Source organism: Mastigoproctus giganteus, chromosome 13 (genome assembly GCF_048544385.1).
Source record: "Mastigoproctus giganteus isolate SK-2022 chromosome 13, ASM4854438v1, whole genome shotgun sequence".
Lineage (NCBI taxonomy): Eukaryota > Metazoa > Arthropoda > Arachnida > Uropygi > Thelyphonidae > Mastigoproctus > Mastigoproctus giganteus.
The window spans coordinates 29077126-29149214 of NC_143587.1; the positions used below are offsets into that span (position 1 = coordinate 29077126).

Consider the following 72089-nt stretch of genomic DNA (forward strand, 5'->3'; position numbering starts at 1 on the left):
TTGAGGGATTTTGAGGGACGTTCGGTGAGAGACATTTAAGGAAATCCGTTTTCCGTCTATGCTCACTCGGGGTTCGAACCTGGGTCAACTGAAGCGCGCATACTTCTGTACCCTTTCGGTGACCGGCGGCCAATAATTTAGCGCGAGACGAAGGACATTCCGTCGCTTCGCCACTGCCGCCCGATTTCTCAACTGACGCACCGCGAGCGCGTACACATTCGTGTACGAGTCCGCTCACTGAAGCGAATCCGCACTCGTGGTTGCATTTAAACGAGTGCACTCTCAATCCGCTGCCCTCGAAGAACGGCGGGATGCCGCCCGCCAGAGAAAAAACAAAACGGCGGAGGAGCGATGTTCGCAGAAACAAAATGCGCGTCTTTAGTTACAATAAACACTTGTAAAGCTGCGCCCGCAGTCACGAGTTTGGCCTCCGCTGCACCTCTCGGCGCGAGATAAGGCTGACGGCTGACACGCAATACGGCCTAGACCCCGCGTTAATGCGTTCTGGCCGGAGATCGCGTCCGGCTTTATCAGATATCTGATGCGTTCGTCTCGGGATCGGCAAACACCGGCAAAAACAAAGCGGCTCATCCTGTTACGGTTTACTCAGAGGCTCCCCAGCCCGTAATACGTGCGGTTTCCATTCTTCGCTCATCCCAGGGGAGTTCAAACGCGAATTCGCCCCCCCCACCATCCTCTTCGTGGCTTCCATAAAAGTTGCAGTCAAAGCAACACCGACAACTGCGAATGTCCACCTTCGTGCGCATTGATACGCACACGCGCCAGTCGCGTAAATCGGTCACAAATCTGTCGAGGGGTGCTTTCGGTCTCTGCCGAAACGTTGTATCGAAGTTTCGTTGACGATTGAAGCGGCAAATTAAGATTGAACGTGGTGTGCGACAATGCCAAGGAGACGGAACGGGGTCGAAATCATCGAGGAATGTGTCTGGGCGGCGTCGGTTTCGCTTACGACGCGAGGCCTTCCCCGAGTGTGTTGACGGATGAAGCGCAACATGTCGGCATCATTAGGTGTCGCCAAGTGTGTACTTACGACGAGGATGTGACAGCGGGAACCGTCATAGTCTCGTTATCGGCGATGACACCTGGCCGCCGGCAATAAATCACACACCCTTACGACTGTAACTGTAACGGGGGTCATAGTTCGCGTACCGGGTCAACAATTGCCGGTCTAATTAGCCCACTTACGGCTAATTAGTGGCGGGCGCGATTGGCCTCGCGCATATTTAAGACGAAAACGGGGTCGCCGGGTTCGAGAGTATCCGGGCTCGACGCGTATTGTGGTCTTTATTAGCGGCGGCGGCCCCTCGTTGCGTGTGGGGTTAATGCGCTCTTTTTTGAGGTTTAGCAGAAAGTCGACCTTTGCGAGGAGCGGCTCTGCGTCGCGTGCTCTGCGAGTGGCCCGAAAGATGGAAGCAAGATGACGACGTTTTCCCGAAATTGTTATTTTGCGTTCTCTGCATCGCATGGTCACTGAACTCGCCAGGGGGCGGCTGCGTAAAAGAGAGACATCTTGCGGATAAATTATAGTTCAACGTCCTCCTCCCCAAAAGAACACTTTGCGACGCACAAACTGCGTTCTGTACATTTTATCTTCCTCGTTTTCTCCATTTGTCTATTTTATATAAACATTATTTCATTTTTCTCGAAATCTTTCTTTCTCAATCTGTGTTTGTGTCCCTATCTAATTTTTAACTAATCTTTCTCTCTAATATCTCTCTATCTCCAATTAACCTCTATATTTTCTCTCTCTCTCTCTCATATGGTGCACTATGGTCATAGTTGCCGATGCGCCTAATAAATCCCCAAACAAATAACTCTCTCCTCCCTCTATCTCAATCTCTTTCTTATTAATCTTTCTCTCTAACGTGTTTTCGCTCTCTCATTTCTTCTCTTTCTCTCTCTGTTTTTACCCTGTCTTTCTAGCCACTTCTTTTACTCTATAAAAAAAAATATAAGGTTGTTTATTCCAGTTATTTAATGGATTTTTCTATCTGTTTCTCTTTCTCTTCCCTTCGTTCATTTTTAGCTTCATAGTTAAATCTTACCATGTCCTTCCTCCCGACAGGTACAATTCTATTTGAACGATGGTATTCCACCAAACAAATAAATCCATCCCTTTTTCCTATTTACAAGTGCAGAGCAACGTTACATTCGGTGCAAGAGCAGAGCATATCTGGAAGGGGACAGATATCAACGTCCACGAGGTACAGAGACATTAACACACCTATGGGATGAGGTGGAATGAGCTCTTAGAAATACAGATCCGCAACCATCTAATTTACAACAAATGTGGAAATCAATGGATCAGCATCCTTGTGACACGCTTTCGGCACCTCATTGAATCCATACCACGACGAATCCAGACCATTCTGCAGGCAAAATGGAAACCTACTTAGGTGTACCTAATAAAGTGGCCACTGAGCGAAAAGAAGATTACAGAAAAAATATTCAGGGCCCATCAGAAAACATTTACAGAAAGAATCCACAGATCTCTACTGGAAAAATCTTCAAGAGTTCATATAACATGGAGTGAATGAGAGAGAGAAACCAATACAGAGAAGTCTCCTGTTTCTGTATCCGAACCTGTATGCGTGTTTCATAGAGGCCCATCTTATATGAAGGGCCTCTATGAAAGTTGTCAGATGGATTAAATGTTTGCATCTCTTCAAACTTCAGGGCAGAGTTGTTTTTTATGTGACGCCATCCGAACACTTTTCAAACATACCAAAACACCTGTTACATTTGTCGTCACAGACCTTGCGAAACCAGTTAGACGTGCTTATTATTTGTCACATGCGGAGACAGGGACAGTCCCCCCCTCCCTCTCTACCCCCTTCCTCCAGGGCTGCGCTTTGCGGCAACAAGATATCTAAAGAAACATTCCTCGACAGGAAATCGTCGAAATTACAGATATAACTCTTCATAACTTGAACCACTCTGAAGTCTACAGAGAGAGAGAGAGAGAGAGAGAGAGAGAGAGAGAGAGAGAGAGAGAGAGAGAGAGAGAGAGAGAGAGAACGAAAGCCGGAGCGAGATAAACAGGCAGAGAGACAATTAAGAAAAACAGATAGGAGGAACAGTGAGAAAAGAAAGAATTAAAAATGAAATTCATTGTGGCATTTCCATCCCATGAGAACAATACAAATGATGGCTTTTTATTTTTCGAATAATTACAATCGATGCTTGATTTTCCTTAGCGCGTGTCTCTTTGCATGGATGCACCTTTCAAGGTCCTTCTGTGTGGCTGTGTGTGTGTGTGTGTGGGTATAGACCAGAACCATGTTTGGACTCTCTTCCTTCCTCACACCTTAATTTATGACTTGGGAGGGAAAGTCAGTCTTACGTGGGGAAATCATGAATAGCCAAACCAAAACAAAACAAATATACGCAGTTTGCATAAAATCTCTTCACCTCATTCTGTCAGATAAATTTGCCATCTCGATGGCTCTTCCACCTCCACAAATCGTTTTAATTTGCTTTCTCCTTTCTAGCTTTCCTAACAGTGAAATAGTTTTCTTTGGTGTTAATGCTCATATCTCAGCTGTTTCCAATTTTCCACTTGCACAAAATTATCCGTCAGAGATGGTAAGTGTGTTTATGACTATTGTTTAAGCGCCACAAGTCCGTTGACTCCAGAGACGCTGTATTCGTACGAATCCTGGGTGACTTCGTCCTTGGCCCGATTTAAACACCCAAGAAATATAGTTGTTCAGTCGCGAATGCCGTAAGGCGAAACCTCTGTGAAAAGTCGTGTGAGTAATCATTATTGCTCTTGATGTGGGTCATTGGGATTGGATTACGAGATGGTGTCTTCAGTATTCTCGCGACAAATTTCATTCCGCTACGGAAAGAAAACCTTAGAAAGTAATTGATTAAAGTGATCGATTCGAGAGTAAAATGATTCACCATTCCACATCCATGGAAATTGATCCATCATTCGATATTCATCATTCCACTTCCGTATCTAACCCTAACTGGCCTTGGTCATCTGACTGCAACGCTCCGTGCCTTAAAATATAACACCAGGGACTCACATCTGGCGAGTATGGACTTGGCACACCCAGGGTCCTGAGCTGGATATCATCATTCTTCTCTTTCTTGGTAGTAGATTTCCTTCTATTTCTGACTCTCTCTCTTTCTCTCACGCACACAGGGTAACTAAAAATTTTTTTTTTTTTTTTTTTGGCTGGTGCAGCAAAAGCCTCAGGCTTCCTTGCACCATATGGCTGATAATGATAGCTAAATGATAACATCACGCGCATTATACTCCAGTAATTTTAAATTATCTGTAAACTAAAACAAGAAGACTAATTATCTGTAAAATATTGGTGATATTTTACAGATAATTACGGAGTTTTTGTTAATATTTTGAAAAATTGTTAACAATATGAAATTATCTGTAAACTAAAACAAAAACTCTGTGATTATCTCAAAAATATTGGTAATATTTTGATTATTGCTAACACTAACTTAAGGTTGGACTTAGTCATCTAACTGCAGCGCCCCCTGCCTTAAATTATAATACGTCACACGAAATATAATTACTTGTAAAGACATTAGTTCCAAGTTCATTTAATTTAGCTTACAAAATATTTATTAAAAAATATTTTTTATAATAAACTAAAAGGAAACCTTAAATAATATAATAACAGAAAAAATAAAAAATAATGCTTTTGATATTATTAACAATATTTCTATTTTTGCCAATACTAACCTAACTCTAATTGACTTTGGTAATCTGACTGCAGCGCTCCCTACCTTAAAAAATAAATAAATAAAATAAATGTATTACATCGCGAAATATATTCCGATAATTTGAAAATTCCACGTAAAGTCATTAGACCCTTATAATTTAATTACTTGCATTTAAATTAGAAACTATCCATAAAATTTTCTTTATTAAACTAAAAAAGAATCTGTAATTAATAAAATAAGAGAGAAAATAAGTGCTAATAATTTCAGTGTTATTAGTAATATTTATATCTTAGTAATCTGCAGACTTGGTAATCTGACTGCAGCGCTCTCTGCCTTAAAATGTGTTACATCGCACAATATATTCCAATAATTTGAAAATTCCACGTAAAGTCATTAGACCCTTATAATTTAATTACTTGCATTTAAATTAGAAGCTATTCGTAAAATTTTCTTTATTAAACTAAAAAGGAATCTGTAATTAATAAAATAAGAGAGAAAATAAATGCTAATTTCAGTATTATTAGTAATATTTATATCTTAGTAATCTGCAGACTTGGTAATCTGACTGCAGCGCCCTCTGCCTTAAAATATATTAATATATATATAAAATAAATATATTATATCGCGCAATATATTCCAATAATTTGAAAATTCTCTCTAAAGGTATTAGACCCTTATAATTTAATTACTTGCATTTAAATTAGAAACTCTTTATAATTTTGTAAATTGAACTAAAAGGAAACAGTAATTAATATACTAATAGAGAAAATAAATGTTAATAATTTCAATATGTAATATTTATATCATTGCTAACAAAGCATTTTGAATATCAAATATATGTATTATTAGAAGATTTACGTTCAAAGATTTCAAACCTTCGTTCCTTCGGGAAGAATAGCATGTAAGAAATAAGAATATTATGCTAAGAACATCATAAGTAGTGAGTAGCCTTGGCATCCTTTGCACGAAATTCTTACAGTTAAATATAAGTGCTTATTTTATCTTGAGGACGATAATATCGCTTCCCCCACCCCTCTAGAAACTAATTATCCTTATTTATTCGGGGGGGGGCTGTTTTGTTTTTCGTGGGAGGGACATCATTTGCGTGCGGGGGTATGTACAAATACTCGGTGAACAACCCCATGCGAGCTGTGGCAGAGTCAAACTGACACACCTGTCACTCCACCCTTTTCAAATGGGAGTTGCCTCCGGCCCTTCCAGCCAGGTCTTATCTCTATTGTTAGCATCGTTAGATAACGCACCGAAAGAGAGAGAGAGAGAGAGAGTTTGCGTATGTCAAGAAGATACGGGAAGATTAGGTTTCTTTAAATGGTTTTGGAAGGTTAACAAACTGGTCGTGGCCCCTCTCCTGTTTCCAAATTCCTGCAGGAATAAAAGAAGCCAGATTGGCATCAGCTCACAGTCGCTTTTGATGACCACATTTAAAATATAGCGGCAATCCCGTCTGGGGTAATTTGCATAGTGATGTTTGCCGAGGAACAGGAGATGGATGTGACAGGGATGAGGATAGATAGATGACAGATGAAGTTAGGTAACAAGATAAGAGGAGGATAGTTGGGGGTGCCATAGTTATTCGTATTCATAGTTTATGCGCGATTCAGGAAGGGATTCGCGATGGTTACTGACCCCTCCTCCCCTTAATTCCACTTAAAGTATTTCGCGGACGAAACGATATTAACTATGGACGCCGTAACCGAGTGGTCAAGGTGCGGTAGTGCACGCGTTTCAGTTGATTGTAGCTCGGGCCAGCGTTACTGCTAAATACGACGACGTTCTTATATTTACTCTATCTTGTGAACTTCTCTGACTGTGTGTGGCCGTCCCGGAGTATAAATAGAAAATTTAACTTTTTTTTTTCATTTATAATAAAAACAAACTATCAAACATTTATAGGAATCTGTAAGATCAGTCTTAACTAAGGTTAAAAATTGTGCGAAATTACATTAGAAAGAGCTGAAGCTATTTGCGAATTCTATTAATGGCACACACACTAGGTAACAGATGCCCACTGGCAATGTTCAAAAGGATTTCATATAAACAAGGCTAAATTATTGTCTTGGATATTTCTAGGAGAGAGAGAGAGAGAGAGAGAGAGAGAGAGAGAGAGAGAGAGAGAGAGAGAGAGAGAGAGAAAGATTAACAAAGGATAAAGAGAGAGAGAGAGAGAGAGAGAGAGAGAGAGAGAGAGAGATTAACAAAGGATAAAGGGAGAGAGAGAAAGATTAACAAAGGATAAAGAGAGAGAGAGAAAGATTAACAAAGGATAAAGAGAGAGAGAAAGATTAACAAAGGATAAAGAGAGAGAGAAAGATTAACAAAGGATAAAGAGAGACAGAGAGATTAACAAAGGATCAAGAGAGAGAGATTAACAAAGGATCAAGAGAGGGAGATTAACAAAGGATCAAGAGAGGGAGATTAACAAAGGATCAAGAGAGAGACAAGGATAAAGAGAGAGAGAGAGAGAGGGACATGAATAAAGGAGAGAGAGAGAGAGAGAGAGAGAGAGAGAGAGAGAGGGAGGGAGAGAGAGAGGGAGAGAGAGATGAATAAAGGATCAAGAGAGAGAGAGAGAGAGAGAAAGAGAGAGAGAGAGATGAATAAAGGATCAAGAGAGAGAGAGAGAGCGAGATGAACAAAGGATAAAGAGAGAGAGAGAGGGAGATGAATAAAGGATCAAGAGAGAGAGAGAGAGGGAGATGAATAAAGGATCAAGAGAGAGAGAGAGGGAGATGAATAAAGGATAAAGAGAGAGAGAGAGAGAGAGAGAGAGAGAGAGCGAGATGAACAAAGGATAAAGAGAGAGAGAGGGAGATGAATAAAGGATCAAGAGAGAGAGAGAGAGAGAGGGAGATGAATAAAGGATCAAGAGAGAGAGAGAGAGAGAGAGAGAGAGGCAGATGAATAAAGGATAAAGAGAGAGAGAGAGAGAGAGAGAGAGAGAGAGAGAGAGAGAGAGAGAGCGAGATGAACAAAGGATAAAGAGAGAGAGAGGGAGATGAATAAAGGATCAAGAGAGAGAGAGAGAGAGAGAGAGAGAGAGGGAGATGAATAAAGGATCAAGAGAGAGAGAGAGAGAGAGAGAGAGGGAGATGAATAAAGGATCAAGAGAGAGAGAGAGAGAGAGAGAGAGAGAGAGGGAGATGAATAAAGGATAAAGAGAGAGAGAGAGATGAATAAACGATAAACGAAAAAAAAAGAGTATTAGAAGGAATGATTGCAAGAGAAAGAGAAAGAAATAGAGAGAGACATGTTGGAGAGAGAGATGGAGAGAAACGCGAAATAAACACAGAAAGAAAGAGGGAGAGAGAAAACTTGAGAGCGAGAAAAAGTGATAGAGAGAGAGAGAGAGAGAGAGAGAGAGAGAGAGAGAGAGAGAGAGAGAGAGAGAGAGAACTGGAAGAAACAAGAACGTGTGTGTGTGTGTGTGCGTGTGTGTGTGTGTGTGTGTGTGTGTGTGTGTGTGTGTGTGTGTGTGTGTGTGTGTGTGAGAGAGAGAGAGAGAGAGAGAGAGAGAGAGAGAGAATGAATGAATGGAATGAATTCTTCTGTTTTCATCTGATGAGGGGTGACTAACCTTATCAGAGTGCGTTCACAAAAACCACGCGAGCCTAACAATACCCTTTAAACGCGATGACTTCCTCGTCACTTGGAACGCCCGGTTGCCATTGGAAACTGAATGAATAGAATCGCGGTGTTTAATTAAATTTGAGGGATTAGGGCCGGATGGACAAAAAAAGTGATTCCTTCGGCAACGGCTTGTCAGCATCTGCAACTTGCAAGCTGTCACGGGATTAATCACATTTCTTTGCCCACTTCGACCTTCGCTTTGCGCTTTTTTCCCGGCCAGGATAAACCTGACACGTCGTTAATGGTGTGAGATTACACTTCAGCGCTTGTCCATCACCTCTGGCGGCGATGCGGCTTATTCCCCATTGTACGGAAACAATATCCCAGTGGCCGTCCACTCCGGAACCCGTCTGTGTTTCGCCGGGATGGACGTCTTCCCCTATTCCGATCTGGCGACTCTCCGTCTCTTGCACTCGAAGTGTATTCACCCTCGCATCAAAGAAATACAAGAACCCTCCCCCACCCCCATCCCACCCCTTTGGAAAAGAGTGTCCAAATTGAGTCCATTTCTCTGTCCGTTCCAAAAGTATTAGACCCCATATATTATAAGTTAATCGTTTTTCTGAATATCCTGAAACCCAATGCTTTTCAGAAATACACTGATAACGTCAGGAAACATTTGAAAAAATAAGAGGTGGGAGATTATAAGATTGTAGGTGGACGCGGGCGAGATCAGACTGAGATTATATATATTTGTAGAATGAATCGGAAAATTTTTCGATTATTCGAAGCCTAATGGTTGCTATTCTTTGGGTGCGGTGAACAACGTGGATACGTCCAAATTTTCTCACCTTTGGATAATCCTATTTCAAAACGGAGGTGAATAACGTCCTAAGGATGCTCAAGCAACTGACCTTAGAACGCAATGATTAGTAAGTAAACTACACGATTAGAAATTCCCAGGGCCACTTTTCGAAGTGAATGACCCCTCGTGACCTCTAAATAATTCCCGCCATGGCAATGTTCGGTAAAGCGGAATACGAAGACGAATAAAAGGCGTTAGCTATTGACATCTGTTTTTGTGGATGAGATGCGAGAAATTATCACGCGTGTTTCGTCCGCCCTTTCATCTGGTTGCCGACCGAATATCCGACAGGACAGCAACCTTCGGTGCTCACTTGGCCGGTGGTGATTTGTTATCTCGTGACGTGCAGCATCGTCCACCTGGACACAGAAGTGACCGCACTGACTGGCGGTCGTCGTATTGACTCGGCGAGAGAGGGCGTGGTCCGCATGACCGCTGAACCACATCCATCATCATTGCCTCCTTCAAAATGCCACCTTTCTTCCGAGCAGAACTGCAGGAGTTCGGGATTTCAAGTGAGATTTCATCTCGCTCGTCCTGCGTACAATGTTCGCTTTGTACGTTTACCTTTCCCATGTCGCCCACATGTACGAAATATAGGGGTAAAGGGAGGGGGGGCCTCGAACGCGTTCGTTGATTATAATAATGTCATTTTATGTGAACTGTAATAGGCTTCCTCGTCTCGGGATTAAAAAAAAAAACAAAAGTAAAAGCAGAAAGAGAAAGTACAGAGAAAAAAATTAATGAACTATAATCAAGTGAAAATTGAGTGTGAAGTGAGTTTCCATGGCAAACGTTCGGTTGCCTGGCAACTCACTTCACAAGCGCGCGCTGTTGTCAAAGTATTGTTGCACGCGAAAGTTGACAGAAATACGCGTTTTCATTTGCATTTTTGCAAGCGAAAGTTGACAGAAACACGTGTTTTTCATTGTATTGTTGCGTGCAAAAGTTGACAGAAACAAGTTTTTCATTGTACAAATTTTTGTATGGTTGTACGCGAAAGTTGGCAGAAGCAAGCGTTTTTGATTGTATTGTTGCACGCATAAGTTGACAGAAACACGTGTTTTTCATTGTATCGTTGCACGCATAAGTTGACAGAAACACGTGTTTTTCATTGTATCGTTGCACGCGAAAGTTGACAGAAACGGACATTTTTCGTTGTATTATTATTGCACGCGAAAACACGCATTTTTTGTTGTATTCTTGCACGCGAAAGTTTAGAAAAACGCGCATTTTTCGTTGTATTGCTGCACGCGAAAGTTTACAAAAACACGCATTTTTTTCGTTGTATTGTTGCACGCGAAAGTTGACAGAAACAAGCGTTTTTTATTGTATTCTTGCACGCGAAAGTTGACAGAAATAAGCGTTTTTTATTGTATTCTTGCACGCGAAAGTTTAGAAAAACAAATTTTTCGTTGTATTGTTGCACGCCAAAGTTTAGAAAAACACACATTTTTCGTTGTATTGTTGCACGCAAAAGTTGACAGAAATACATGTTTTTCATTGTTTTTCAGTTTCCTTGCAGGCGAAAGTTGATAGAAACACGTGTTTTTCAATGTATGCACAAAAAATTGACAGAAATACGCGTTTTTCATTGTATTCTTGCACGCGAAAGTTGATAGAAACACGAATTTTTTGGTGCATTGTTACACGTGACAAAGTTGATTTTTGTTGTATATTTCAAATCTCATTCGAAAATTTCCAGAAACACGTAATTTAGAGTTTTTATGCAAGAGAAGTAAGTAATTCTGCCCAGAAACGATAAGAGAAGTACATAATGAGAGTTTTATCGATCACTTCGGCCCTGGAGAGACTCTGTGCAAGGCATATGGGGTAGAATTTTTCTCAACCTGGTCTGTGCTCATTAATGGGAGACTGTTTCTACATGGATGGGATACACTTAAATAGAAGGGATGCAGGAATATTTGCCAATGCAATCGAGTGGGCAGCTGTGGGGGAGACATTAATAGATTAACAGCAGCTGCAGGCAGAGGTGAAAGTGGTTCTTGCACTGCTTCTATTGGAACAGACTGGAAAGCAAGCTGGTAAGGACCTGCTGGGGACCCTTCATGGAACAAGCAAATACATGGGCTGCGTTAGGGTTACTAAGAGTAAAAAGGCTAGGAGCATAGTAAATAAAATTTCACGAATTTTAAATATGGAAGGAAATAAACAAAAGTGGTCCCAATTATGATCCTTGAGGGACTCCACTTGCTACGTAAATTTAAGAAAAATTATTAGATTGAAGGGGGAAATGAATTTTGCTTTGTTTGGCTGCTGGCATAAAATTCTAACTGTTGCACGTGCCAATTTGGTTTTCCCCCGTTCTGAAGAAAAAGAAAAACTGAAGTCGCGTAGATTTCGAACTTCGCGAGGTCACATTTAGGAAGAATAAAAAGTGGGATTCAAACGACCGGTCATTTTCAATCTATTTTTTTTACATTTCTAAATTGCATTTTTCTTGTTTCCCTATCCCGCCCCCTACAGGATGTGAAAGCAACTAATCGACTCCTCCTCCTTTCTTAATGGTCGCCCATACATCGATGTCCGGCCCTCCTTTCTTTGTTTCGAGGCGAGGTGCGTTTTCTTTGGCGTGTCCTTCGCCTTACAACAACAGAACGCACACTGGAAGGGGTGTACACGGACACGCTTTCATTGTTTCGCGATGAGTTGGTCGCGTGGAGGTTTCGAATGAGGAAGATCGTAATTGACGCCCTCCTGGCTGTAACGAAAGGGTTTTATCACTGATGAGAAAGGCAGATAGAGAGAGAAAACTTCCTACTGCCATTACATATTTCGAAGTCTCAAAGGAAGGACAGAAGACTGGCCAAAACCACATGTTGCGTTACCACATTCCTCTATTAATCATCGAACATTCAATTCAGAAGATATTCTTACACGAGTTCCAGTGGCGCACCTAGAAATATTTTGTTGGTTGGGGGGGTTGAATGATTAAATGCGATACAGGAACTAAAGAACCCCATGAGGAAGGCTTCCAGAGGTTGCAGAAGCAATTGATTCAGTGTTAAGGAGTCTACTACTACTCTGACTACTTAGTACAGGTTATTACAGAAATTATAACCACTGTCCTCAGCATACTGGATGGAAAAGGCTAGGGTTCGAATCCCGTCAATAACGCGAGAAACTTTTATGGGCTTTTTTTCACTCAGTGGCCGAAATAGTCGTTCTCAAGTGAGGATAATAAGATTTCAAAGATTTCGTATTTCAAATGGTCTGAACGCGGTAATGGTGGTTTGTTACGTGATAATTTTAGGACCAATGCTTTATGTAGATATACTGTACTGATAAACATAAAAGGAGGATATAATGGTGTCGTATACTGAAGAAGAACTGCAAAGACTGACGTATTCGGAACTTCGGAAATGTGCTAAAGATTTTGGCATTCGAAGAAGTATGAAGGCAGGAAAATTAATTGCTGCAATTTTAGCACAAGATGGAAACCATCATTCAGAGAAAAGAAAAACAGGAAATAAGAGTCTCTATGATGCAGAGAAGGAAAATAATTCTCCAGAAAGTAATAAGAGAATCATGCATGAGAGTTCAGAATTAGAAAATGATGAGCCTCTTAAAAGTGATAATGAGAATATACATGCCGCTGAAGTGACTGTATCTATTGAAAGTACATTGCCTATCTGTACCAGCTCTCCTATTATGCCAGATTTGGATATGAATCAAAGTTGTGCTCCCCGTCGAATAACAAATGAAACATACATATTGGAGAAGGGCAAGGAAGATTCTGAAATCTCTTATATGCCGCACGAGAAATCTCAGATTAAGAAAAAAGAAAACTCTCGCTCTCCGAGAAAAGAGGCATTGGAGACCCCAAACAAGAAAGACACAGTACCTAAGACTCCAAATTCCATCCGTCGAAAAACTATTCGAAGCACTAGGAAATCGTCAACAAGGTTATCAACTCGCAAGAAAGGTGTGATCACTCCAAGTTCTAGCAAAAAAAAAAGTGTACAGTTGGTTGGTAATGAAAATGCACCTTCTGGTAAAAAAATAATTTCTACTTCAGAAGTACAGAAAAATAGCAGTTCAGTTAAGAACAAGTCCAGACCAGTTCGGAATATGAAGAGTAACATTCCAAAATTGCTTCCATCAGTGAATATATCACAATCTCCATATGGTAAAAGGACTCGTACACCAAATTTTGCAGTTATTCACAAGAAAGCATTTGATAAAATGGAGTCCATTGATGAGTACATCCAAAAGAAACGACAAAGGACAGAAGCCATTAGTGAAAGGAAAACAAAAAATATTCTTCAGGAAACACAAACTAAGTTAAATAACATACGAGCAAACTTGTTCCCACAAAAGGTCGAAAAACAGAGATCTAAACAAGAATAAAAATCTAATATGCTAAAAATTACACCCAAACACACACCCATGGCAGCCCATTGTGGAATGAAATTTATTCCCAAAGTAATATCAACAAGAAATATTAACTTAAAGTTTGGAAGCCTGTCTGAAACCACTGGGAAAGTAAAGAAACAGATAAAGACACCAAGTGCTGATCCTGCTGTTTTTAGATTTGGTCAAGAGCCAGTTAGTGTAAACAGAAACAAGTCATCATCCATCAGTAGAATTAAAAATAAAGAGTCTGGCAATAAAATTGTCTTTGATCTTAAATCTAGTTTATCAAAAAAATTGTCTTATAAACCTCACACTGGTCCTTTGAAACCATTTACTCCAATAGAACCAACAGTATCAATTCCAAGAGTTGGTCGTTATGTTCGTTCTTGCACACAGAAATCTACCACAGAATCTGCTGCAAATCCTTCAGCGAATAAACTTACCACACGGTTAAGGCAGAGGAACAGGGATGTTTTAAAGGGAGTGAGACAAAATAAACGGTTTGAATTACAGATGAAGCACAGAGGGATAGTGTAACATACACATTGATTTGTTTTAATTGCTGATTGTATAAAGATTTAATTTACCTGTAACTGTATCTCATTGTAGGCACATTTTTATTGATAGTGTCTTCTTGTAATAACTTTTTTTCAGCATTTAATTTTACTTTAGCAGGAAAAAAATGCAAATGCTTCTGTTATAAATAAAAAAACGTATCCTTAAATTAAAATACACAGTTATCATACCTGTTTTGTGTTATTGTGAGATAATGTGTATTTACATTTTAATACTTAGCCTTGTATCTTCATTTAAGTTTATTCCCAGCCTTATAAACTTTTTTAAAATTATAAAGTGCAATAAATTATTTTGTCACTATCTAAACAATTAAGAAATATATGCATCTTTTTAGTTGTGTATTAGTTTGTTTCTTAATAATTTCAAAATTGATATTGAAACATCAATACTGGTCTTAATATATTCGGAAATAATTTTGAAGTATTCTGAAACATTAATCTTAATGTTAGATTTTACAGTTTATTAAAGGCTGTGTTTATAATCATGTGTGTTGGCTAAATCTTGACTTTTTCCCCCTGTAATATTTTTTATTTATTATTATTTTTTTTTGTATTATTATTATTATTATTATATATATTTTTTCCTGTATTGCAGTAGTTTAAAGCATTGAACATTGTCTCAACGTGTGATCTCTCCACGTAAATTTCTTGCATCCGTAATAACATTAAATTTCCATTGTCTCTTTAATTGAGCTTACTCTTATCCTCTTTCTTATTATCAGTGTGTTAACATTCTGTATGTAATTTTGTGTAAGTACTTAAATTGTCTCTTTTTCTTTGACTTCTTTTTGCTGTTCTAGTTACTATAGTTTTACTATTTGTGGAGACTTTTGTCATGTCTTCTCCACTGTAATAACCACATATGTTAAGTGTTATTCTAGGGATGTTTTGTTTTTTCTTTTTTCTGCTTTTCCTTTATACTTTATTATCCCTTTCTTTCTCTCCCCCCCCACCCATTTACTTATGATGAAAATTCCTTTCCCTAAATGTTGTTTTTAAATATTCTTTTATTACACAGAATGTGGAAAATTCATTAATAAATAAAACTTGAATGCTCAAAATATTATCTGGGTAGGTAAGGAATTAATAAATATAAATATGTTCATATTGTCCTTTTTTTAATGGGTTTCTGTAAAAATCTAGAATTGTAATTAGCTTCAGTTTAACTTTTCATACTATTAACTGAAATTGTACATAAAGAATATAACAAAAACAAGTTTTTAGTGTTTTATACTGATTCCCTTATATATGGTTGAACTTTGCCTTATGTGGGTTTATTATTTAATGTTTCATATGCTTTTAAGGAATTCATTTAACACATTATTTCAGACAAATATTTCTAACCTTTTTGAGATAGTACATTTTCCGCATCATTTTAAAATATATAGCTATATTTTTGTTATGCTTTTGATAAATATTAAGGGAAAATATTTAAAAAATCATTTTTATAGGCAGCTTATTACACTTCATCAGTGGCATTTGTAGAGAAATCCTTTTTGTAATAATTTAATATAGATTTAAAATTTTTCAAAAAAATTTGTATATGCATTTCATTACGTGATACTGAAACCAGTAGGGATAAGTTTCATTGGTATTTTCTTAATGCTGCAACAGTGGATAAATTAATGAGTCTAAAAATGCCACATAAGTTACCAACTTAACCAACCATACATTTCATGTTTAAAAACAAAATAGCAAAAAAAAAAAAAAAAAAATTTATCATTATCAGCCATTTGAAGGTTTGGGTTTGGAACTGCATAATGACAGAACAGAGAAACTTTTTTTTAGGAATGTTAAATAAATTTTTATAAATTATTTATAAAAATGTCTTTAGAAAAATAAAAAAATTATATACTTTTTAATATTAAATATTGCAATTTTGCATGTGATAATTCACAAGCTGGGGAAATACTAAGTTAGGTTGTATTGTTTCTAATTAGGATTATTTTTAAGTATAAAACCTTTTTTCTCTCTCTCTTGTTTTGAAAAGGTTTAAAATTATTTATATTGCTTATAATATTACTTTTAATATTACATATTAAAAAGAGCCTCTCTTTTTAATATGTAGATTGGTATTTTGTTGGTGGGGGGGGGGCTGATTATTGTGATACATATAAATATATTATTTTTAGCATCTTGCAGTAAATTATTAAGGATTGGAATGTTACTCTGACTTGAGTCCTCATGATGTGTTACGTTTTTCAGCAAGTAATTAATAAATCATTTATTTTGTTATCTTTAAAAAAAAAAAAAAAAAAACCCCTGGCATGGTGCCGTGAAGGGTATTGTATGGTCGTGGTACCTGCGTGTACCGATGTACTGTACAATAAAGATCTTATTTATTTTTTACCGGGAAACTTCGATTTTTTTGGTCCAATAGAACAGGCAAACCGACCAGAGAACACACACACAATGAGGCAGTTCTCGTCGGGGCCCTTGTACGACAATTTTTGTAGTATACCCACTTTTGGGCTTTACTGCTTAAAGAGGGGACCCCAAAAATACATTATTTAAAATTCTAATGTGGGGATCTGTTGTTTTGTATTTTGCAAAATCCATTTTTACATACTTTAGAGTTTTAAAGACAGATAGCAAAGTCTTCAGAAAGATGCGTTTGTCGCTGATAAACACAATCTATCTCCGCAGCCCGGCCCATCCCCTTCAAAGTGCCATTACGGAGGTTGGCAATCTGCGCCGTACGTGCTAATAGCCCCTTAAAACCCACACTTAAGTGAAATGGCCATGCCAATGGCTGCCTACTGATAGAAACCAGGCGGAGGAGTGACAGACGAAATTTAGCCTGTCTTCTTTCTTCTCCATTGTCAATAGGGCATAACTGTCCAAAAGACCTTCGTTTACAAATTATGGCGTAGGCAACCCTGTAATTCCGTACTTCGCTGGAGCCCACCAAACGACAATCTACTACTAAAATCAAACGTTTCCTTATAGAGAATAAACGGCTGAAGGTCTCTCCAAACGATTTAGTTATTTGCGCGCTATTCACCGGGAACGTATAGCAGACGACGTCAACAATGGAAATTCACTTTCACGAGCGTTTCTCGCGTGACGCGCATCCAAAAATGAAATTGACATCGTAAAACCGTTTGGCACTGAGCCAACTGTAAACATCGCGTCCAAAATATCTTTTTGTATTTTGGAAGGGCAGAAACGTGTTTAACTCAATCTTTAGGAGAGTAGTAAGGGTTAAAAAAAATTAAAAAAATTAAAGAAAAAATCATTTTATAGTTCGGAAACTTGTTAATAGATGGAGACACAACCCTTTCACTTCTAGATTCTTTTTTAGATTTCGAAGTATAAAAAATGGCCATAACCTATTTATTTTTTATAGAAAAGAATAATTTTAAACGTACCAATATGTGCACCAGATAAAATTTAAACCTGTTCCAAATGGGTGATGATATTTTTGATAAGATTGTGGTCCAAGGCCTGTTCCATGGCGCCATCTACCTAAATAACAACACACTATTTTATTTCACTCTGATAAACCTGCACTCGTTTACCTTGTCTATTATTATTAAAATTTAAATTAAAATATTGAAGTTATTATCATTATGCGCTGAAAAAGGGAATTGGAAAACCTAAAATTAACTCAAAGACATTTTTTTGTTGTTGCTGTTTTTTTCCTTTAATTTCAAAGTAGCAGAAGTTGACTGTAAAATGGGGGTTCGATGAAGGAACAAAGGATTGTTGTTGCTATTGTAGGGTTTCAGGAGCATCAGCGACTAAGGCTGATGCTCCATGTACATTGTCTGCAAATTGTGTGAGTTCTGTGGTCGTCTTTCTGTTTGCTGGATGAAAAACCTCGAGTTTACGGGAGAGAAAACCACGTTGAGCTCGCCTGAGACCGACTAACTAATATTAAAAGATTGGAGCTTTCATAAAAAAATAAATAAATAATTATATAGATATAATTTTCATCAGAATTAATATTAAGCTACAATTCGGAAATAATATCGATTAAATTTGAAAAAGAAAAGAAAATTTAAAAATAGAGAATGGACGGGACATAAAAATTATTCCTATCACCGCCAGATGGCGCCAACATCAACATTTGATAATGAATAGAGCTAGCTCGTTTTATTATAATGTTTCCCTTTAACGATATTTTTTGACTGTTTTTATTGCGTGCTGTTTCTGTTACAGTCGCATCTTCCATATGGTTGTCTGATGAAAAGAAAACGGAAAAAAAATTAAGAAAAAAAAATATATGTTCGTGTGTAATTAATCACTTGAAAAGAAACTCATTTCTGATTATCGTGAGTGTTTCTGTACTATCTTTAGTCTAGTAGCGCCATCTATAAAATGTGAAAAAAGAATTGAAAATAAAATGTATTAATGTGCTGCCATCTAGTAGTTATATCTGGATTTATGGCGTACATTTTCAAAATATAATTTTAAAAATGTCTCTTATGATTTCTACAACTATTCGGTGAGTTTTTAAAGAGAGCGAGAAATGCTTTTCGATTTAAAAATGATTACTAAATGATTACGATTTAAAAATGATTACTAAATGATTACGATTTAAAAATGATTACTAAATGATTACGATTTAAAAATGATTACTAAACACGTTTTTATTGAGTTAAAATCAACGTATAAAAATCCTAAATCTGATCACGGATAATTAACCAATAAAATAAGCAGAAATTAAAGGTACAAGTATGGAGTTGATCTATTTGCCTCACTCAGTTCAAAAAGCAGGTGCTTAACGTACCGGCCCTTACATATAATCCATAATTATTGCTATTACTGTTTGCATATAATTTTTAATTTAACTAGATTCTTTAATTCATTACAAAATAAATAAATTTTCTGTTTATACTCCAGGACGATCAGAGGAGTTAAGAACATTGAGAGAATACAAGATCAACACCATATTTAGCAGTCACGGGCTTGAACCTTGGTCATTACGCCCAGATGTATCTGGGCGCTTGACCACCCGGTTATATAAGGTCCTTTCCTCCTTTCGTATAATGGACTCGCAAAAAGTATTTATAAATTAAATAATTTTATTTACTAGTTTATTTTATAAATAAGATACAGTCAGTCCATTAAAGTATAAAGACAATAGATGAGGTTTAAATTTATATAATATATTAAACAGCACAGTGGGAAGCGTGTATACGCTATCGTATCTGTCCACCTTGTTTATCAATACATTTTTTCTATCATTCTTTCCAACTCACATAGCCCTCGCGGGTTGCGCAGTTGGTAGGATCTCTGTCCTCTCCACACTGGGGCGGAAAAGGCTTCAGTTCGAGTCCAGTCTATGACGAGAGGAATTTTTATGTGGCTCAGTTAGGCTGTCTCATGGATTTTTCTCCCAGAAATGCGGGTTTTCATCCAACAAACAGAAAATTGACCTTAGAACAGAGACAATATACACGAAGCAATATGGTCTTAGTCACTGATGCTCCTAAAAACCTTATCACAACAACCGACTCACCTAAAAAGATGGATCCTACTGCTGAATCCACCTTATCACTGTCTCTTTCTCTTGGGCGCTCAAAAAGTATTTTCCACGAAGATATGTTCAAAGAGAAAAAATTAGATGGAGCCGGGCTATATGCAGGATGAGGTAAAACTCTCCACCTCAGGTCTACGATTTTATCTGAGTCATGTAGGCAGCGTGTGTCTTGGAATTATCATGGTGCAATGAGATCTAGTGTCCTGTTAGAACCTTTATTTTTGTTTTACAGCCCTACAAAGCTTATCAAATGTTTGGCAATATCTTATCTTATTTATAGTCTGACCTTTCTCTTAAAAATCAACCAACATTGGGTCTTCTCTGTCTCAAAACAATGGGGCTTTAAATTTTTGTGATCTTCTGGCAGGTAGAGGATCATAGGTGTGTTCGTTCCATAGATTGGCATTTAGAATAAGGGTCATAATGGAAAATACAGGTCGTATCACCTGTTATCAGGTCTTTACAAAGATCATTCTTGAAGGTTATTGTACCCATGCCCGGAGAATTTCATTTGTTGGTACGCATTTGCAGCATATTTTCCTATAATGTAATGTATGTAATATGGTTAATGCACTCCCTCTTTGAATACCATGGTATTTGCATCATTGCATATGTGGTTCTGTTGTCTTTTTGAATCATCTCATCCAAAAATCATAGGCTGGTCGCAAATATCAGTGATTCCTTCTTTAAAACTTGCAAGCCATCTATGAGCATTGCTTATATCAATGTCCTGTTGGTGTACTTTCAATTTTTCTCAATCCGGACAGTTGGGTTTTTCTCTTGACTTCGAAAAGGAATTCTGTCACCGACCGTTGTTGGAAACGGACATGAGTTTCACTGCTTATGACTTCAGATTGAACAGACAGAAACTCGATCCAAGCGCATGGTAAGGCAGTGGATATCGAAGGCAGTTTTCCATTCAAGAATGGACAGTGCCGTGGTACCCCATCCATTTTTTGCATACTTGGAAGAATACTACTTCGACGCAGATCCATCAGAATAGCCGGTACGCTTCATCATTCCACAAATATTAGCTAATTCCCCGAACTTAGTGATCACACCTATTACGTCCAATTTTATAATAACATCGCCGAGTTAAAAAACAAAACAAAACAAATTCTCGAACAGCGTAAATTGTTTTGTGTATCAAAGTTTTTACCAATCTTCTGTGTCATTTTGAAAAGAAGAAACATCTTTCTTTCTTTTTTATCCTTTAAGTCGTAGACGATGTTGTTTATTCACGTTTAAAATTTGATTGTGCAGGGGAAAGTTCTTTGGTGTGGACGATGCTCTCCAGGCCTTAAGATAAATTAAATACAAACACAATCTCGCTTGAAATAACTCAAAAAGAAACCGATGCACAGATGTAGTAAAGAACTTTAAGAGCTATTTTACGCATCATTCTGTTTGCATTTAATCCAGTTTATTTTTCTTACCCGTGTTCATACCATATCGTGATTTTATATCCCCAGACCTTGCTCCAACATTAGTTTCTTAAAGAATTCACAGGATATTCAGAATGGCAAGGCGAATTTATATCTCTCTGCCTCTCTATCTATATCTGTTTATTTACGCATTATCTCCAAAATGCGAACTCTTTGAACAACCTTCCTGAGTGTCCCAAGAGCGCTTTAATCAGTTTTAAGAAAAGCTTGAAAAGTTCAAGAAGAAAACTTTCTAAACAATCAAAAATAATCGCTTTCAAAGTCATCGATTCAGTGGAGATTCTGAAGCCATTTTGGATGTGAGACTATCTTTGCTCCATAAAAATTTAAGTCAAGGTACTGATTTGAGATGATTTTATGAATTTTAAAATGCAAATTAGCTCAATCGTTGTGCATTAAAATATTACTATTGTTATAGATTTTTTGGGTGTATATAATATAATAAGGGGGTTGTTCTTAAAGTAGTGGCATCACTGTCAAGTGTTTGGCTCGACGGAGAAACAAGTGGAAACAAGTTTTTCACCTATCCTCCTGTATATTAATGACCTCTTGTTCGACGAACCTTGCACTGCAGAAACAGCTGCAACTTGTGAAATATTTAGACAGGAACACTTATCTTTATTGGTGGATAATCCTGCCTTGCCATAAAACTAGGTTTTTTCTTTTCTTTTGGCGTTACTTTTATTCTGTGCAGCTGCTAACTCTCTATAACTCCACCCCACCATGAAATACTGTTCTCACAGCCCGGGGGAAGAAATTCCTCCCAAACTTCTCTTAAACTTCTCGGCTTCAAAGAAAATATAAAATAAGAAAGTTTGAAGACAAGTGAAAGATATAAAATCCGGTTCAACAGTTTCCACCCTTATTTTTTACTGTTCCAAGCCAAGAAAAAGACAAAAGTCTTTTATCAGGTTTCAGAGGTCTCATGAATAGTCTTTCGAATAAACAAAACTTTCATTATTTGGTAGGACAACGTCCGATGGGGATAGAGGATTTTTAATCCTTTCCTGGAACAGTGCAATGTAAAAAGACCATGTCTGGATACACGAACAGAATTTCACATTGATTTGGGTTCAGGGATTATTGCTATTTTTAGATGGTCTCTATCTGGATGGTCTGAAATAATCCGCGTTTGGTGAATTTTCTGATATTTCCACTTCTTTGAGTTGTCAAATCCTCTTTCTGTTCTTTCCATTTTATGATCAGCAATTGAAGGTATTTAGTGTCTGAAAGGGTTGTTATGTATCCTTCCCATGGATATCCACAAGTTGGTATTTATTGGTGGGCAATAACTTTCCAGAAAACTCGTAAAAAAATAAAGAAAAATATTTACTTAATGTCTATTGTTAATCATCGATAATAAATAAAAATAATTTGGGAAATATAAATTTGATAAATGTATTAAAACTAGTAATATTGATATTAATAATTTCAATATCAATTAGTATAAAGAAGTTCAGTTTGTTTTATTATTTTATTTTATTATTCTGTGTTCGACTGAAGACATAATTGAAACTAATTAATAATTAATAATAATTAATAAACAAATTAATAAACAAATTAATAAAAAATTAAGTGTTATTAATTAATTATTAATAAAATTTATTAAAATTATACAAAATCATTATAATTAAATAGAGTATAAATATTTTGTTTTATTTTATTATTTTATTTTATTATTCTGTGTTTGACTGAAGCCATCATTAAAAACAATTATCAATTAATAAAAATTTAAGTGTTATTAATTAATCATTAATTATTATTAAAATTTTATTAAAATTATAATAAAATTATTATAATGAAAGTATAAATACATATTCTGTTTTGTCTTATTTTATTTTATTTTTGACTGCAGACATAATTAAAACAATTATTAATTAATAAACAATTAAGTGGTATTAATAAATCATTAGTTATAAAATTTTATTAAAAATACAAAATGTATTATAATTAAGGTATATTCTGGTTTGTTTATTGTTTTATTAAATGTCAAGTTATTGTTTATTAACTATTTATAATAAATAACTATTAATTAATTATAAATAATCGTTAATATTCTGTTTTGTTTATATATAAAAATTATATATAAATTATTAAACATAATTATTATTATTTTATATATAAATTGTAAAAAAATATAAAATAATACAGAATATTATTACTTTAATTAATTATAATAATTTCAGTATTATTTTTGAATAAAATTTAATAATAATTAGCAATCAATTAATCATTAAACAATTACTTGTCATTTATTAATTATATAATAATTAATTAATAAATAATATTTTTACCTTATTAATATTTTACCTTATTATCAATTAAATAATATTGGATGATAAATTAATGTTATTGATTATTTTTATTCTGTGACAAGCCATAAAATGTTTATAAAACCAAAAAATATATATTTTAAAGAAAATTTATTTTATTATCATTTAGAATTCTTTAACAAAGGAATAAAACTTCGTTTCTTTCATAATGTTTTTTATTATTATATTAAATGTCAAGTAATTGCTTATTAATTAATTGTTAAAAAATACAAAATTTATCAATAATCTTTAATTAATAAATTGTTTATTAATTAAAGTACATATACCTATTCTGTTTTGTCTTATTTTATTTTGACTGCAGCCAAAATTAAAGCAATTATTAATTAATAAACAATTAAGTGCTATTAATTAATCATTAATTATTATAAAATTTTATTAAAAATACAAATTTATTATAATTAAAGTATATTCTGGTTTGTTTATTATTTTATTAAATGTCAAGTAATTGTTTAATGCTTATTACTGTATATTTATTATTTATTATAATTTACATATATTTATATAATTTAATTTGTTGATAATTATTAATCATAGTGAATGTCCATTTAAATAATATTGAATAATAAATTAATGTTATTGATTATTTTTATTCTGTGGAAAGCCATAAGATTTTTATAAAAAATAAATAAATATAAATTTAAAATAATTATTTTAACAAAGGAATCAAACATCGTTTCTTTCATAACGTTTTTTATTTATTTCTCTTAAATTGTGATTTTTACAAATGGTGGGATTCCATATTTCTTCATAAATCTTTGAAGCAAAATTCGGATACATATTCACATCAGTAATTAGAAAGAAAGAAAAAAAAAATACATTTTATGTACGAAATGACAGATAAAAAAATTAATCTTCAACGACAGATAGAAGTATAAAAAATTACTTTAAAAAACTTCAATATCACAGATAACATAGATTGAACACCACATTAAAATAATATACGTTTCTATAATTGATATAAAAATCTAGGTGGCGCTTGAGTAGAATTTGTTTGTATCTAGTTGCCGATTTAGATTTTTCTTTTAAATTATATTATATTATACAAACGCGACCTCTTGTGGATTGTACATAAATTCTAATTTTAATTTTAATATTAAATAATTATTTTACTTTGTTTTTAAATTCATTTAAATTTTGAAATTTTACCAATTAAACACTGCGCTTTTCATTAATAATTAATTAATCAACTTCAACGATCATAAAAGTATTTCTTATACTGAACGATAAAATACTGAAATAGCTGACATTTTGGAAGGATGAAAAACTGATTGGATGGATGAAAAACCGATAAATATAATATAACAGAGCGCCACCTAGCGGCACTTCGTTTTTCATATCAGTCCACTGTGTAGAAAAGTTAGTACTTCACTCATGCACATTAATACCTTATAAAAATAAATTGCTCTTTGGCCAGTCTTGAACATGTTTCTACTTAACGATTTATTTATGAAAATATTATTTTTTCTGTTCATTTTTATACATGTTCAATAAAATAGTGTGAACTGTTATCTTGCGTGTCCTGAGTACTCGTTGCAACTTGGTGAACACTTCCCCTATCAAAACCAGAGTCTTTCGATCGCAACCTACTGGATGCAGTGCTTGATAATAGCGATGTACTGCTACCATAATTATCCACTGGCCCATGAGACTGAAACCACAAAGGTCCAGTGGACAGACTTAATGTGCTTCTGTCGCAGCTATCATCTCCGTCTGATGACTCTGACGGGTCAGTAGTCGGCCGACCTTTACATCGGAACGAATTCGGTAGGCTGTAGCGTGGATGAAATACTAATGAATCATCAAAGCAAGGCCCTTTGAAATTTCTTGGAAGCGTTCTATTTCCTTTCATAAAAATTTGTACATTTTTACCACCAATGTACTGTATATCTTCTGGATTAATGTAGTATTCCGTTCTTTTGGAAACGGGAGTGATTGATCGATCATTATCGGAATAATAATCAGGAGTTATGGAAGATCTGCTGCTACTGGTAATGGAACGTGTACTTGTGTTCAATTCTGGAGGATATTCGGTGTACTTTCGGGTGTTTTTGGGTCTTCCCTTGTTAGAAGGGGGTCTTTGAATGAGTAGAGATTTTTCCCTTCTAGAGGATGATTTTCTTCTAATGGAATTATTGAGCTGCTCCAGTGGACCAGCTCTTTTCTTTCTGGAACTAGAGTGTCTGGAACGGCTCCCGACACTGCTCTTTACCGAGTTGTTTATATCCGAAAGGGTCTTGATGCTCTTTGAAGAGGATTCGATTGCTTTTTCAGTCTCTGGCTTTTGGAGTTCTTCATTAAAAAGGTTTTTCATTACAGATGCAGATGCAGAGGTAATGCTGCCGCCTTCCTCCAGAGGGCGCTTTGCTAACGAATCTTCTGTAATGGGCGTTAAGTATCCGTCGTTCGGATTTGCACTGGAGACTGCAGGGATGAGGATTTTTGGTATTTGGATCTCTTCCTCTTCAACAATTGACGATCCTTCCTGAGTTGGACTTATTATGTCAGGATTGTCAGAATTTTTGTACCGTTCCATGGTGTTCCTCTGGACTATGGTTGTATCTTTAGCTGGCTGTCCTTCTGGGGATGTAACTATTAGGGACTTGGCCATTGGGGTCTTTGACGTACATTCTGCGATACTGCCCAGCGGAGAATGAGACCTTGCTGTCTTCTTGATTTGTTCTTTCCATTTTTTCGCGCGACACCGCAGAAGCTTCTTGGGACAGCAGAAGCAGCAGATGACTATGACTGCGACAGTAGTAGAGGTCGACACGGTAGTAGCGACAGCAACTTCGGTAACAGGGAATCCATCACCATCTTCGAGAGTAATCACCTCCTTGCAAGCCATCTGCTCTCTGGCATGGGAAGCTCCGTAATGTTCGTGCATTGCAAAGCTCGAAGTGAATCCAGGAACTGACTGGAGATTTGGTTCTTCGAGAATGGTATCCACGGCAATGAGACACACGTCATATCCGGATCCGGGATCCAAATTTTCGATTGTGTATTCATAAGTGGCATCGTTGTCGTCTTCAGCGTTTGGCTCCTTAATTTGAACTTCTGTGATGTTAAAAGTTGCAAATCGTCGGGAGCGGATCAGCCATTCGTAGTTACGACGGCCGTGCTCCATGACCACGGCGCTTTCGGCCAATGACCTTTTGAACCTCTCCACAAACATAAGCTTCCAAAAAATGGTTACCGAGTTCTGAGATACCCGAATGTCTTGCAGAAGCGTTTTGGTAGCGATGCTTGGCGTACGGGAGGATACTTCAATCGGGTCAGAGGTCACAGGGCCGTTAATGACAACCACAGGTTGCGAAGGGTCTTGAGGTGTTGTAGATAACTCGGTACGACTCTTTGTGCTGACCTTCCGACATTTGCCAGGCTCGATGAGGAATTTATTACTCTGGATGCCCGCCACGCACACCACATATTGACTTCCGGGGTCAAGTTGGGTTATTTTGTCGGAAAATTCGGCACTGTCCTCTTGTAAAGCATCCTTGTTTCCCGGCATGTACGTTGAGTAAAGATCAGAGTTCAACACCATTTTGTACGGATTCTGCGATGATTTACGGTACACCACACGCCAGTCAGCAGCGCCCCCTGACGTTACTTTCCAAGAAATGAAAATGGTGTCTTCAGTGCTGGTCAGACTCGTGATCTCGAAGTTTCCCGAACTATCCGGTACATAAGAGAGGGCGCTGCTGTTCTCCTCGTGGCACAAGACGGACCTCGCTATAGTGCTCAAGTTTAATCCCTTCGTATGTTCTGGTGATTGGCATTGGGGAAGGAAGAGACTGCTGGTGTTGCTCTGAGACCACTCTTGCAACCAGAGGGCATTGCAGTCGCAGTAAATAGGATTATCTGTAAGATAAAAATGCTTTAGAGATTGTCTTTCTGACTGCTTTCAATTAAACTCTCAAAATGAATTAATATATTTACCAATATAAAACTTGCAACAATATTAATCATTTTCCCAATATAATACAGTGTGTTGTTGTTGAAATCGATTCAATATTATTGTTCCAATAACTTGAACAATATTCGATTCTATACACGCTGGCCAAAAAAAATACCAACCTTTGTTCAGTATCGAATCGGACCCCTTTTTTTCAAATACCAGGAAATGTGTGGCGCGACATGGATTCTGGTCTAATTGTAACCATTCTTCCAGCAAAATATCTCTTAGCTGCGACCAAGCTGAAGGAAGAGGACTTTGTTGCCGAATAGCTCTCTCCAGCATATCCCACACATTCGCAATAGGATTCAGATCAGGAGAAGGTGGGGGCCAAGAAAGTTGCTGGAAATCCGCGTTACGTTCTCCGAACCATTCTGGCACGATGCGCTGTTGCATTGTCATCCATAAAGTGGCCATCATCTTCTGGATAAAAGTGCAACATTGCAGGGTGTAGTAGATTTGATACAAAATTCAGGTACTCCCTGGATGACATTCAACCTTCCACCGGTATCAACGGACCCAGTCCGTGCCAACAAATACAGCGGATCAGACAAAAGTTCATACCTTGATATCACCTCCAGATGCTTGGGTTGTCTTAACAAGGTAAGCAGGATCCATCGCTTCGTGAGGTTCTCGCCACACCGTCTGTCTACCATCAGAGTAAAAACAAAGGGTATCGTGATTCGTCTGATCACATTCGTCTTCCACTGTTCAATTGTCCAATCACGATGTTCTCGGCACCACTGCAAGCCTCATGAACTTAATTTCCTGGCTTTCATTCTAAAGAATCTAACTCGAAGTTACGCACGTCTGTTCGAACCTGCACGAAGATGTACAAATCAGGGTAATATCGGAATAATTTTATGGTAATTTCTGCTGTTAGGAGAAATGTTTTTTCTACTTATATACACTAGAGCTGCAAAATATTGGAGCACCACAAGAAATGCAAAGTAAGACCTTGTCATAGTGAACTCCCACCCTATCCTCAGTTCACCTGATGTGCTGGTTTTAGACTATAATGATTTCTATGGTTGGGGGGGGTTGGCATCTTGTAATGAAAGGGCTTTCATTAAACTATCCGTCAAAGACTCTTAAATGGATTCTTTTACTCCACTGGTTATGAAATTCCATAAGTTGCACAGCCTTCGGGTATTTCAATCCTTGGGTGCATTCTTTCTTCATCTACGTTTTCTGACAGTGTGGACAAGAACCGGTTTCAAGCAGAAGTTGCATTCTTGGAAAAGTTCTAGTTGATGGCAAGAAATGAAAAACAAGATCGTGTAGAGATTCAGGTTTCGTGGTGGGTCAATATCTTTGGATTTCTCTGTTGATGGTTATACAAAAACACCTAAATGAGCATGCGCAGAAAAAAAAAATTTAGTATCTTAAAGAAAAAGCCTGAATTAGCGGGAAATCAGTTTAAAAGGGTGGTCTCAAATCACGTTACAATTTCAAGGTAATCTACATCTGTAAATATCCGGCTAAGTGAGTTCACGATATGTTTGGTGAACGCCCGTTCGGGTCTTATCTTGTCAAGAATGTGGGTTACGAACGCGAGATCGAACGTTTCAGGAGTGAAATAACCTCGAAATGCCACGTGCAAAATGCCCTAAGTGGAAACGAAAAAAACATCGATGATAAGTTCCAATTTACGTCGACAGGTGTCGCTAGTTTCGCAGAGCGAAGAGTCGCTAATCGACTGCGAGTTCTCCTTAATGGGTTTTCACTCGAGGGTCAAATAAGGCGAATGGACGCTTGTCAACTGTTTCGCACTTACTGGATCTCGTCAGATTGCACAACTGATATCCTATATGCTTCGGGTGAATTTCGTTTTGTATTTTTTTAATACAATGACTCTCACCTGCCGTCCCTAAAGAGATCGATACGTAGCGCCCTCTGGGGGACTGTTGAAATTTTAAATTAAAACGCTTAGTGTATCGAGAATAAAATAAGAACGGTCTTGTCTATGGGGAAAGAAAATAGATTATGCTATGCAAGAAACGTTTAAGAAAATGCTTAAATCTTGACTAATGACGTCGGAACTGTGCTTAAAGAAATCGATACACCATTAGGAACATAATGAACCGAATACACTGTTAAAAATCGAGCATCATATATACGTTTCGATCCACTTTTATCGTGATATGGCCAGCAATTATCATAATGGCGTTCTTTGCATAATGTAAATATTTATGGGCACAATCGACGTTTGAGATTCTAAGAGGGGGTGCATGACAAAGCAGCTGTTTATGAATGCCTTGGATAAATAGTAATATGTTGCTTCCAATTCACGTTAAGTGGTTGCAAATACTCAGAGGAGAGCCAATTTGTCAGAAGACAAATAAACGTACACGGATTTTGTTGTAGTAATTCAGAATACTTCAAGATTTGTACACTCACTAGCTAAAATATTAGAAACTTATTCGATATGTAGTAAAACCATCTTTAACCAGAATTACAGTGCGTACATATCATGGCATGGATTCCACTGAGTGTCTGAAGGAGTCTAGCTCCAGATTTGATATGAGAAGTTGTTGTTCAAGGATTTTAGGAGCATCAAGAACTAAGGCCATATTGCCTTGTGTATACTGTCCATGTGGTCGAGTTTCTGTTTGCTGGATGAAAAACCTAGTCGCCTGAGACCGACTAACTCGGCCACGTTAGGCCCATAAAAATTCCTCATCTCATAGATTGGACTCGAACTCAGGTCTTTTCAACTAGATTCAGATGTGGAGAATTAGGCGTGCAGGGTAGATATTGAAAATATTGGAAATTGTCCTCGAGACATTCAGATATTTTCCATGGTGGATAGTTGAGTTGTCTTCTTGAAAGATTCCATCGCAATCCGAATAAACATTTCAGAGCAAAGTTGGTCCGATACGACGGAAAGATATTCATTGGAAGTGACACAACCTTCTCACATTACTGGCGGATCTGTCTTGCCCATGGTGGATCGACAAAGAATCCCCCAGGAAAGGGGGATTCTAATTTTTTGGCCAGTGAGTGTACAACAGCAGAAAAAAATTTCAGAATATATTTTTTGGAATTTTGACATTGTCTGGATTGAAAGGTTATTGTATACTTTAGATCAGGTTGGGATAATTGGAAAATTCCATGGATTAGGGTTTGGTTGAAGGAGAGGAAATTGAGGGTGGTCACAGATGAATAATCTTCTTAGTGGACAGGTAGAGTCCCTCAAGCATCAGTGCTTGGACCCCTCTTCTTCCTAAATGATACTGATGCTGGAATAAGTTGCTTGCAAGGGTGGACGCAGTGGAGAGTTTTGAAAAATTCAAGAAGAAATTGGAAGATTTTGCACGCGCCTGGCATAAATAACTTTTTAAAGTAATTTTTTGGCTAAATCTTGCTGGAAGCATTGAAAATAGGAAAACGATGTCATTGTGATCGATACTCACCCGAAAGGTCTAACCATTGCAGATACACCGGAAGAGAATAGAAGATAACTTTCTCGATACGGTTACCATGGAGATCCAAAGTTCGTAGTCTTGGTAACAAATTAGGGGAGAACTCAGGAAGTGAATGAACAATGTTTTCGCTGATGTCAAGATGGAGCAGATGTGGGAACTGGGTCATGTACAGCTGGTGCGGAATCACTTTGAGTTTATTACTTCGGAGATTTAGGACTGCTAGGCTGTTGGTTGTTGGTCCTATGCTGAACTCGTCTATGGGTAATGCGTCGGCAAACTGCTGAGGGAAGTCATCCACAGGTTGCTGTATAGAGATTTTACGAACGTCTGGGAAGAGTTCTCTGGAGAGACCGAGGTAGTTGTGAGCCAGGTTGAGTACCTGCAGTTTATTCATTTGCTGGAACACTGGACTCTGATGGAGGAAGGCGATTTGGTTGTGTTCCAGGTTAAGGACTTCCAGAGACTCCAAAGTGCTTAGGGCATAAGGAATGGAGTGCAATTTGTTGTAAGAAAGGTCCAGATAGCGCAGTTTCTTATTCAGCCTAGCAAAAGCATCTGGATACACGTATTCCAATCCGCAACGGACCATTTTGATGCTCCCGACTGTTCTGTTGAATGGTGGAAATAAATACGGAAGTTCGGACACATCGCAGTCTTCAATTTCGATCTTCCCAGGATCCACGGTAACGTTAAGGACCGCCTGTAGGATCCGTAAAGAGTGGGAGACATTATCCAAGCTCGTGTTCCGACATCGGATACTATGCTCATCGTTTTCAAAGCTGCATCCAAGTGATGTTGGCTCAATAGCTCGTCCACCGATAGATGACAGCACCAAGCAGATGAAGCAGGCCAAAAGGCTACTGTAGATTCCACGCCATACACCCATCATCGTCATGGAACTGACCAAGTCTAAGAAAGATCCTGCAATGATATAAAACTAAAATTGAAACTTCAGGTTTAGGAAGAATAGAGAAATATATACAATAATTATAAATTAATTAACAAAATCATGGTGCAAGGTGTCAGCAGACATATGACTACTTCTTTGTACAAGATTATTTGCGTATCATAAGTCGGTCGCATGCAGTCCTGTTAGGGACTGTTGTGTTGTTCAATACGTTATCATTGTTAAGTAATGGAAGAAGTGTCCTCCTGATGCCTGGTTTTCTTTGAATTGACTCATTCCCGGAAATTAATTTTCGAACTTGTGTTATATATACTAACTGTCCAAAATATTAAACATCTTTATCTAATATCTACTCGATCACCTTTTGCTAAATTGCGGCCTGTACACATCGTGGTCTAGATTCCATTAGGTATCCGAGAGATTCCAGCTCCAGATTTGATCATCGTCCCATCAGGATATTTGTTAGCTGCTGTATTGGGGTCAGAGAACTGCAAAGCCGAATTGTCCTTTCCAGCATATCCGAGACATCCTCAATTGGATTCAGATCTTGAGAAATAGGCGGCCAGGGTAGATATTGGAAATCTTGGGACTGTTCTGCAAACCATCCACATAAAATTTTTGCAAGGTGGATGTTGCGTTGTCGGCTTGAAGGAGTTCATTGCAATCCGGTAAAGCTGAAGCATTGTAGGGCGAAGTTGGTCTCATAGGACAGAATGATATTCATTAGAGAAGAATCATTTTCTTGTTGCAATATAATATTTCTTCCCCAAAGACGAAGTCCAGAGAGTATTGCATTATGTTCAAGAATGTTTTTATAACCTTCTTTTCTTAAAATTCCTTAATTATGACGAACCGAAGCAACCCCAGATTATGATGGAACCACCATTGTGCTTGACTGTAGGCAATGAACAATGTGGCACCATTTTTCCTTCAGTTGTTCGTCTCACATAAATCCTTGAATCCAAATAGACTCTCACATAGACTCTTGAATTACGCTCGGATCCAAAGAATTCAAATTTGGAGTCATCCGTCCACAGTGTGTTTTTACACTCTTCAATTGTCCAATGTTGATAGCTCTTGGCCAAAGCCAGCCATTTCTTTCGATGTTCCGGTTTTAAAGGGTTTTAGGACCACTACACCACCACGAAGTCCTTCTTGTTTAAGATGAAGTTTTACAGTGGATGTAGACACAATAGTTTCTAAGTTCCTATTGGGTGTTCGATTTTACTTATTGCAAAATACTCTAGAATCATCTACAATCTTCCATAATATTGAAACGATACTCCCACTTTCTAGAATATTCTGGAATCATCTGTAACGTTCTACCACATCCAAGAGTCCTCTGCACCTTTCTGGAATATTTTCGAATATTCTAGAACCTGGAAGTCAGTTACCTATTAAGGTCCTGAACTCAGTACAAGTCCAGTGTCGAGGAGGTGGTGAAATTTTAAATGCAACCTACAAAAGGTGTATATTTGATAAAATAAAAAAAACATTCCGCACTACTTCAGACATTTTGGTTTGAGATATCGGTCATCGATTATGTCCAAAGACACTCCCACACGTAAACATTCAGCGAACGTATAAATCCCATCAGTTAGACCTGATATGCAAATAACTAGATCAAACTCCGAGACACACCTACAAAGAATAAGATAGCGTGTTCTAAAAATCAGCAGGTAATGTCTCACTTAAGGAGCAACCTGATTTCGAACGTGTTTAGCGACACTAACAAAAGTGTCCACTGTGATCGGAGTTCAAACTGGAGGCGAGGGGAGGGGAAAGGAGGGAAAGAAGGTGATTCAGTCAAGGAGGTCAATATGGCACACGATTGTACTGTAGTCTGAATTTGAAAGACTGAATTCTGGATAAAAACATTGCTGGTGTTATCATTATGGTGTTCTAAACTGAGTTTAAAACTTTAATATGACTAAGGGTCGAAGTTCTTTGACTCAAAGACAAGGCAACTCAAGTCGCGGGGTCTCGGTTATAGAGTTTTTATGTCCACGATCGTAATGGTAAGTCTAGGATTCATTCAAAGTTATTTTCTTGACGTTGGTGTTTTTTTGATGAGGACACCGATGTGAACTGCGTGTCCTGTTAACCTATTTTTGTTCGGGGATAAGGAGTCGAGGGTTTCAATGTGAAAAACCATGTGTCATTCTCAAATGTTCTTCGAAAATGCTTTTTGAGCTCCCATAATTAATATCCAAGGCCTCTGCAAGGTTTTCTAACTGTAATTCGTCTATCTTCAAAGATAATATGAGATGCTCTACCAGTAATGTCATCACTTACTGATGTCTGATGGACTTCCTGGGACAGAGTCATATTTTGTGCTGGTTCTTCCATCTGTTGAACCTCTTATGCCATTCAAAATTAAAAAAATTAGTCCCAATCTTTTTATGACCACCCTAAGAGTGTTTTTTCTGTTTTGCGCATTGCGTCTTTAACTGCAATTCACAATCTAATCAGTGGTACAGTCATTGCTCTGTATGGCGTTGCATTTTATCCGATAATCTTCTCTAATGTTGGTCCATGGGCCAAACCAATCAAAGCCAATTACACTCCACTTGAACCCACAGGGAGGGAGACTGGTTTTCGTCAATGTTAGGGTTACACGTTAATCTCTTGTATACAAGACCGATATTCGCTGAAATAATTATTATTGTTTGGGTCGGCAGGTGGCGTTCTGGGATCACTTAACGTAAGATGGATTGTAGGAAGCATGGGGTGTTGTTAACAAAGCATTCCAGACCTCGCCGGTTACAAATACACTTACTGGCTTTTCTGGGTTCGGAGGGGTCAGAGTCGTGTGCCAGCGTTCCATTGCTTCCCTTGTAGAGGGTGGCGTCACGTTTCCACAAAGAATGTGGTAGGACAAGGTGGCCGCGTTAAGTGGGTCAGCTTCGTACTTCCTTAGGATTGGCATTTAGCCCGGGTTACTTCCCAACAGGCCATTGCTTTGGTTGATGACCTTTGTGGTATATTATCAGCTTCCTGGTTCTAAACGATAACAGCCACTGATGAGACTATTTGGGACATATGATTCTCGCGTAACCTTTGACCCCCGTTTTCATCTCCGCCTGCAACTTTCTCCTCCTCTTCCTCGAACTCTCTCTTGTATCAGATTTTGTGTTAAGCTGACGGACCATGTGGGTTAAACTGGGAAATCAAACAAGTATAAGCGTATTCGGACTACCATACAGCGCCTGACTATCAAAATCCAACAATGGAAATCGACCATCGAAATTTCCAACAATGAAATCGAATAACAAACTTCGACCAAACGCCGATCTCATCATAATCATCCATAAAATAATCCATAGTTCCATAAATCGAATACAGTACCTGGTTGAAAGTATGGTTAAAAGTCACTGCGCATTCCACCGTGGGAGAAGCGACTCTTTCGCACGTCCTTGGTAAACGCATTTGCATTTAACTGCCTTTAAAATCACAATAGAAAGTCATTAGAGCCAGGCTGTTGTAAACGGCTTTCGCGCATGCGTCAGATTGAAAATAGAAAGCGTAGAATATAAACTGTACTGCGGGTTTTAAATTTGTTTTCTTTGCCCTTCTTCTGGTTAGTAATTTCACCTTTATTCCTTTGACTTCTGCTATTTCTTTGGTACGTTTGTTTTAGTTTCCTAGATGGATCCAGAATGACCCTACGTTGGTCTCCTTGAACGAACGGACAATGGGCAGTTATTTGATAACGATCTTTGTGTCGTGTAATTAAATTATGAAATGCACGCCAGACCGGACGTAGAAACAATGCAGAAAATTTCTCCTCCTCCTCCTCCTCCTGTTTAATAGCTATCGTATATTTTCCGATGCTCGAAATTAAAGTTCACAGTTTTCTAGTTATGCGCTGAGACAAGTGATAACCTTCAAAGAGCCACCTAACCAAAAGACATTCGTCTCTAAAGGTAATACGATAAGAACGTGAGGGAGTGAGGAGGTTAAAGGAGTAAGGGCAGTTCCGGTTATTTACGTCATACTTTTAAAATATTGGCTTAATCCGAAAATGCTCCTCCTGCTATGAATCGCTCTCACATTTCTTTAATTTCAATTAATTAAATTTTTAAATGATTTAACGTAATAACATTTCATTCGAATGATTTCGAACAATGAAACCGACCATCGAAATTTCCAACAATGAAATCGGCTATAAAAATCAAATCCAACAATGAAATCGGCTATAAAAATCCAACAATGAAATCGGCTATAAAAATCCAACAATGAAATCGGCTATAAAAATTCAACACTGAAACAGACCATCGAAATTTCAAACAATAAAACCGACCATCGAAATTTCCAACAATGAAATCGGCTATCAAAATCCAACAATGAAATTGGCTATCAAAATCCAACAATGAAACAGACCATCGAAATTTCCAACAATGAAACAGACCATCGAAATTTCCAACAATGAAATCGGCTATAAAAATCCAACAATGAAATCTACCATCGCAATTTCCAACAATCAAATCGACTATCGAAATTTCAAATAATGATTTCATTAATAATTAAATTTATATTTAATTTAAATAATTAAATATATTTAAAATATAAATTTCTTATTTAAATTGTTTAATTTATAATTATTATCATAAATGAGTTTGTGAAAAGCCTTAGTGCGTAGCAAAAGCAAACTGTTTTCTACAGAATACCTGTGATCATCAGTTTCCTCGGTCTTGCACTACAAAAAACAGCACTTCTTTCTAAGCAGAAGTATATCGCTGTTTATACGTAGTGCGTGCTTCATCCAATTCATGTACTATCGAAGTTTCATAGCCCTTGCATGCTTGACGTCTTGGCTCTAAATTTAACTAAATTAATTTAAAATTTAAGAATTTTTATTTAAATAAATTCACTGCAGTCGTTATAGCAAACAGCAACATATCCGTAACTTAACTACTGATTTGGATTGCAAACTATACTCACTGGCCAAAATATTATAAACCTTTATTCAATTATTAGTAGGGACACCTATTTTCCGAATTAGTCCGTGGAGATTGTGGCATGGATTGCATTGGGTGTCTGAGGGAGTCTAGCTCCAGATTTGACCATTCTTTCATTAGGATATTTGTCAGCTGCTGCATTCTGAATGGTAGAGAACTGCAAATATTTATTAGGGTCACCCGGAATGTTATTTCATCTACCATCTGTCTTCTATTTGCAAATTGCGTGTTCCCTGGTCGATTTGCCTGCTTTGCTGGGCTAAAAACCCCGTGTTCTGGGGAAAAACCTCGCTATCTACGCCCAAGGCAGACTAACTCAGCCACGGAGTGAAAAAAGCTCATAGAAGTTCTCAGTGTCATCGATGGGATACGAACCCGGGCGATCCTTGAGGTTGTTGCAGATATGCCAAGCTGTGCTTGTACTGGGAGTCTAAAACGATGATGGAACTGATAATCCGGTGACACTCAAGCCAAGTGGACCAAATTCCTGCGAAGTCCGGTCAGTCTGTGACAGCCAAATCCTCTGCTAGTGCCTTCACGATGGTGGGACTCTTAGTAACTCTGGGTATAACTCTATGTGCAAGTCCCGAAATACGGCATCTAGCACACTGTGAATATCCACCGGACCGAACCTATTGGTAACTCTCTAGGATTCATTTCACAAATATACGTGGTCTCAATTCTAATCTGAACGATGTCCATTTCCACTTGCAGTCTGCCAAACCCCATGTACTTTTTCTGACAGAATCTCAGTTATCGGCTGATTCAACTACTGCTCATCTCAGTTGCCCTAATTATTCGCTTTATGATTCCTTTCTCTTTAAAGGTGGTACTTGTGCATATGTCCGTTCCGATATTCCTTGTCAGAGACTTGTAATTTGGATTCTCCTCTTTTCCATCTTCTCTGGCTTAAATCCTCTCTACCGCATTCTGTCAGAGTCATTTGTTGCTTCTGTCGTTCTCCCAACTCCACCAATCACTTGGAACCCTTTGATTTCCTCCCTTTTAAACTTTTCTAATAGTGAGGTAATTTTTTCAGGTGAGTTTAATGTTCACAGCTCCAGCTGACTTCTGCTTTCTGGTTACACAGACCTAGCTGGTCGAGATGCGGAGGCTTTTGCAATTACTGATGACCTCGCAGAGATTATTCACTTACCTGCCGGAATACCATTCTAAAGACACAGCCAACACGCTTGATCTTTTTCTCACAAACATGATCTTTTTCCCTTCTAAGTACACAGTCGAAGTGAGAGGTCCTTTAGGCACCTCAGATCACAACTTGGTGATGATCTCTTCTCGAATGGAGCCTTTATCTCATGGCTATTCCCAACCTCGTGTTGTTTGGCATTACAAGAATGCAAAATGGGATGACCTGCGAGATTTCTTTTCTTTTTTCCTTGGTCTGATTACTGTTTCAAAACTTCAGATGTCAATGTTTGCTCGGATCGTGTCAGTGAAATTATTCTTGCAGGAATGGAATCCTTTATCCCACACTCCACTTTAAAATCTCGTCCTTTATCTAAACCTTTGTTTTCCAATAAATATGCTAAGGCTGTTCAAGAGAAGAATGTTGCATATCATAATTGGCTTGTTTCTAATTCTTCAGTTTCATTTTCTGCCTACACCAAAGCTCGCAACAATTGTAAAGCAGTTATTAATCAGTCCAAACTAGAGTTTGAACAGGCTAAGAGTAGAAAACTTGCTTCTTGCCCTAATGGTAGGCGAGTATTCTGGTCTCTTGCCAAAGCTATTGGCCGCAACTTTTGCCCATCTCTGCTCCCACCTCTGTCCAAACCAGATGGTTCTGTTGTCACTTCAGCCAAGGATAAAGCTGACCTGCTAGCATCCCATTTTTCTTCCAGCTCATGTATTAATGATCTTGGTAAAACACCTCCCACCATTCCCAACACGCTCCATTCAATGCCTTCTGTGGTCTTCCATCAAAAGGATGTCAGAAGGATTTTGATGAATCTTGATGCTAAGAAAACTCCAGGTCCTGATGGTATTTCTCAACTTGTTCCCAAAACCTGTGCTCCTGAACTTACTCCTATTCTTTGCCGCCTTTTTTCACTTTCTTATTCCAAAGGTGTTTTTCCTTCTGCTTGGAAATTTGCTCATATCCAGCCAGTTCCTAAAAAGGGTGACAAATCCCTCCCATCCAATTATCGTCCAATTGCAATTACTTCTACTTTTTCTAAAGAATGTAGAAACCAATCAACTGCCAACTCTTAAACTACCTAGAAACCTTCCGTCTGATGAACGATCACCAGTATGGATTCCGCCAGTGTCGATATTCTGGCTTATGTTACCCATTTATGGACTAATTCAATGGAAAGGTTCGGTGAAATAGAAGTGGTTGCTCTTGACATCTCAAAGGCTTTCGATCGTGTTTGGCATGTAGGTGTTCTAAATAAGCTTCCATCTAATGCCAACTGTTTTTTGTAATTGGCTATCCAGTTTTCTCTCTGACTGCTCACTGCTGGAGATGGTAAGCGGTTGTCTTCTTACGTCCCAACTAAAGCCGATGTTCAGTTCTTTTATATTAATGACCTTCTTCTGTTGACCGGAAATCCTATCCATAGTTTTGCCAATGATAGCACATTGCATTCTACTTTACATTTTGAGAAACCTTGCTCTGCTCAATCAACTTCTCGAATATCCGGTACCAATTCCTTAGATGCTGATCTCCAAGTAATTCTCCAGTGGGGCAAAGACAACTTAGTTGACTTCAATCCTTCTAAAACTGAGTCCTGTCTTAAATTTTCTGCTTCTAGGCAAATCTTCAGCGAGGATTACCCTGACATCTAATTTCTCCCCGATCACGCTAAAATACTATCACTTATCATGTTATTATAAATGAATTATAGAATCCGACTTTAAAAAATGAAAAGGTGTTTTTATAAAGTTTTGTTTATAAACCAAAAAAAAAAAAAAATTTAATTTAAAAAAAAATCTTAATTAGTTTAGAAAACTCAAATGTGTTTTTTAGAAAAATCTTAATAAAATGCCAGAATAATAATATCACGACTGCTAATACTATAAATGCTAAATATATCAATCAAAATTCGAAATTTTACGTAAACTTCAATTTTATCTCAAAATAAGTGATTTCTGAGGTGCTTTTCCTTTCGTTTTCTCTAAAAGTGAACGCAGGTGTCACCTGAGCAAATAAACTCCACTTACGCGAATCAACAAGTGACTTGAGCATCCAGCCTTTCGAAATCGCATTGCAAAAACCGAATAAATGGAATTAAGCTCTAGTCACGTCGCGCGCCACGCGTAGGCGGTAACTTAACCTCGATATCAGCTCAAAAAAAAAAAAAAAAAAAACAACACAAAAATAGGTGCAACGTGCGCATGGAAATTATAGCCGGCCCCTTTTCCGGATGACTACCTCAATGGGGTTACATTACTATTCGAACCTTCTGATTCCAAGTACGCTGGAACTATGGGAACATAACCGACTATTATCGGAACTGTGGTGATTGTGATAACCGTTGTTGAAGTCGGATTCTTCACCTCAGATATCTTTAACCCTTTCTCCGCGTTATCTTTAAGTTCCTGCCTACTTTATCGTGTGCTCGAAGCGCGCTCTATATTTAATAATAAAAGATAAGTCTCGAATTAAGAAACATTTATTTCAGTCGATACTAGCGCAAGTGACATCTAATGGAGAAAGTTTCTGGACAGTTTGTACCCTTAATTTGCCATTTAAAATTATCTGAAAATACATCTGCATGCTCTCACTGACCTGAAAATCATTCCTTCGTTATCCTGTTCAGTGTCCCAAATACTTTATCCATCATTTAGATCCTGCTGAGAAAATGATTAGGCTTAGCTGTGTACAAACGAATACTGCTCTTTTGTTAAGGGAAACTTCTAGGGTATAATCACTGGAGGTGTAAAATACACTCTCAGAGAAACCAGCTTCGTGATAATGAACATAACGTGGGGGTCCTCTAACGCTGTGGCCCAAAATCTATCTATCTAACAATAGTTGAAGTAGGCCAGGAGAAATTATAAGGATAATTGGTTGTTAGTACAGCGATTGACTACGAAATTAGCTTCTAGTTAACGTCTGGGGGGGGGGGTTCGCTTAGGCGTGACTGCACGGAAAGGTAATAACCACCTCTATCCTGGTACACTGATGTGCCAAATTATTGGGAAAAATGCAAATGACAACGTCCCTCATTTATTGTCTGTATGGGGGGAGGAAAGGGTTCCTTTACCTCCACGTTTTCCAATCCTGGCCTATATTTTGTCCTCTTTTTTTATCGATGTATTTTACTAAGTAAATAGCGCGAGTACTCTTCAAATAAAATTAAGAAACAACACCGTCTTAAGAATACATCAAGGAGAAATTAGTAGGCTATGAAATGACCTAAGTGGGTTACGTATAATGAATATATATACTTCGGGGATGTCGTAAAATTGGAGAACGTTCATTTGAAAGGATGACAGGGCAATAAAAGTGGAATGTCGCCTGTTTAACCTGACTAACAGCGTGTGAAAGATTAACCGTCCAATTCTCAAAGATACTTTGGCGTATAAAGACGTACTGTTACGAATTTAAGTACGTATATATACGCACGAATCTGTTTCCGCGTCATAATGTCGAAAGCAAAGCGTATAAAGTCGATTGCGAGCTTGACGATCGCAATTTTCGATGTATCCCGGGTTCGACTCTGTATGACGTCACAAACAGACCGCGTTTCATTCGATCCCAATGCGTTCACATTTGATTACCCTTCGTACAAAAGCAGGAATGTGCGCGTGGAGGGGATGTTTATTACAAAGATTAATTTGGATTTTTCTTTTATTAGATATTCAATCAATATTGTCTGCGTCTACATTTAATTACTATTTTTAATGAAACTAGTAGATTTAATTAATATTTTTAATAAGTGTTTTAAGTCCCCCCGAATAAAGGGGATATATAATTTACAAAGGATCCTAATAACGATATCTTATTTTCTACATCTTAAGAAGTTTCTAGTTCTTAATTTTCCGTTTGGTTGTTATTTCGAAAAATTTATTTTTCCAACAGAATAAATGAGCCCGGATGTAAGGGTATACACAGAATAACGAAGGCATGCGATGGAATGAAAGAGAAATAAAACGATGCGGAATCATTCCACCCATCCTAAGAGATCAATGGATATCGGATGGAAAAATAGCAATCCACAATTCTATCTGCGTATTGCTGAGTGTTTCCCGCTAATTCTGAGTCATAATGTGATAACTTTAAGGTGGGCGACCCCTTGGAATTTTTCCCCTTACAGGGGAGAGACAGCATACCAAACTCTCAGACAACTAATGTAATTTTGACATTTTTTTTAACATCGGCTACGTGGTTGATTAATTTTCCAACTTCCATTAAGAAGACGATGATTACTTTGAAGTAGGGGTAGGATTAAAGGGGAGGGGGGTTCCTAATAATCTTCGAGAACAGTACAAGACTCTGCCCATCTTTCATTTTACCAATCTAGGATTTGTTGTAAGGGAAATTTACTTACAGAACTCTTTAATTCCTTTTATAATAATTTAGGTTTACGAAGCTCCTGTAGAAATTAATTTATGTCCAACTTCTATTCTTGGGAAACATAAAAACAACTCAAGGAAACGGATTTAGAAGTGTAAGTGGAAGAAAACTGGCCACCGGGTAAGATTAAGTTTATTTATAGTTATATTTTCTATTTAAGATTTTTTTAAGTTCTTATCTAAATGACAATGGACAATGCAACGCATTAGCTGTAATTACCGCTTCTTATCTCGGTCTTAATTACCTAAAATCCCCCCTATGCGTGCTCCTTAAAATATTACTTCGCAAAAACAATTCTTACATGACAAGCACACTTCATAAATCGAACGAAAATACCCGGAAGTTAACTTCCAATCTGCCTTCTCTCTTTTTTTCTGCTTCAATTGAAAGATACTTATTGTGTTAAGGAACTTAGTGTGGAAATATCAGCTCGTGGTAATTACGTTAGAGGGGGTTATCGCAGCATTGCATTAGTGTCAGTTACTCCTGTGAGACAGAGCATGAAAAAGTAAAACTGCTGTTTTTATAAATACGTCCGATCATCATTTACTTTCGATAAAAGTAGGTTAAAGAAGAAACAAAACTATAAAGTATTTTTCTGGTTAACTGTTTATTTCACCTGACCTGTTTCGCGTTAATTTTAAATGTTTTTTGTTATCTATTTTGGTTATATTTCGGGAATTATGCTAAATGATTTGAAAATGGCACCGAAATTGAAAAAATTCGCCTTAGAAAAGCCAAAATAAATTATATTCAAGAAGAAAAACACCGGTCTGAAACATAATCTCTAACTGCGCACGCTCAAAGGATCATAACAATATGAAATATACATTTTAACGTCTGCACGCTCTGTTCATGTCCATTACATTCGCGTGTTTCATCTGCACGAAGTTTGAGAATACGGTTTCATTGTTCAGTTAAATTATTTATTCTATTATATTTCACGTTTCATTGTTGGGTTCAATTATTCTCGTAAATTTTGTTTCATTGTTGGGTAAAATTATGTATTCCGATAAATTTCGCGTTTCATTGTTGTGTTAAATTATTTATTCTCGTAAATTTCGAGTTTCATTGTTGGGTAAAATTATTTATTCTCGTAAATTTTGCGTTTCATTGTTGGGTTGAATTATTTTAGTTTGCTTTTCAAAGTTGGTAAAATTAAGAATTCTGGTAAATTTCGTGTTTCATTGTTGGGTTGCATTATATTGGTTTGCTTTTAATTGTTGTGTTAAATTATTTATTCTATTAAATTTAGCGTTTCATTGTTGGTTAAAATTATTTATTCTCTTAAATTTCGCGTTTCATTGTTGGGTAAAATTATTTATTCTGGTAAATTTTGTGTTTCATTGTTGGGTTGCATTATTTTGGATTGCTTTTAATTGTTGGGTAAAATTATGTATTCTTATAAATTTCGCGTTTCATTGTTGTGTTAAATTATTTATTCTATTAAATTTAGCGTTTCATTGTTGGTTAAAATTATTTATTTTCGTAAATTTCGCGTTTCATTTTTGGATAAAATTATTTATTCTCGTAAATTTCGCGTTTCATTGTTGGGTAAAATTATTTATTCTCGTAAATTTTGTGTTTCATTGTTGGGTTGAATTATTTTGGTTTGCTTTTCAATGTTGGTAAAATTAAGAATTCTTGTAAATTTCGCGTTTCATTGTTGGGTTGAATTATTTATTCTCGTAAATTTTGTGTTTCATTGTTGGGTTGCATTATTTTGGTTTGCTTTTAATTGTTGGGTAAAATCATGTATTTTTATAAATTTCGCGTTTCATTGTTGTGTTGAATTATTTTTTCTATTAAATTTAGCGTTTCATTGTTGGTTAAAATTATTTATTCTCGTAAATTTCGCGTTTCATTGTTGGGTTGAATTATTTTGGTTTGCTTTTCAATGTTGGTAAAATTAAGAATTCTGGTAAATTTCGTGTTTCATTGTTGGGTTGCATTATTTTGGTTTGCTTTTAATTGTTGGGTAAAATTATGTATTCTTATAAATTTCGCGTTTCATTGTTGTGTTAAATTATTTATTCTATTAAATTTAGCGTTTCATTGTTGGTTAAAATTATTTATTCTCGTAAATTTCGCGTTTCATTGTTGGGTAAAATTATTTATTCTGGTAAATTTTGTTTTTCATTGTTGGGTTGAATTATTTTGGTTTTCTTTTCATTGTTGGAAAATTAAGTATTCTGGTAAAGTTCGCGTTTCATTATGTTAAATTATTTAATCTAGTAAATTTCGCGTTTCATTGTTGGGTTCAATTATTTATTCTATTAAATTTTGAGGTTCATTGTTGGGTTGAATTGTTTTGGTTTACTTTTGATTGTCGTGTTAAATTATTTATTCTGGTAAATTTCGCGTTTTATTGTCTACTGCTCAGTGACCATTTTTATTACTATTTTGATCCATAATTTCTTCAGATTTTCGTTTTCTCCATACATCCGTTTATAGCAGCACCCGTTGATTTAGTTTCGAAGAACGTTTCCAAAAGACATTACGAATGTGTATTTAGTAACCAAATTATTGTGGCATTTAGAAAAAAAAAAAGCGATAATTTATTAGAGGAATACTTGAGATTTACGTTTCAAGAATTCTTAACGATGATTAAAATGCCTGGCGCGTGTCGACTCCTGAAAAACAGGGTCCGCGGTTGTTGATATGGCAGCATCAGAAAGTGACCCCTGACAGGTAGCGTTCAAACACCTCTGGGGCAATGGCAGGTAAAAAGAGGACCTTGCCTCGCGTGTGTGGTAAACATTTTCACCTTTTAAACGCAAGAAGGTCACTTTTCAAAAGTTGAAGACGCTTCCTTTAGGTTTAAAACTTTGTTTCAGATTATGCCAAAGCGCATGCTCAGTGGAATAATTCACGAAACTTGCATCGAAATCGAAAGCGCCATTATAAGTGAAGACATAACTGAATTTCTTTGTTGTTTTTGGTCTTTTTCATTAAAATATTGTAACAGGAAACCGTCTACAAGGGTTTCCTGCTCCAGTAACCGTAAAGTATCAAATGATTTGTGTACTTCATCTGCTGACGTCTTGACCTTGTCCTACATTTTTCGTGGAGGACATTTTTTTCTCTCTCTCGCTGTACTTTCTATAATGAAAAATGTAACATAACTGGACTTTCACATTTCGTCTATTTGTGACACGCGCATTAAAATGAAAAATAAAAAAAAAAGACATCGTGACTTGTACATGTTCAACAATACCGAGAATGTATTGTTGGAAATGTACAATGGCACGCGAGCCACCTGCACGAGTATAGAGAGCAGTTTATCTTCTGACGTGTACATTTCATAGCTAGTGTAGTCACGGCAACGAAATTTAACAAATGAAGATCTTATCGATTTAGCAATAAAAAAAAAATCTTTTGGTTTGGTTAATTTTCTTTACTTTTTTCTCCACTTTTTTTTTTTTTTCGTTCTGTGGATATTCTGTTTCTTTTTTTCCTTCTGTTCTTTTTTTTTTTTTTTTTTTCGGAATTATGGTAACAGCTAGAACCAGTCTTCCAACTAGCTCATCTTTTGGTGCTGAATATCCGCATTATTTTGTATTCATACAAGGTCTTCTGGATAGTAAATTTTAGTTCTAAATCACGTCGGCAGGCGTCCAGTGAAACAGCGAAATGAGGTTAATGCGTCTTCACATTTTGGGGTTGGCACAACCATCAGCATTCTTTGCGAATATGCGTCGCTCTAATTTCGTGATTTCGACCACTCCCCCTCTAGAAATTGTCATGATTGCTCCCCATATTGTTTTGTTTCGTACCCTGGATGAGAAAGTACAAAATTTTCTCTCTCTTTCATTTTCTTTGCTTCGTTTAAATCACAGTACAGAGAGGAAAGGGTGTCGACCTTATATTACATGGGTTGCCATGGGAACGGGAGAAATAAAAATGGCTGCTGATCTAGAAGATTATTATCTATAATGAAACCAAGATGGCTTTCTTCTGGCCGACGCAAAAAATGCGTAGAGGGCAAACGAAGGGTGGACTACGATCTGCGATCATCACTTCGCACCAGTAACCTACTCTTATTGGGATTTTACGCCCCATTCTACTTTAATTCGAACACACCCTTGGCACACATAACCCCCCCCCCCCCCTCAGACCTATTGGGAGGCACTGAATAAAGCTATTGTTGTGGGTACAGCGGTGCTGGTCTCTCCCCGCACCAGTTCGTGCACAAATTTCTAATTAATTATTCAGCCGACACTTGCCTACGTCGCAACCCCTGTTTCTCTAAGAACCCGCGATAATGTAGCAAATAGAACACCCCACTGTAAGTATAGTTGTACCCAAAAATTAACCATCAAAACCAGCAAACCAAACGTCATGGCCTTCTGGTGACAACGGTAAGTTTTAATCCAAAATGTGTGTAGGTTCTGCAATTATCAAGATATATTTAAGGTCCTGTGGTGATGTGACCTTAGGACGGCCACATAATAACAGTCTTTGTGACATGTTCTCTTTCTTTGGATTTCGTTAATTGTCACGTCCTTCTGCAATTATGAAGATATTAGCATTAGCAGAGGAATATGATGCAAGAAAGCAAGCTTATGCAGCATCAGCCAAAAAGAAAAAAAAAAAAAAAAAAAAGCGCTCCCATTTCACACCTCCATTCGGTCCAAATACCTGTCCAGCTGAGCCTTAAATTTATTTAGGCTATCAACTTCCACAACAAGGGATGGAAGTCTGTTCCACCAACCAACTACCCACTGGCCAAAGGCAAATTTCCGCACATCTATCCTACATCTGTCTTTCCTCAATTTGAATTTATGCCCTCTCAAATGATTATTCTAAGCAAGAGGAAGAATTCCTTCAGCATTAAGCATGCTCAAACCATTCAAAGCTTTATACACCTCTATCAGATCACCTCGCCAGTGCCTAGTCTCCAGACACTGTAATTTGCAAAACTTAAGCCTTTCTTCGTAAGAGCAACCCTTTGTTCCATTCACTAATCTTGTTGTCCTTCTCTGTACTCGTTCCAGCAGCTCTACATCCTTCTTGAAATGAGGCCTACAGAACTGTATACAGTACTCAAGGTGTGGCCTGACCAATGCCTTATACAATGGAATAATCACCTCCTTATCCCTGCTGGAAAAATTCCTGTATATCATTGACAATACTCCATGAGCTACTCTTGCAGCCCGTCTGCACTGCTCAGAAAACTTCATATCTGCCTGCACAACCACCCCCAAGTCCCTTTCATTCTCTACCACTGTCAGTGTAGTACCACAGAGTTGATACGTTGCTCTGGGGTTGCTGTTTCCCATATGTAGTACTTTAGATTTGTCAATGTTAAACTTCATTTGCCACCTCTCAGCCCATCTGCTCAACCTTTCAGATCCTGTTGCAGCAGCATAGTGTCAGTAGTGTCCTTGACAACCCTGCCAACCTTCGTATCGTCTGCAAACTTGGACATTAAGCTTGATATACCATCATCAATATCATTTATAAATACAGAAAACAATAATGGACCCAATACTGAACCCTGAGGGACTCCACTAATAACATTAGTCCACGATGAGCAGTGTCCATTGATTACCACTCTCTGTCTTCTCCCCCTCAACCACCCCTTTATTCATAGCAGCAATTTGCCTCCAATGTCACACTGCTCCAATTTGTTCAGCAGTCTTCTATGTGCATCAGTATCAAAAGCCTTTTTAAGATCCAAGTATATAATATCAAAGTTATTCCCTGCATCCAGTTCTTTTGTGACTGCATCATAGTATCCAATCAAATTGGTCAGGCAAGACTGCCCCTTAACAAAACCATGCTGTGTCTGAGCTATAACTGAATTCTTGTCAAGATGATCCTGCAGTGCTTCTTTAACCAGTACCTCCATTAATTTTCTTGGAACAGAAGTTAAACTCACAGGTCTATAATTACTTGTGTCAGCCTTTGATCCTCCTTTGTGAATTGGGGTCACATTTGCACATTTCCAGTCTATGGGTACCTCCCCTGAGTCCAAGGAAGCTCTCATAATTATGGCTAAGGGTTTGCTTACTTCCTTTGCTGCCTCCTTTAATATAACTGGATAGATCCCATCCGCCTCAAGTGTCATTTTTATGTTTGGCATTCCCCTCGCTGAATAACTCCTCATGTGTGAATGTCGATGCAAAATATTAATTTAGTTTGTTAGCTACCTGAGCAGGATCATGAACAGTTGAACCATCGATATCAAGTGGACCAATCTGATTCATCCCTTTCCTTCTAGAGGTTACATAGGTAAAGAACTCCTTGCTGTTTTTCTTTGCATCCTTTGCCAATGATTTCTCATAATCTGCCTTTGCCTTCCTAATATTCTTTGTGATTTGGTTACAGACCAGCTTATATCTATCATAGGCTAGGCTTCTGTGTCACGTGTTAATTTATATGAATCCCATGCATTTTTCTTCTCTGCCATATGTCTCATTAGTTCATCTGACATCCATTCAGGCCTGAACCTTGAACAATATTTCAATATTTCTTAGTTGGTATGAATCAGTGCAAGAATCACTTTCACCTTTGCCAGTGGCTACTGTTAATCTATTAGTCCGTGTATCCGCAGTGGACAGTACATCTATCGTCCTGTGGTGAAGTGACCTTAGGACGGCCCTATGATAATAGTCTTTGTGACAGATTCTGTTTCTTTGGATTTGGTTAACTGTCATAGCCTTTACTACCTCCCTTCGGCTGCCTCCCCTAGAGGAGGCAGCCGAAGGGAGGTAGTAAAAATACTTCTACGACAAAGTTGACATTTTACATTTTTAAATAATCGAATTTCAAAGGTTTTTTTTTTTAATATTTGTTATGCACATTTGATATAAGTGTTATGCAAATTATTCCTTCATCTTTACAGTATATTTTCCATCCTCCCGTGACTTTTATGCAATTATAAAGTTATTTAAAATCTAATTTGTTGCTTAATATCTTCTGGAACTCCCGCGAGGAATTGTAAAAGGTTTTTTTTTTAGGTTGCGTACTTCAGAACAGTTTTGGAATTCCGTTTTTTGTTTACTAATAAATAAATAATTCAACCAAGCGAAAAAGATTACGAAAGGTTCATCTCTACAACCATTTCCCAAAGGACAAACTCGAAACGTTTGTATGCTAAAGAAATGTTGTTATTTTAAGTTAATACTGTACATCATTAAGAAAATTTTTTCTTCAACTCGCAAAAAAGGGCTTCCCACCCACCAACGGAATGAATAATTTTATGCAAATTAGGATAAACAAGAATTTGTACGTGTACACTCCGTTACCAAAACTTTAGAAAACCACTAGAAAGTAAACCATATCAGTGGTTCAAATCCCGTTGGAGATTGAAAGAATTCTTATAAGGAGCTCTACATCCCAGATAATATCAAAGAACAGCAGGGCGATATCAGTGAGTCCACGAGAGGCGCGATTGTCAGTTTGAGAGCCATCCATGAGGGCACCAGTTTATACACGTAGGAGGTGACACGTGTATCGATGCAGACTGTGTCCAATGTTTATAATCAGTTGTTATCGCCTCAATTTTCTGTTTATAATCCGGGAGGGCAACATAAGGTCAGAGTTTACAAGAAATTGCGTATTTGGCAGTCACGTGACTCGCAGCTAACAAACAGATGTAAAGTACAGAGGAATTTATTATGAAAATTTTGGGTGTTTTCGGAAATGTACCGAATACTTAAGTACAGTTGACATTTCCGGTGATTTGTAGCTGTTTTTTTTGGCTACAAAATAACAGTGATTTTTATGCGACAGGGATAGTCCGACTGGAGACTCGCATTATAATGTTAAGGGTTGGCTTCTCTGAAAGAATTTAGTTCCTGGTCCAAAGGGCGTTGCACACTAACATCTGGTTGAACACCTGCCACCTTTAAAAGAAGAAAGTTGTAAATACATCCTGGGCGTTATTTTGTATATTTAAGTAATTTCTTTTTTTTTTTTTTTTAATGGTACTCATGGTTGTTTTTTTGTAGGAGCCAAAGTTATTGGAAAACCGCTTTTCCAATGATTTTGGATGATTTCCGATAAATAATTTTAAAGTTTAATGTAGTTTCACCTGCTGCACGTGGTAAAAATCAAATATTTTGCTTTCAACAATGGTAAAATGTAAAAGCGGCTACAATTTCGAAAAGTGACTGCGCCAATATTGCCAACTTTATATCCCAAAAAAGTAAAAGTACGTGTTCAGATATACAATAACAAGGGAATGTTGTAACAAATACATTAAGGGATACTTAGGGCCCTAAAGACATCTTATTTATTAATTCCATCGTATATTTTATGAATTTTTAGGTAAAATTTGTTTTTCGATGTTTTGTAAAACAGTGTAAGTCTCACTATAAATTACGTTTCTAGTTTTGAAAAATTATATAAATTACCTTCGCTATCTAGCATGACCTACATACCCTCCGGTTCGTTTACTGCCCCTGTAAAAAAGTATTGAGGACACACGTTGCACTTAACAAGCGACTTTTCTCATACTTGGAATTAAAATGGTGGAAAAACGCAGAAAATAATGTACGAAAACGAGCCTAAACAAAAATCCTTTATTTGTACACAAATCACGGGAAGTTAAAAAAGAGAAAGAAAGAAAGAAAAATAAAAAAAAAGGGAGTTTGGTATGTTGTTAAAAAAGCTCCAGGCGACTAAACAGGTTTTCTTTGAAATAAAGAACACTTTCTAAGACAGTGAGTCCTTGAACGAGTCTGTGTTGAAGGCAATTAATTTCTCCTCTGTACAAAATGGAGGAGAGAAAAAAAAAAAAAAAAAAAAATGGAAATATGAAATTCGGCACACATTTGGAGCCGGCTTACACTCACGCGATCTTTCTTGGGGTGATTGTTAAGGGGTTAAGCTTACTGAAGTCGACTTGGCCTTCGAAATGCTCGCATTTAAGTACTTACACTTAAATACTTCATTTAACATATGAGAGAGGGCCGGATAGGCCAATCGGAAACAAATATTGCCATTGTCGATTAATGCGGGCAGCTCTGAGAGAAAAATAGACTGCTCTCCAATTTAAATTGCGAATTAATTAACTGGTGAGTTAATGAACTAATTAAGTAATTGATTAATTAATTAGTGACAAAATTTTCCTCTTTTGTGGTAACAACTTGTTACCACAAAAGAGGAAATTCGAATTATTTCATTCGAATGATTTTAAATGATTCATCTCTTTATTCGATTATGACAAATCATTTAAAATCATTCGAATGTTTTTATTTGATTATGACGAATCATTTGAAATCACTCGATTTTTCATTTTTCCGTCGATTATGACAAATCATTCGAATTATTTAATTCTATTATGAGACATTCAAAATAACGGAATGATTTGCAGAGCGTAGAAATAACAGTGATTTTGGTGTCCCCATACCAAAAGTATGGGGACACCAAAAGAAAATACACGCGAGGGCCGTTTTTAGACGGAAATTGGAACGTGGAAAAGAGCCGAAGTTGATTCATGCAACGCCCCCCTCTCCGAAATATCCCAATTATTACCGAGTTATAGACACAAAAGTTATGATAATTGCTCACTCTAATTATTTGTCCTAATTAGGAGGAACACGACGTTACAGGGGCATTATTGGGGACGCGCATCACGGTTTCAATCATGGATGCAACTTGGCGAGGTGGGTTCAATCTTGGAAGACGGAGTGCTTAATTTAAATGCTAATTTCACTCGGGTCTCCAGTTGAAGCATCAAGTCCACATTACACTGCACGTGATATCAGTGATTGGGGGTTTGTGTGAACGACGAAAGAACATTAGGAGCAATTGGAGGGGGGAGGAGGGGGGAGATAATTTAGGACAAAATTTTTAACTTAAACTGTCGTTAATGTCGCATTTACACCAGACGGGAGCCATCAAGTTCACCGGCCTTCTAACTGGAGGACACTTCAAACCATGCGCATCTCCTTTAGAATTTAAAAATAGAATTTCGTTAAGATTAAGGAAATTTAATTGGATTAAATTCAAAACACACACGCTAATAAGAAAAAGGAAAAAAAAAAAAAAACGGCACACCAGGGCGCCGCGGAGCCCTAGTCGGGATTCAGTCGTATACAATTTCACTTCCCGATTCTAACGGTTGTTCAGTTAAGTGCCGTTACCTGCCGACACTGCCACCCCCCTCTACCTACACCAGCACTTAAAATCCCCCGCCGCCGCGTGCGAAGGTAATTTACGGAACACCCTCTGGTACGTCCGCATTGTTTCCGTCAAGTGACTCGCCTACTCTAGCGGCAACGTGCCGTCGAGTTGTTCTCCTTGAATACCTTTCTTGGAGCGTTCGTCGATACGCGGGAGGGTGAAGGCGACCTGCCGCCAGCGGGCGCGCAACGCGACCTCCGATCGTCACTTGGAGAAGCGCGTGAAAACGCTTTATTTCGTTTGGGCCCTCGGATTTATTAACCGGAAGTAACAATAAGCGTCGGATTCGAATCGAATGCGCTTCAATGGCGTGTTCGAAACAGGTGTGTAAGACGCCCATAAAAACTTTCCCGCGGTACATCTAAGGGCGAGTGACGTCACGAGTAGCTGGTTACCATGGCAACCGAAATATTTTCAAATCGAAGTACGCAATCTGTCCGGGCGAGTTGCGGCGTTATCACGACTCTCTGGTCGAGGCTAGACGACACGCAATCTGCGTGGAGCGCCACCTGGTGGCGGAATCTAAAATCACGAGTTTTTTTAAAAACAAAACGCAACAGATTTTGTCACCTAATCGGCAACAACAAAGTGATCAGTTAGGTGGCGCTGTTTTCTAATTTAATAAAAACTTCGGCGTCTCGATGGCCAAATCTTTTATCCCTTGGCAACTCGATCTCGTTATTCTCTTGGAGAGTCAGTAACCCCATTCCTTGTCTACTCCTCAGAACGTAACTCATCCTTTGCGACTCCAAAAATCCGGTCTTTACCGCTGCCCAGTTCGTATCTCGCACATCGGAGAAGTGCCAAACTGGGTCATCCGAAGAGGCTACGTCCTATAATTTGTGGGAGGGAAAGAGGGCTAGTGCCCCTGTAATCACCAAAAGACGCCACGAACATCCATTGAACGGGAGGGTTCCCCATTTATCATCCGGGCAGTGCAAAAAGCTCCTAAGATTGCCGGGATCTGATAACGTACTGCCTTACAAGTCGTCTGCTCCCCATTATCAGTAACTTATACTTTCTCCACCCTAATGACATCCGTATATTATTTTTTCCGCCATATTTTACCGTACGTTTCAATTTACATTAACCCCCTAGTCCCAAAATAAAATACGAGACGTCATTATTTCATTTTTAGCCGGCATTTGCAATATCTACCAACGTTATACACTGCAGTGCCAAAAGTGAGGGGAAAAAACATCTTTCGCAAGATGGCGGCGAGTTCAAATATTTCACCATTTTTGTATAATGATTTGTAGCTTACAAATTCGCGTATAAATTTAATTACAAACAAAACCATCTCGAAAAAAAGTATAAAATTTAAAACAGTATCAAAATTATGGCAAAATTTTAAATAAAACGTGAGCTCGAGGTTGAAATTTACAACTTTTTTGTCAATTGAAATAGAAATGTGCAAGCTGTTTGTATTGTTACAGCGTGCAACAACCGGAATCTGCAAATGCTTCTATTGTTAATATCGCGACAATGGAAAATGAAACAGACTACTTTTTATTGATGAAGCCGACAACAATGGTAAACCAAAAAAAAAAAAAAAAAAACGTAATTTAAATTTATTCGACATTGTTAATAACTGGAAATCAGAAAAAAATAAACAATACGAGCAGAAGTAGTGCGGACTGGACAGTCTCGACCGTGAACTTAGAGGTCATATGCAATTAGTTTAGTGTAATATTTATTGGCAACGAGTCCGAAACAGAGCCATTAGAGAGGAAAAGCCTTGTGCACTTCTACGCTAGACCCTATTCGCCTAAGTGCTATCAACAAGTGCTATCGCAGCCCGAGACGCCGTTTCCGGCAGTCAAACCAGGGTCACTAGTTAGCTCCACCTACCCACGTTCCTGCACGAACTTTTTTCAAATCCTACCCAAGTGTCCAGAAGGTTGTCGTATGTATCTTGCTGATCGTGTACATTCACCTTTGTCGAAAAAAGAAAGAAAGAAAGAAAATCTTTTGGGACTATAAACCTCGTGGTTTGTTTATTTCAATAAACAAGTCAATTTCCATATTATTCGAATGATTAATTGCAAGAATACATAAACAGGCGCAGCTTGGATTCAATTGTTGCGATTGACAACAATGGAAAGAAACTTTCCATTGTTTTTACCCTGTAAATATGGCATAAAAAAAGCAGACGTCTAATTTGTATTGGCAAAACCAACAATAGAAAAATTAGAAAAAAAAGTATATATATATATATATATATATATATATATATACTGCCTCACCAAACTTATCCGAGAATGCAGGTTTCCTTTACATTCCCCAATAAATTGGTGAAGCACTCCTTCCGTCGTAGGCGAACGAAGTTGCCCGACTACTTATAAGTCTCTTGTATCATATGATCCATCAAGTGGTACTAGAGACCTATAGAGGAACTTCATAGGTTTCTTGTACTAGAACCTTTACCACTGGACCGATTGAAAAGGCATTCCCAAAAAGAGAGGAAAGAACATCACCACGGATGCCTGTGCACATCTAGTTGAATCTCTGCCACTGCTAAAGGTGGACCTATGTAATATTAAATAAGTTGTCTAATATTTTGGTAAGGCAATGTAGATGAAAGGTAAAATACTTGCATATATATGTCTAACACCGACAACAATTAAATTATAACGAAATAAGGTTTTCATTATTGAAAAGATAAGAAAAGACGACATCTACAGCACCTCACCAGAATAATAGAACTTATAAAGCAATGGTGACAGCCATATATCTCTTTGGCATTGATTCCATAAGACAAGACTCATTCTGGTATCCGTTTTTACCCAACACAGGGCTGTCCGATTGAATAAAACAATAGTAAACAGACGAATAGTTGTTTTGATTGTTGAAACGAACGATGCTTTCAATACAGAAATGTGCAAATTGTTTAAATCAAACAAACTGACTGATGATATCGAAAGCAGACGATGAAAGAAAAAAAAAACCAAACGTTGTTTTTCCATTGTTGGAAACTGACAAGAGCGAGGAAGTACAGCTAACACAATTCCGATTGCCGAAAGGAAAATACCGCGGAAATGTCTGACGTCTGTATCGAATGACTGTATTTCCTGAGATGAATGGACCTGGAGGAAACAGATGGTGCCAGATCGTGTAAAGATGGTTCAATCGCGGGCTTGCAAGAAACAAAACCTTCTACACGATTTTGATTTATTTATTTTATTTATTTATTTTTTCTTTCCCACCATACGTTAACCGCAGGTCGTGGGATATCGATTGACAAGTTTGATTGTCCGGGTCAATGGTTTGCGAAGATAAATGAACTCGACACGCTGACTGATAAGAGGTCTTAGATGTCTTACGAGAACGAGGAAGTCGGACAATCCACAATCCCGGGATTCCGCTGCCACCTCCGCGTGTGTTATGGACTTGTTTTTCGGGGGTAGGATTACGGCGACCAAGGAAATTGACGACATTTCCGTGTACGGCCAATAAATAAACTACAATACCCTATCAGTGACGTAATGTGCAATTCTAACAGCCTTTGAGTTTGTCTTTTCGATTTATCTGCCCTCTTCGTGAAAGGGCCGATTGTCGGGCCGTATTTGTCCTCGTAGTGGAAAACCAATTATCAAAGTGACGCATACGAAGAAAGACGATTGTTGCCAAGGAAAAATCCAGTTTCTATTGTTGAAATCGACAACAATTTCGTTTCCTGTTTTGCAGACGACAATGGTAACAAAACGAAATGTACGTTTTGATTTCCATTGTTGACACCTGCAACTTTAATGGGAAATATACAACACCAATTTTCATTGTTGAAATCGACGCCAACAGTAAAGAAAAGTTAGTTGAGTTTTCCAACAATGACTGATGTAATTTCTGTTGTTGAAGAGAACAACAATGGAAAGTTGCCTAGCTTTTTGTTATTATTTGATCGTTCTATTTACTTATTTTTTCGATTTCTTCACAATTATTGTTGGTGTTCTTTCGTCTGAAAGTTGTGTGCTCGTCCCTTAAAGGTAATGAGTGGAAAATCCACGCGGATGACACACCGATTGTTATTCTTTCGCTTGTTCCGCCTATTGACTTCCATCTACCTCCGAATTGCTGTCCCACTTATGTAAAGGACGATCCAAACATTTATTTTACAATTGTATTGTGTAGTTATTACGGCAAGGAGGAGTCTGCGCATACGACTACGTGTCATGACCTGGACATCACGAACTTGTCGTAATCACTCGTATTGTTTTCCGCATGTCGCAAGCACCAAGGGGACCACACATGGCGAACGGTAAGGAAAAAATCCCGAAATTATTGCAAAATCAATGCCAAAATTTACAAAAAAAAAGCGCAGTTTTTAAATGTTATTGTTATTTACAATAAATAAATTACGATAAATAACAAAAATAGATTATCAAAACAAAATAAGACACACTCACCATTGAGTTTAGAGGAATAAATATCCAGAGGTCGCTGCTGCTGGTGCTGCCTACAGACAATTCATATTTCGTGTAAATTTTACGTCTGCATCTTTCGCGGATAGAAATCTACAAAATCTGCAACAATCGAGCTCGCGCCAAGCAGCGCGTTCACTCATTGTCTCTAGCACGAGCCACATGTCCGCGCGCTAAGCTGAAACTGACTGTTATGGTGAGAACTGGTTGGCCGGCTTTTGGTATTCCTATCGCTTTCCACGCGACCCATTTTTGGATCAGGTTATTAAAGAAAGAGGGGAAAAAAAAAGAAAAAAAGAAAAATAAGAATTAATGGGAGCAACGGGGTTTGCCGAAGGGCTCTTTGGAAACAGAATAGAACATAACAACGTTGCGAAGTGTAATAAAGAACTCGTTTTTGCGCTGTCTTTTGGTGTATGCTGAGATCTTTTGGAGATTCGTGTTCGTTATGCAATGGAAGACCCTAATGGAGGATTATGCTCTCCTGCTTTTTTAATCTGTTTAATCCTCACTCCTCAGTTCCAAGGCCTTAGAGCCCTTTTGGTTTCGCACGTTTCATTCGCTCGCGGTTTATTTACAGGTTTTGAAACATTTCAGAGATCACGTCTGCTTTTCACTTTTGCGTAATAAACATAGCGATCTACTGCAGCGCCATCTACCGATCATTACTTAAACCAGAGTGAAAGGATAGCGAAACGAGGGGGTTCAACTCTCCCCCAATCGATACTAGCGCCATCTATGTACTGTAAAAATTATAATTGATAAAAAATTATAATTAAAAACAAAAATTTTGCCCCGCCTTAACCAAATAATGGAATACAGTCGAAGCTATTCATAGCGACCCTCTTTTTAACGTCCCACACATTATAACGTCCTATGTGGTTGATGTCGGCCAATTTCTCATTAACCTAATGCTATTTTATGAACAATCGACATAACGCCCTCCCGATATAATGACCGCTCTGCTTGGGGGGGGGATGAAACTTCTCTTCCAATCGATACTAACGCCATCTATGGTGAAATTTGCTTATTTTGGAGGGGCAAAATAACTAAATATTGAAATACTGTCTTTCATCACGTCTGCCAACGTGGCGCGTGATTGTTGCGACATCACTTCGTTTAACTTCTATCGGCTGCTCACCATCGTTTGGCGAATTGCCGGTAGATGGCGCGTCTTATAACACGAAAAGTGACATAAATGTAATTGATTTTAGTAGTAAATGCGTCGAATTATATTAGCGTGTCCATGACAATCTCTTCTTTGTTGGAAATACATTTTATGTGATTCATTAAACTTGTTGTTTAGATAATAAATAGGAGGCGTCTGAAAGAGAAGATCCGAGAATATTCGAGCGCCACCTTTGACAAAAACCGATTTACTTTGCTCATTTTTAAGTTGACGAAAGCGTTTAAGAGAGATGTGCTATTCAGATTTTTAAATGGAATCCAGTTCTGAAAACGGAACAAATTAGAATTTGAAGAAAAAATAAGGGGGGGAAAAAAAAGGAAAGATATGATGGCAAACGCCGGTTCTTTTAAGCCTTTCGGCAAAGGCGCTTCAAAAACTCAAGACGTCAGATTAACAGCATTCAGCTGATTAAGAGAAGGCGACTCTATTTGCCAAGTCTGCTGAAACGAAGTTAATTTGGTTCCGGAAGTAAATGCGCCGGCAGACGAAGTTCAAGAGGCCGCGTTTGGCAGACGAGACACCGAAGAGAGCGCAATGGATTCGTATAAAAGGAATGAATAGACGCTAACAGCCGAAACGCGGACCACATCAAGTGTTTTGGCCATTATGATTACGATACTAAATTATGAAGCATTACTTCTCCCAGAATTCCCCCATTTATCCTCTTCTTCTGATGTCTGCGTGTTGAAAGATGAGTTCTGTATCACTGCAAATAGGCAAACATCCGAAAAGAGGCAATTATCTGGACTCAACTTTTCATATTAGGCGCAATTTTATATTTGGAAAACACTTTTTTTCGGTCTTATTGAAGTCCTAATAACCTTTGGAACGCCAAAAGAAAGTGGAATTTTTTTTTTCAAAGAGCGAACGCTGCAATTTTCTGTGGAAAACATTTTAGGCTTAGCAAAATGTTAAGCCTAATTTTAATGGCTATGTTGTTAAGCCTAAATTTTTATCTTCTGGAAGGTTTTTAGAAGAATTGTGAGGGCCAAAATTAATTACAGAGATCTCCTATCCCATCGCAAACATTCAAAGATAGACTGAAAAGTTTAATCTTAAGTTTCTTAACATTCATTAATCATAGAGGAACAATCGATCTTTTGCTTTTTACAGTGCAAGGGTCGGAAATTTGCCAAACGTCGTTCGGATGATAAATCGAGTTTGGTTTATGGACATATCGCACACTTCTGCGATGATTAATACGTCCAAATAAAAATTACAAAAGTTAAGGATGTATCGAAGAGGGGGGGATAGAACATCAGCAAGATAATGTAGGAGCAACTAGAAGATGATTGACATAGCTGTTTTTTTTTTTTTTTTTTTTTTTGATTTGTTATTAAGATTTTTAATTTAAACTTTAAAAGGACTGAAGATCGTCTTGAGGTATTCCATCACAGTTAGAAAACCTCATACGAACAAGTGCTTGGAGTTAATAAATAACGTATTTGGACTTTTTTTTAAAAATGTATTTTTGTGTTCATGGTTTGATTGATCTCATAGCTGACCCATTCTTCCTGGTAGATAAGCAAAAACTGTTTGGCACGTGTGCGAACTACAATCTTATATCAACTATTCCCGACTTTGTGCCTTCACCAACATCACAGACTAGTCCATTCCTACTTAAGGGGATGCTGTCAATGCAAAGCCAACTCAGTGTAAAGAATCATTACGAACTTTGATTACCGAAAAATTATTAGGAAACCTGACCTCACGTATAGGTTGAATTACTCAAGATGTTCCCGACTTTGGGTCTTCACCAGCGTCACAACTTTGAAAAAGGATTGAAGTTCGTCCTGAGGTATTCCATCACAGCTAGAAAACCTCATACAATATATTGGATTTTTTTTTTTATTTATGTATTTTTGTGGGCATGGTTAATGGGAACCTATTCTGTTGAGAATGCTAGATTGATCTCGAAGCTAACCCATTCTTCTTCTTAGACACCCACAAACTGATCGGCACGTGTGCAGACTACAATCTTTTTCAGCTGTTCCCGACTTTGGGCCTTCACCAGCGTCACTGACCAGTCCATTCCGACACAAAAGGATGCTGCCTACTGAAAGCCAACCCAGCTTAAAGACTAATTACGAACTATGAGGGCTAATGACTGAAAAATTATTAGGAAACATAACCTCACGTCTAAGGCGCAAACTACAATCTTATAACAGCTGTTCCCGGCTTTAAGCCTTCATCAGCGTCACAGATCAGTCCATTCCTACGCAAGGGGATGCTGCTTATGCAAACCCAACTCAGTGTAAAGAGTAATTACGAACTGTGAGGACTAATTACTGAAAAATTATTAGGATACCTACCCTCAAGTCTAGGACGTCTGCGAACTACAATCTTATATCAGCTGTTCCCGACTTTGGGCCTTCACCAGCTTCACAGACCCGTCCATTCCGACATAAGGGGATACTGCCTATGCAAAGCCAACTCAGTGTAAAGATTAATTGCGAACTGTGAGGGCTAATTACTGAAATAAATATTAGGAAACAAAGAACTGTTGGTTTGAAGTTGCATTCTGAAAGTTCAAGAAAGCTTTTTAATTTTCCTTTATTATGTCTGTTACTTGAGGTTTCTCTGACAGTTTATGTAGAGAGGATATTTTCATCTCACCTTAATTCTGGCGTTGTATACACTGTCCGAAGCACTTAAGATTACTGCTGTTCGGAAACAGTCATAATAGCCACAATAAAGCCACTGGCATCATTAAAGGAACAACTAAATTCATTTGTTGAATCTTTTTTCCATTTAAAGTGGAAAATGTACAGAAAGTATGCAGCAAACTGATTTTATAACTAATAAATATTATCGATTTGTGTGCAAAGTCCCTTTACTACGTTCAGCAGCTATCTCAATCGCTTTTAACGACTTTAAGATCACATTACCTTCCTTTTAAATAACTTTGCTTTCCAGAGATTTGAAGAAACAAATGACTATTTTAAATTCTTTATGGCCCTACTGGAAAATCTTTATTGCGATGGATTTAAATGGGTATCCATGGCAGCGAAGAATACGTACCAGTTTTCATATTCAAAGTTTGCCAATAAATGCAAGGTGTAGAACAATCGTAGTCATAGAAACGTTCTGTGTAAGAATTATTTCTTCAAGATATCAGATACTTAAATAATTCATTTTCCTTCGAATTTACTGAATTTACAGAGCCCGTCTTAAAATGTCAACGTTTTCAAGAATGGTCAAAAAAAGTGGCAGCTAAGTTTAATTGGGGAATATCAACCCCAAAATAAATTAAACACTTGATGGGAGTTGAATTAAAAACAGTACAGGAAGAAAGGCACCTGGAAGTTACGATATGGGAATATATGCAGTTTTCTGAGCAGTGTAAACAGGCTGCTAAGAAAGCACCGTTGAAAACCACAAAGGGCTAATTATTCGAGGCGTGTTATTTAAATTACATTTTATTTCGTTTTTCGAAGATGTTTTCGAGACTATAGTTGTAAAATGAGAGCAATATGGAAAATATAAATCAATCTAATCAAAGATTAGATTGACTTTTGCGTATAGTAATTGAGCCGATTTCATCCCAAGATCATCTGAACCGTAGAAGGAAGGTTTTTTAATATGTTTTGGCGTACTTCAGCAGATGGTACTTAAGTTTATTAGCGTTAGATTGTCCCAACTATTAACTGCATTTTATTACAATCACTCTTTGAACACGATCATTAATGCCCCTTTCTTAGGCCCCCTCCAAACCCACTTTAAACCGTGAACTAAGTCTCGCTGCACCTGAGAGATTGGATGGAAGCACTTTGTAAAATTAAAACTGCATCCTCATTAAATAAATATATCCGGGGACGTCAAGAAAACGCTCGTTCGCAACTATAACTAAAGAGGTCGCTTCATTTTATAACCGTCTACTTTTCGTACGAACGCGATTACGGAGGTAATTCCGACGAAGGCGTTCCGAAGTGCGAAATCTAATTACGTAGTTCCCCGCACGACACCTCCGTGTACACATACGGCCCACCAAACAGGGGTGGCCAATTTGATTTTATCCACTAAAAGCTTCGGGCAGAAATTGGCCTAATCGCCCATTTAGCACCATTTTAAGCAGCAATAAATTGTTTTCGGGCTGAGAATCCGGCCCTTTTTTTTTAAACAGTTGAAAGATAATTAAGATCTTGCTATCGGAAGGTAGATAGTCGATAATGAGGGCGTTATGAAGTTGTAGAATGCACAGATTCTACTTTTAATACTTCTAATAAATTCCTCAGTTACGCTTGTTAAGCCTAAATCTTTTAATCTGCTTTTATTTTTCGTGTAAGGAAGTTCTAAGAGATTTTTATCGTTTTAGATGATTCCGAAATTGTGGAAAAACGAATCAGATCCATCATTTCTTTTTAACTAGTTAAGAAAATGTTGGAATACAAGACGATTATGGCGGCTGGTAACAGAAAAGATTGATTTGTTCAACTGAGTCCATCATTGGCCAGAGCCCCCTGGGCAAGAAATAGGATATTTCCTCAACCCATCATGTGGTTGTACGATTTTTTAAGCACATCAGCAACTTACGCCATATTGCGCCGAATACAATGTCCAATTTTCTTCTGTTCTGTGGTCCATTTGCTGTTTGCTGGATGAAAAATCCGAATTTCCCGGAGGGGGGAACAAAGCTACCCTCACTTGTGACCGACTAACTCAGCCACGTTCTGAAAAAGACCCACAAAATTCATCGAGTCATTGAAGGGATTCGAACTCGGGTCTTTTCCACCCGATGTGGGAAGGTTGGTGATTATACCAACTATGCTACCAACGAGCCATCGATCTATTTCTCCTTCCCCTCTAAAATGCACTGGTACTTTACAAGGGAAGGGATAGTATCAGGATGGATAGTAAATGATACAAGGAAGAAGACATTTTCTGCATCTTCCGACAAGAAGCAATCACTGGTACGTTTATCATTGGTAAAAAGTGACCATCCAATTCTCTTCCCCTGAGATGTCTGCTTACTACTCTTTGTGGTGGTCTGCACTTTGGAAGCCGTCCTTCATATGGATATCGATTAGCACCCCTTCACCAATCTGATTACTCTTCCCTGAATTCTTTCTAGCAGCTCAATACTTCTTCAAGACTGTAGACCATGAATACTCCAAATTCGGTCTCACCATCGTCTTTTCCAAGCAACAAGAATTCGTAGTAAATGAGGATGAGAGGTAATTATGGACTCGTTCGTGAAGAAAAACTTGCTTCCATCAATTATTGGTGGAATTAAAATCTTCTCGAATCCGGTCCCTGTGGGCGTTGGGTAAAGTGTGATCAACAATATGGAGATCATTAGTTGACAGGCATTAAATCCTCTTTGGAGAAGGCGATTTCATGGTTAGAGCTGATATTTATCATACATATTTCGATATGTTTGACCACCCTCTCTCTCTCTCTCTCTCTCTCTCTCTCTCTCTCTCTCTCTCTCTCTCTCTCTCTCTCCAAGTCGTGTTGTGGGAGTGAACCTGATGAAGCCACGCATCCAATCTGTCTCGTGTCCTCAAGCGGCCGGGTGGAAGTGGTATCATGGTACTGAATGGTTCGAGGAACATTCCTAAGATTTCCATGATCTACCCTGGCCGCCTAATTCTCCAAATATGAATCCAGTTGAAAATATCTGGGTAGCTGAGTAGTCATACGCGAGGGTATCTAAGTACACGTACTTTGAGTGACCGGGTTTCAAGCCCTCGACTGCAAAATAGGTGCTGTTTCTTGTATTCCTTCTCTATCTTGTAAACTCCTTTGACCAATGTGGTCGTCTCGGAGTATAAACAGAAAGGTAGTTGATAAATATCCTGATGGAGGAATGATCAAATATGGAGCTAGGAGGCCTCAGGCACCTACTGGAACCCATGCCACGAACTGTACCGATTGTAATTCGGAAAAAAGTTAGCCCTACTAGATACCGGATAAAAGTTTCTAATTTTTTGGTCAGTGAGTGTATTATACAGTAAATAGGATCATTTTATCCTTTCGAAATAAAATGCAACTTATTACAAATGCGAACATCCGTGCTTACTTCCACTGTTCTAATTTGAATATTCATCGCATCGGTTACTCATTCCTGTAGTGACCCTAGTAGGTCACTTTAACCTAACAAAAATTTCTAATGTCGAAGTCGGTACCGAAAATTCTTCAAGCTATCTTCACCTCGGTTCCTCGTTATACGGTGTTCATATTGGTTGCTAGGCAACCAGGCCAAAAAAAAAACTTGGCAATTTAAATTGTAAATGAACCTTATCGGTAGCTATAAATATCGCGTGTAGTTTGTTTACATAAGAACTGATTACTTGGTAGCAGTTGCCTAGTTACCTTTTGTGTACAATGTTTCCAGCAGTTGGCAAGAATAATAGTTTCTTTATCGCTCTGAAGTGCCTTCAGAAAGCAAATATTTACTTATTCTTGACAGTATTTTATAGATGGCGGTGGCTTTCTGAGTGTCAATTGGCTGATTTTGTGGAAACCTAGATTGTGCACCCCATATTTATCAAATGAAGCTAACAAATTCGTTATAACAACACCCGTGTGCACTTTTTATATAGATAGAATAGACATAGTTGAAAACTTGTCGAAAAGGATGCCAGACAAAATCGGGACCAAAGAGGAGCCCTGCGGGACTCCTTGTTATAAATGGTATAAATAACACCGTCACATATACCAACGGGAACATGGACAGTTAAAAGTACGCTAAATCAAATATTTTGGACTCACTTGCCAAAATTCATAATGGCTTATAATGTTTCCAGAGGGCGTTGTATATTGTACAGACGTCTGTTTTTTTTTTTTTTAAATAAATATAAATAAGTTTTTAGATGGTCTCATTATTTTCTGCCTTTTACCATTACCTATTGGTAATGGTAAACAAAAGTTCAGATAAATAAATCGACGCTTTTAAAGCGAGTAAATTTTTTTCTGACACTGAGTGTACATACACTAACTGGCATTCAGCTTTCTCCTTATTTTTTACTTATCGTCTGCCTGAAATCCGTTTAACTTTCATCCCGCTCGGTCGAATTCTTTGCGTCACTGATGAACAACACTTTTTCTTTGGTCTTCTTTTCAGAGGATTGTACACTACCTTCCAAAAATAAAGGGAACATCCGCATACCTTTGCCCCATCGATGTAGGAGAGTCTTTCTTTGGCTAGTCTTCCCTTCCAAGGACTCTAAACTCCCTTCCCAAAATTAAAAGAACGTCTGTGTGTTTGGGGACAGCCAGAAACCCGTTTAAAATACTGTATGGGATAGGTGTTCCAGTGGTCAATAGTTTCAAGGTTTTTATGATTCTTATTAAATTTTCAAGGGACCAGTATATCACCAAAAGACCATCAAATATCCTAAAATTTAACTTTTAGAATTTGAGAGATTTTGAACTCCTGTTTGATGAGAATTTCTGCCTTTAGACAAAAAAAAAGAGCTTCTATCGTGCCATTTATATTTTGTGCAGAAACCTTTTGCTTTTATGATGGCCTTCAATCTTCGCGGCATACTACCAACCAGTTTTTTATAAATGTCAGGTGATATGTTCCTCCACTCGGCCTTTAACATAGCCACCAATTGGCCTTGTTCTTTGAGCAATCTCGATGTGCACGTTCCTTGCCATCCAATACATCCCAGAGATGCTAGATAGGGTTCAGAACAGATCTCTGGGCTGGCCAATCCAACTTTTCCACACTCATGTCCTCAAACCACTCTGTTACGACCCGAGCAGTATGGAATGGAGCTTTTTCTTACTGATACAGGTATGGGCCTTCCCTGAAGTATTGTCATAATGTTGGAAGTGTATAATTGTCCAGGCTGTCCTGGTATTGCGCAGCTTTCATGGTTTTGTCCATAAAGAGTATTGGGCCCAAGCCAAACCAAGAAAGGAGCCCCATACCATGACACTGCTCCCATCAAACTTCATTGTTGAGAGGATACAATCAGGAAGGAGATATTCCCCTGGCATTCGCCGCACCCAGGAACGGCCATCAGACTGGTAGAGTGCGAACCTCGACTCGTCTGTCCATACAACTGTTTTCCACTGCTCTACAGTCCAGGATTCGCACTCCTTACACCATGTTAATCGGAGTCTAGCATTTGTTGAGGTGATCAAGACTGTGGTAGATATAAGCTGGTCTGTAATCAAGTCACAAAAGAGGTTAGGCAGGCGATGGCAGATTACCAGAAATACCTGGCCAAAGATGCAAAGAAAAACAGCAAAGAGTTCTTTACTTATGTAAACTCTAGAAAGAAAGGGATGAATCAGATTGGTCCACTTGATATCGATAGTTCGACTGTTGATGATCCTGCTCAGGTAGCTGAGCTGATTTGGTTTTGTCAATCATTATACAGGAATTTTGCTATCAGGGATGATATGATTGTCCCCTTGTATAAGGGAATGGTCAGACCACACCTTGAGGATTGCGTACAGATGTGGAGGCCCCATTTTTCGGAAGGATGTAGAGTTGCTGGAACGAGTACAGAGAAGGGCAACAAGATTGGCGAGGGGAACGAAAGGGTTGTCTTACGAAGAAAGGCTTAGTTTCTGCAAGGTGCAGCATCTGGAGACTAGGCACCTGCGAGGTGATCTGATTGAGGTGTTTTGAGCATGCTCAATGCTGATGGGATTCTTCTTCTTGCCCAGATTAATCAACTGAGGAGGCATAAACTGAAATCGAGGATAGACTGTTGTAGAATAGATGTGTTGGAATTTGCTTTTAGCCAGAGGGTGGTTGATTGTTGGAACAAACTTCCATCTGTCGTTGTGGTAGTTGACAGGTTAAATAAATTCAAGGCAGAACTAAACAAACAATTTTCAACCCTTTCAACCTATCCACATATCGATCTGAATTGATTGTGGTTCCCCGCTCCAAGAGGTCCAAAAGCAAGACCCCATCTTTGTCCCAAAACACTGCCGCCATGACTTTAATGACAGAAGGCTGTCTTTTGAACTTCTTCCTGTGAATTTTGATGGTGCAATTGCATCGACTGCCTCTTCGTTTCAGGGTCATAATGGTGGACCCAGTTTTCGTCAAGAGTGACTATGCGTGAAAGAAAAGATTCTCCTTCACTTTCGTAGCGCTGGAGTAGTTCCATACAGATGACTTTCCGGGCTTCGTTTTCTCACGTGTCAGCGTTTTCTAGACCCAACGGGCTCAAACCTTGTTGTAGCCTAGTTCCATTTATGATAATTATCACAGCAGGTTTCCAGATGCCTACTCCATCGCACAATTCGCTTGTTGTGATGCGGCGGTCCTCTTTAATCGAGCGCATTCAGGGTAGAATTCGTATACAGGACAAGAGACACAAGAAGATAATTGAACAAAAAGAGACAAGAGTTTCTTATAAAACGCAGAGTTTACCACAACATTTGGCTATCTTTAGACCGGTGGAGGAATCCAAATTGGCCTCTGGTTTTGAGTTAAAAGAGTTATTAACTAAATCATTAAGAGATGAACACAGAGAGCTGAAAATTGAAAATGTACGCATGGTACAAAATAAAGGAGTTTTAGTTGAAATGACAACTAATGAGGACTTAGAACTTCTAAGACATTCCTCTACTTTAAGCGCTGTGGGGATTGAATCAGATAAACCTAAGCTTACTTTTCCTACAATACTGTATTTTAAAAGAAATATTTAAAGTTATCAAACTTTTTTAGATGGATAATGTTTTCTTTTCGTGTCTACGGATTCAATTCTTCTGCAACAGTTCTCAGTTGTCTTTTTATCGATATAGCGCCTGTCATAATATGCTGACACCTTTGCCCCAGTGAATGTCTGGACAACTATTCCCTTCTGACGCGCTTATCAAGGACTGACATTTCTTTGATAGATATTTCACCATCCCTCTTGGGATGGTTTCGTGAAATTCTCACTCTGGCTTCTACCAGGACGAAATTAATGAAGTCTTCAAAGATGGACTTGAAATACGTAAAGAAATATAAAATAAACGGACGTTTAAAACAAACAAGAAATATTTCTTTAAAGCAATCACTTGTTTATGTTTTTGGTTATCAAAAATAGACTCGCGAATCACCAGGATCGAATCGAGGTTCTAAAAATCTGGATTCGATCCTGAAATGTCTTCCATAAACGCAAAACAAATACATATACTATTTAATATATTAAAAAATAAATTAGCGGGGCTATTTGTTTGAAAGTAGTGCAATACCAGGGTAACTCACCTCAAGGGCAAGTTTGCTGTGCGAATTAAAACCATCGAATTGTCAAAGTAGTTTAAATCCAGTTGGCCTCCAAAGCAGATGAAAGAACAAGATGGTCCTGTTTTTCTCTTATTTAATTAACATCGGATTACTCTTATAAGTTAAAGCTATGTGACTGGTCATACAGCGCTTTTGTGAGCTGGCTACCAGTTTTGATTACACTTTAGAGATTAAGCTCAAGGTTAATCTCTTCTATAAACAGGGACTTATTGACGCACGCAAACATTAAAGTGGATTTTTTCTGCCTTTATAACGAGTCATACAGCTTACTGCATGATTAAAGTATGGAGAAAACAACAGGCAGCTCACAAAGCCTACTCTAGAAAATTAAAGGCTGAATATTTCAACTTTTAAAACTTTAAATTCAGGTTACATGCCTAGCAAGCATTGAACTAAAAAAATAAATAAATAAATAGAAAAGCAGCAAGAATATATTGTAATGAATCATTTATGTATATGCCTACGTGTCAGGTGGTGTGCGCAAGCCAGGCATTTTATAGCCTGTCGAGTGCAGATAAGGCAGAAACGAAAAGGAACTGCCTGCAGCGTCAGATAACCCCGTGTACCTCTACCGAGAAGCATTTGAATAAGTCAGAGAAAAAAAAAAAAAACAGACGAAAAAAAGAAAATCGTTCGTATTCTGGTTACGATGTACATTTCCTGAAGAAGGAAAAAAATCCAGTAACAGTCGTCTGCTTATTAGAGAAATGATTGTTTAGTTTGCAGAGCACGTGGGTGAAAGAGACATAATATCTTTCATTGTTGTGATTGATTGTTTGCAGTTGCTTTCGATGTATCAGGTTTTATTTTTTTTGTCACGTGCGCAGCACTGAAATGACATTTAGCTCGTGCGTTCATTGTTTAGATTTACAGATCTTGCAATATCGCGTTTTTTATTTCGTTTGGCGTATTTCTTTTATTTCGTTTTTTTTTTTTTACAGTAAAGAGTTTTAAAAATTAAAAAATTTAATTTATCTTTATGTAGGGAATAAAATACAATATTGTTATGATTCTGTAGCGCTCTTTCTTATGAAAATCTTTTAATTAAAAATCGTTTGAAAGTTAATAACGCTAACGGGTATTAATTTTTTTTAAAGAATACGTGGCTCCACCTTGGGGGATAATAAGATGCCTATGCAAATGCGCATTGAAATAATAAAAAAATAATTAAGTATCTTTCAATAGCGTTCAGAAACTGAAGGAAATTTTCATTTTAGCTAAACAAAGACCATTTATTACTCCGAGACGTCTTCAGAAGTGATTATCTATTTAGGAAATTGTTTGGGTTATTTTAATTCCATTACTAACAGCGTGGATCTCCAGCACTAACCTGGCTCTTGGCCTTATCTGCTTCATTAAATCTTCATCTTCAAATAACTACCGCGTTTTAATAACTACCGCCTGCTTTAGCGTCTCCCTCCAAAGAAGGCAGTTGTTGTTAAAATAGTCAGTTATTATCTAAGATTTGTTATTTGTTGTTTAAAATTTAAGCAAAAAAAACCTGCAAGTCTGTTAATCTACTCTTTACCATTACTTACATAAGTCCATTATGAGACCAAAATTCTCTCGTCTGGCTTATCTGTAAGAAAATGATTAAAAACGTCTATCTCGGTAGGTCTACTTATCATGGTTAGTTAGGCTATCTTTGTTTACTTTATTTCCTAAGAAATAAAAAAAAGGAGTTAAGTTACTGAGAGTCTCGTGCAATTTTTCGGTAAGACCGATCATATTATTTAGCTGGTGCAAAGTTTAAACGAAGCTTCGTAATAAGGATTCAAAATTCCTTATTGCTACCTCCGCATATTAACGTATATTTCATGTCAGAAACAGAGGCCCTACTTCTTGCTGCTTTTCCCGTAACTTCGATGGTTGACCCTTGAAGAAGACGTTGAAATCATGAGTTATTTAGCAGTACCTTCTTATTATTTTCCCTTGTTTTTCGCAGTATTGTATATATAAATAAATAAATATATATATGATGATGATGATGATGATGATAGGTGGTATCACTTTATGGGGTAGTCCGGCAGTTTATTAATAGGTGGAGCTTATCGAAAGCATAGTTTGAAGTCCGTGAACATATTTGAACATCATTAACGATAAGGGGTGTGGGGAAAGGAGTCGAATTTTACGTGTAAATGCTTGCCGTTGTGATGACAGAGTTCCCTTCCTATAATGACAATACTTCATTCGCATCTTCTTCGAAGTAATTAACATTTGTTAATTAGTGGATGAGCATCCACACGTTAAACAGAAGGTATGGGATTTGTTTAATTAAGTAATAGCAGCGATGGCGTAATGGGGTGGAGGGAGAAGAAGAAGAAGAAAAAACACAGGAAACTGATACAAGGAGCTGAGATGAATCAAAATCGTATCGGAAAGAAATTAATTTTTAAAACTCAACCATTTTATGATAGTTCTAATGGCTGATTGGTTCGAAATATCTTATCTCCATAAATCTAAAGTTTCTTAATCTTCGTAAATTTAATCTGTTTCTTAATATTCACAAATCACAGCTTTATGACGATTACGATTAATGAATATTATTATTTAAATCTGGCTGTTATTTGATTTGATTTCGGTTTTAATGGCGCAAAGGCTACTAAGGCCATGATGCGCCAAGTCTACTGTTATTAAGAAGGTTATAAAGATTAAAAATAACCTTCATAATCTCCATAAATCTATTCGGTTTCTTAAACAATTCTCTCATAAATATATTCCTTAGCTTGATTTTTCACATATCAATAATAATAGCTTAATACGCTTATTAATCAATTTTTATTATAATACGATGGATTAAGATGTATTTTGTAATAACATGGATTAAGATGGATTTTGTAATAACATGGATTAAGAACCTTTTTTAATCCACGGATTAAGATGGGTTTTGTAATAACGTGGATTAAGAACCTTTCTTAATCCACGGATTAAGATGGATTAATACGTTTAACGGATTAAGAAATATATTATTATTAAATGGAGTGGCAATAGATTGAATTGTTTCTCAATAATGAATTCTAGGGAAGTTCCAATCAATTTAAAATATTTAGAATTCTTCCACATAAAGTGATGCTGTTTCCATGGAAACGGAGTTCTCTAAAGCTTCGCAGCATTTCATTTATATAAAAAGGCGTATTTAATCCGAGTGTTTTTTTTTTTTTTTTTTTAACATCATTGAGATAGAAGCTGGCCGTTTAAACCAGTTCGGAGCCTCGCAAACAATTCTCTGTTAAGTAACCTCGACGAATGATCTATTTTTCAAATGGAAGCCGCAGAGAGACCATCAATCGCACTTATCCAAAGATGCGGGCGAAATGTGATCCGATCCCAGAACGTTGTATTCCCAGATAGAAAGGGGTAAGCATTTCTGACAGTCCCTTGTCTCTTTTTGTAATCAGATCTAAATTCCCCTAGAAGAAAGAAAGAAGAAGAAGAAGAAAAAGGTCTCCGTTTTAATGTTTGGGAAAACAAGTATTCACTTGAAAATACAGTTATCCAACATTCGAACGAGAAATTTCTTCCCAGGATGATTTCTTACGAGTGTTTCTATCTTTTCTTAATCGGAAAATATTTCTGGAAGTGGATGCCAAAGTAACATCGTATTTCTCCTTTGATCAGCAATAAAAATATCCGGCCAATTCGATACTCGGAAAAGAACAGGAAATCTCTTCGATCGAAACGTAAACTTTTATGTATTAAAGATACAGCGAAGTATATTCTATTTACAGTGTCATTTCAGGTTCGAAACATTTCGATTGGATGAGTTTTAGGCTTAATATATTTCAATCAAAAACAGTTTCTGTCAAGTATGCTTTGATGTAATAGGGTTGACGTAATAGAGCGAAAGAAGTTGCTTCAAGTTCACAGGAAATCAGTTAGGTAATGCACACTGTGCGTACATTTTCAAGAGCACTAGTTTTTTTTTTTTTTTTATATTTCTTAAATTTCTTCCTTTTATAAA

The 72089-nt window shown here is 37.6% G+C and overlaps 1 protein-coding gene across 1 annotated transcript; it reads right to left on the reverse strand.

Annotated features, from left to right (window-relative positions):
- Positions 1–24642: 24642 nt before the first annotated feature.
- On the reverse strand, positions 24643–56736 carry LOC150075907 (uncharacterized). The gene is made up of 3 exons (XM_090388047.1): positions 56718–56736; positions 30756–31688; positions 24643–27245 (listed from the first exon to the last, which is right to left on the reverse strand). Exons 2-3 carry the CDS (start codon positions 31660–31662, stop codon positions 24862–24864), a joined length of 3291 nt encoding a protein of 1096 aa, XP_090244173.1. The 5' UTR covers positions 31663–31688; positions 56718–56736; the 3' UTR covers positions 24643–24861.
- Between the last annotated feature and the right edge of the window lie 15353 nt (positions 56737–72089).

Bases quoted from the DNA above. Each gene is read 5' to 3' on its own strand.
- LOC150075907 (XM_090388047.1), bottom strand. From the start codon at position 31,662: ATGACGATGATGGGTGTATGGCGTGGAATCTACAGTAGCCTTTTGGCC. The intron at 27,246-30,755 runs GTGAGTATCGAT...TTTATCTTACAG, and splicing joins GCAATGGTTAGACCTTTCGG to ATAATCCTATTTACTGCGAC.